The sequence below is a fragment of the Hibiscus syriacus genome, unplaced genomic scaffold (assembly GCF_006381635.1).
Source record: "Hibiscus syriacus cultivar Baekdansim isolate YM2019G1 unplaced genomic scaffold, ASM638163v2 tig00006570_pilon, whole genome shotgun sequence".
NCBI lineage: Eukaryota > Viridiplantae > Streptophyta > Magnoliopsida > Malvales > Malvaceae > Hibiscus > Hibiscus syriacus.
Genome location: NW_024062102.1, coordinates 1,472,541 through 1,544,629, shown reverse-complemented (window position 1 = coordinate 1,544,629; position 72,089 = coordinate 1,472,541). Strand labels below are relative to the sequence as shown.

At 33.5% G+C, this 72,089-nt stretch overlaps 2 protein-coding genes across 2 annotated transcripts; both read right to left on the bottom strand.

Moving 5' to 3' along the window:
* Positions 1–32,814: 32,814 nt before the first annotated feature.
* LOC120200788 (putative phytosulfokines 6) lies at positions 32,815–33,387 on the bottom strand. The gene is made up of 3 exons (XM_039201539.1): positions 33,280–33,387; positions 33,139–33,203; positions 32,815–33,033 (listed from the first exon to the last, which is right to left on the bottom strand). The coding sequence occupies exons 1-3, from the start codon at positions 33,371–33,373 to the stop codon at positions 32,926–32,928; spliced, it is 267 nt and encodes an 88-aa protein (XP_039057470.1). The 5' UTR covers positions 33,374–33,387; the 3' UTR covers positions 32,815–32,925.
* An 11,702-nt stretch (positions 33,388–45,089) lies between these two features.
* On the bottom strand, positions 45,090–46,653 carry LOC120200851 (fructose-bisphosphate aldolase 8, cytosolic-like). The gene is made up of 3 exons (XM_039201598.1): positions 46,558–46,653; positions 46,195–46,422; positions 45,090–46,132 (listed from the first exon to the last, which is right to left on the bottom strand). The coding sequence occupies exons 1-3, from the start codon at positions 46,583–46,585 to the stop codon at positions 45,312–45,314; spliced, it is 1,077 nt and encodes a 358-aa protein (XP_039057529.1). The 5' UTR covers positions 46,586–46,653; the 3' UTR covers positions 45,090–45,311.
* Positions 46,654–72,089: the final 25,436 nt, after the last annotated feature.

Sequence of the window (72,089 nt, the reverse complement as noted above, 5' to 3'; positions counted from 1 at the left end):
AAATGTTTTTATATATATTTCGATACTTTAGATATTTATTCTCACCTTTAATATTACTGCCTCACTAAGTTGTAGTTAGCGCGTGATGATTTTCATGCGTATGATCTGATAGGAAACTCGACGTGCAGTGATGAGCCTCCTGAGCATCTTGTGAAGATCATTTATAATATTAGTATTAGTAAGACATCAAACAAAATTTTAAGCAATTGTAAATAGTGAATATTGACCAGTTTAATGTGACATCTATAATTCGTATTTTTATATACTTATGGACTATGAGTGTTACAATTTTTCTGTATAACTTGATTAAAGGATGGTGGATTATTTTTTTTTTCTGATAGCTTAAAAGGTCTTCCGACCCTATGTTTGCAAATTTTGGCGTGCACTGTGAAGGTGCTGAGATTGTCTACTAAATGTGCTGTTGCTGCCTTTTTTTTCCCTTTTACTTTTCAAAGTAAATATGAACACGGAATAGTTGTTGGACTTTGCTGTAGCAGATTTGAAATTTTATAAACGAGAACTTGGAATTATTTAAATACAAGTCAATGAAAAGAAAAACATACAGAATCTCTCTCGACTGAGCATGAAAAGAATTTTTGATGTGTCAATATCGTGGTTTATTTTTTTTCCTAGTTTCGCCCCCTTCGCTACCATTCTGTTTATTTATGCCTCTTTATATCTTCTCAATTATTTCTGTTCTATGATTGCATTGTCTTTTATTATTTTAATAGTACGTTTGTCAAAAAATTACTTCAATCCATCAAATCCTGTCACTTGATATAAAAAATATCTTTGAAAATTTAGGAAATAAAAAAATCATGAAAGTGCAAAAAATGTCATAATTTTTTTATTATAAATGTCTATTTTTCGTAATTTATGTATCGAACTTATATTTTTGGAATCGAATTTATATTTTTGGAATTGCACTTACGGTTAATTTATTTTAAAAAACTTAAAATTGTTAATTTTTTAAATCATAAAATATTCAGGATTTCAAAAAACAAATAATCTGTATATTTTAAAAATAAATCTTGGATTTTGTCCATATTTTTCTTCATTTTTATGAACCTCTTTTTTGGGTAAAGTGCATAAATGGTCCTCCGACTATAGGTGTTGCTTTGTTGAGTCCCTCGACTATTAAAAGTTATAAAATGATCATTCGATTATATGGTTTTTCTTTGTTGAGTTCATCGATTATTGAAAATTATAAAATGATCACCTCGACTATATGTTCCAAACATGTCTTTTTTCAATAAAAATTGAAAGTCATCTAAGCTGGATGCTAATATGCTACCTGAGATATGATAGTCGTTTGAGATTATGGGATCCGATTTTAGCATACCTCAATCAGCAGGTTAAAGTCCAACTTGGATTGCCGTCAATTTTTTTTAAAGAAAAACGGACGAGTTTAGAACATATGAATAGTTTGGTGACCATTTTATAATTTTTAATAGTTGGGACTAAACAAAGGAATGCCCTATAGTTGAAGGATCATTTTGTAACTTTTAATAGCCGAGGGACTCAATAAAGTTACATCCTATAGTTAGGGGATCATTTATGTACTTTTCCCTTCCTTTTAGAGAGTTCAAAAGAATTCAATAGTTTATTAATTGAAAACCCCTAAAATATTAAGAAAAAATTAAAATTAATATAATTTCCATAATTTATCTATTAAATTTATTTTTTTCTAGAATTATAATTTATGTTGTTTCTAGAGTTCACGAGTTTGAACATCAAAAGAATGATTGAACTCATTGTTAAATTGTTGAGAGTACGTATAACATATACTATTTTATAATCTTAACTTGATAAAAAATTCATAAATTTTGTAAGTTTTCATTTTCTATTTTTTAATTTTTAAATGATTTTATTTCGTATTTCTCTATAAAATATGGTGAATTTCGAATGATTTTTTTAACAAGGAATTTCGATTGACCTAAATAACATTTTAATAGATATATTATGGAAGTAACAAAAAAGATATAATGATAGTATATGAAATAATTTAGAATATATTGATAGTATAAAGGTGATTGAAAAAAAAATAGTGTTCATGGCAAAAAGAGGCTCATGCCATAGTACATAGTACAGAGGTAGTGCTCTATTTAAGCCTAAACAATACACATTCCTTAGTATTTTATTAATTATGTATTATTATTGTGTTCAAATAAATTATACCCGTGATCATTATTGTTTTATGTTTAAAAATTTCAATTAAATTATTAATATTATCGATTTATTATATTATGATCATTTAATTATTAATTCTTGATATAGAAAAATTTAAGAACAATTAAAATTTAATTTAATATATTAATAAGGATTAAACTATCAGTTTGGTACATTTATAATTTTCTAATTATAATTCTAAAACATAAACAAAAATCTTAAATTCTTCACTTCAAACTCTCCGATAAAAAATTCCTTCAGTTTTTGTTGTTTTACGATTCTGATTTTCTTTTTCTTTTTATTTATTTATCTCGGGTCTAAATTATTCTTTTCAGGTTTTGGTTATGGATAGGAGCATCGCAGAGCATGGTCCAATATATGGAACAAAATCAAAACCTGAGGCTTCAACCTCTCAGTCTCAGTCCCTTCATCTAATCTTTGGTTTATAATTCCGATTCATTGATATTTGACCCACGAATATCCTCCTCGTCTTCACACCTTTAATTTTTGAAATACAAATTACGTTGCACAATAAAATTCTGTTGCCTTTTGTCGAAACTGGTTTTTTTCGGATGAAATTTTAAAAACCGCATCATTTTTAATTTATCTCGGTATGATTGATTTTTAATTAAAAAAGTAATGTGATTTAGAAAACCTCTCGTTTCGAAAAATTAGAAATTCTTTTACGATAAAAAACATACAGTTTGAAGAGTCGCTACCAATATTTGATTAGGGTGTGATTGGGCACTCAAAAATAAATTTATCATTTTAATAAAATATTAATTTTAATTAAAAATACAACCTTGGGTCTACGTTATCGAAATTTGAGTTCGGGAGTCGGTTACGCGTGAGGAAGGATTATGACCCCCACAACGCCCTAGATCGGTACCTAGTCGATTAATTAACGTCTTTGTAATGAAATTTACAAGTTCGATTTTAATTTGATTTTTGATCCCCAACAAAACAATAACATACGAATTTTACAATATTCAAAAGCACCAAAATAGATTAAATTAAAATTGCCCAACCTTTAGAAAGATAAAGAATATTCGATTATTTAAAAATATCGAGACCATATCTTAAATGAGGTATAACAACCTTTTCTCTAGGAATGGCAACGGGGTGGGTTTTGCTCACCCCGTCCCCGAACCCGAAATAAATCCCCATCCCCGACCCCGACCCGATCCCAGTTGGATTTTTTATCGGGGCACCCCGTCGAAGATTTTTTTGCCCCGAACCCGCCCGAAATATTATACTCAAACCCGAACCCGAACCCGAAAATATTATATATATAATTAATATAAAAATATAAAATATTACATATATAATTAATATAAAATATATAAAATATTATATATATATATATAATCGGGGCGGGGATACCTTGCCCCGTCCCCGACCCAAAAAAATCCCCGAAAAAATTCCTGATACCCGACCCGAACTTGACCGGGTTTCGGGTTTCCCCGTCGAGTTTGGGTCATTCTGCCATCCCTACTTTTCTCGACAAATTTAAATAGCCGAACATTTCTTTTTCTTCTATTCCCAAATTTTAAAGTGATGAATCAATATTTAGGTATTACTAATGGAATATACTTCTAATTTGAAATCGTCAAAAGCGTATATCTAATACGTTAAGACAACCCACTTAAAACAATTTTAAATTAAAAGGATATTACCCTTAATCCAATTATGTAATAATGTCGAGTTATGCACGTGAAGATAACATGCGAAAATTAATGTAAAAAATGTTATACGATTTGTAAGTTAATCACTTGTATACTTGCACATATGTAAACATATCAATATGAAAAATAATATAACAAATTAAATAAAACCCTAATCATAGAGTAACACATATATCAAAACATTTAATGCTTTCATACAAAACATATATAATAAGATTGTATATATAATATTAAATGCAAAACCGCTTTAGCACACATAATTAGTATATTACACGTGGAGAACACTTAATGATTCCATACAAAAAAATATATATAAAAATTTTATATATAATATAAAATGTAAAGCCACTTTAGCACAATAATTAGTGTATTACACGTGATACAAGACATAAGGCATCATTTGTAGAACAAACATTTATATATATATATATAGAATATATATAAAAAAATCCTAAATAAACATAGATTTACACATATATTAATTATAATATGATGTACATGTACAATAATTAGTAAACACGAAATAAACTATATGCACAACATGTATGTAAATTTATTTTATATAAATATTAAGTCACATGTAAACCACCATAAGTCGTGACACAAAAAAATACAAGGGTCCAAGATATAAATTAACATAATTACCAACATTGAAATCAAAAATAAATCCCTAAACATGTATAGGATTGTAATGGAAAAAATCAAAATGACAAACCAAATGTAAAAACAAACAAAAAATAACTTGACTCCAACCAGGGATCAAAATAAAATATGCGTAAAATATGAAGATGAAATTAAAAGTTCATGAAACATGTATTTTGAGCACTAAAACTTAATTATTTCCAAATAAAAGCCTATATAAATAACTAATATATAAAAAGCTACAAAACTACTTAATTAAGACACCAAAAAGCTGAAATAAAATGAAAAAAGAATATGATAGCAGTACCTAAAGCATAAATGCACGTGAACTTTCAATAAACATTTAATATAAAAACTTATTTTAAACTAATTTCATCCTAAACCTAAACTAAGACACCCAACAACCTTTCCTTTCTTCTCTAATATGCGGTAGATTCTCCCTCTCTCCCCATTTCAATTTTTTTATTTGTTACCTTGTTTCTATATGAATCCTACCGGTGGCCATGAACTACCATGACCACCACCCTACGCCACCCCGACGAGGGACCGTTCTCCTTCGAAACAAACCAAAATACCAATCCTAAACCCCTTTTTTCTCTAAACCAAACCTTTAAACTTTCAAAATCCCTCCTAACTACAACCTAACACAAAGAATGCACCTTAAACACTTTGACGAATGCTTGGTCACGGTGAGAGCCTTAAATCCGAGGTAAACTCTTTTTTTCCTATTTTTCTCTCTCGTTCTTCGATTATTTTTTATTTTTTATTATGCTCAAAATCAAAATAAAAAAATAAGAACAAAATACCTGAAATTTTTTTATGTTTTATTGCTTTCGTGTTTTGGAAAATATACCGAAAAGGGAACCCCCTCTTTTTGTTACAATGAAAATTCCCCCTAGTTGATCTAAAATTTTTCTGCTTTTTTTCAAACGATTTTCACCCCACTTATCTGATGAAAATCCCCCACCCTTACAAATTGTTTCCTTCCTTTTATTGTGATGAATCCCCTGTTGAAAATCGAGAACCCCTTGAAAATGTAATCCTTCCTCCCCTTGTTTTTCGAATCACCCCCCATTTATAACATTTTTGGTTGCTCAGTATTGGCTCATCCACTAGTGCCCGAATAATGGTGTTTGAGTGGGATTTTAGTGGTATTTTAGTAGGGTTTTAGTGGCATTTCGGGTGTTTATTTGTAATGGTTTCTCTACTAGATTTTATTTTATTTAAAAATGTTTAGTGGATTTTAGTGTTGATTTAGTGCTATGGTTTTATGGTTGCTCATGTAGGCGATGACGACCATGACCATCGTTGGCTGGTGACTCGACGATGACTCGGCAGTGGTTTGGTCGTCGTGGCATTCGGTTGAGTGTGTTGGTCGGAGTTCACTATTGCGACGACTGGGATGATTGGCGTGTGAGTGGATTGGTAGTTGGTTTGATTTAGGGTTTTAAAACCCTAATTACTATTATGTCAGTTCAGGTTGCCTAGAATTGGGTCTGGATCTATAAACGGGTTGGTTTGTATGAAGCGGGTCAGGTATGAACCCGGATCGGATCTGGATCAGAGTCTTGGTCTGGTGCTTGGTTTGCTGAGTGTTGGGCTTCTAGACTCCAAATGGGTATTGGGTTGTATTGGGTCTCGGTTGGGCTTCTGCACTTGGGTAGCCTGCACAAATGTAAAATTGTTTAATTAATAATAATAGTAATAATAATAATATTTATAATATTTTTTAAAGCCTGGTAAAAAACGGGTGTCTACAGCTGCCCCTCTTTGCACATTCTTGTGTTAACAAGAATAGGGCCAAGATGAAAAAGAAAACCAGCTTCTGTCTGTCCTCTCTTTTTTGTTTTGAGACTTGATAACGTTTGATTTGGATATCCTTCGTTGTTGGATTGAACAAGTTCTTCTCATTATGAACTTCTTCTCTCTTGTTGGATGAGTTCTTCTCATTATGAACTCTTCACTGGAAACACTGATGCAAGGTTGAACAAGTTCTTCTCATTATGAACTTATTCTTCCTCGTTGGGTGAGTTCTTCTCATTATAAACTCTCCACTGGAAATGTTGATCCACTTCCTTCTGTGATGGAATCGAACCAAGGTTGAACAAGTTCTTCTTATTATGAACTTCTCCTCCCTTATTGGATGAGTTCTTCTCATTATGAACTCTCCACTGAAAATGTTGAGTCACTTCATTTTGTGGTGGACTTGAAAGGAACAAGTTCTTCTCATTATGAACATTTCACTTTAGGATGAGTTCTTCTCATTATGAACTCTCCACTGAAAATGTTGGTTCACCTCCTTTTGTGGTGAATTTGAAAGGAACAAGTTCTTCTCATTATGAACTTTCTCCTTTAAGACGAGTTCTTCTCATTATGAACTATTCTGAAAATGTTGGTTCACCTCATTCTGTGGTGAATTTGAAAGGAACAAGTTCTTCTCATTATGAACTTTCTCCTTTAGGACGAGTTCTTCTCATTATGAACTCTTCTAGAAATGTTGGTTCACCTCCTTCTGTGGTGAATTTGAAAAGAACAAGTTCTTCTCATTATGAACTTTCTCCTTTAGGACGAGTTCTTCTCATTATGAACTCTCTATTAGAAATGTCAATCCCTCAAGCGAGGCGTAACTAATTTGAAATGTCGTGAATCGAGTGATAGGTCGAACAAGCTCTTCTCATTATAAACTTCTTCTCCCTCTGTCGCATGAGTTCTTCTCATTATGAACTCTCAATTGGAAATGTCAATCTCTCAAGCGAGGCATAACTAATTCGAAATGTTGTGAATCGAGTGATAAGTCGAACAAGCTCTTCTCATTATGAACTTCTTCTCCCTCTTTTGGATGAGTTCTTCTCATTATGAACTCTCCATTAGAAATGTTGAAAACATTATGCCCGGAGGTCTTATCATCTTGCTCGAAAGGATTACAGATGATCCGAAGGATTTAAGCATCATGCTCGAAAGACTTATTGATGACCCGAAAGATTTAAGCATCATGCTCAAAAGACTTACTGATGACCCGAAGGATTTAAAAATAAAGAAACCCTCGAAGGCTTAGTTTTTAAAATCTCATTTGAAAACATCCTGCACTGAAGGTCTTATGGATGGCTCGAAGGACTTACAAATCAAGAACCCTCGAAGACTTAGTTTCTTAAATCTCATTTGAAAACATCCTGCACTGAAGGTCTTATGGATGGCCCGAAGGACTTACAAATCAAGAAACCCCCAAGGCTTAGTTTCTTAAATCTCATTTGAAAACATCCTGCACTAAAGGTCTTATGGATGGCCCGAAGGACTTACGCATCATGCTCGAAAGACTTACTGATGGCCCGAAGGACTTACTTATCAAGAAACCCTGAAAATCAAGCTCAGTTTCTTAGTTGTCACCAAGGAACCCCTACATATCACGTTGGTCCCTCAAGTGTTCATCAAGGAACCCCTACATATCACGGTGGTTCCTCAAGCTTGTCATCAAGGATCCCCTACATATCTTGTTGGTCCCTCAAGCTTGTCATCAAGGAACCCCTACATATCACGTTTGTCCCTCAAGCTTGTCATCAAAGAACCTACATATCATGATGGTCCCTCAAGCTTGTCATCAAGGAACCCCTACATATCACGATGGTCCCTCAAGCTTAGTTTCTTATAAAAATTCAGTGAAAATCGTTATCAAGAAACCCCTAAAATCAGGCTTAGTTTCTTAAAAAAATATTTTGAAAACATCATGTTGTTTGGGTAATGTGACCCCACATCAAAGTAATTATTCTTCTTAGATTGGGCTCCTCAATTCTTGAGGTTCTACTATTCGAAATATAATTCTTTATTCAAGGATTGAATTATGTCTTTTTCTTCTCTTATTTTCTTGGAAAATCTGTAAAAAAAAATATGTTTTGATGCATGAAATATGAATGCAACATGTAATGCATGACTTTTTTATATACAAATGATGTTCTTATGAATGCAAAAATATTGATGCAATCATCATTTGACTTTAAAATGCTGAACTCAGTCTTCCTTCACTTAGTCAAAATGTCATTTCAAGTTGGCATTTCAGATGAACCATCTAATCCACTTGCATCTTTATGTTTTATTTGTTTTATTAAAGTCTTAAAAGAAATGTTTCATTTATGGAACTCTTGCCGTAGACAGAATTATGATCTTGATGCCCCATTTTGTCCTGGATAACACCAACTTTCTTTGCTTGGACTTGTCAATAAAGCTTTCATCTTTGAAAAGATAATTGATCATCTTTGAAAAATATAGATGTAGATATGCTAAACTCAGCAGAGATTAATTAGGAGAGCAACGTCTATTCTAATTTGACTCTTGAAACACATCACAAGGAAGATTTATCCTAATTCCTTTCATATCTCCACATCTAATCAGATCTCGAACAAGGTTATTCGAACCATATCATGTCGAGGTGTATAACAACAACATATCGTTCAACCTTATTTGGCTCTACTAGTTTCTTGTTGTTAAAATCTCAGCTCCCCTTCTATGGAAAGAAATCTTCATCATATCTCACTTCTAACTTGGGGTTGAATAAGTCAAACTTCATCTCGGATCAACAAATGAAAATACCATATGATCGCAACATTGGTTCAGCACCATAATCATTGGTTCATAAAACACTTGACAACACATTCATCATTTCCTGTGGCTTCTGCCCAGATTTCTTAATCAATGATGCTCTTTGCATAGTGTTCAGAGATTTTGTAGGACACCACTTAAGAACAAAACTCAATGGGAATATAAGTGGGACACTTTGGTTTGCCAACATCGAATTACCAGAATAATGCAACTGTATGATGAACAAAGCAATTATGTATAGTTAGCTCCACTGTCACTGTTTCACTATTTTCATTCTTCATATCTTTCTATCTCATTGGAAATATTTGCTCAAATCAATGATCTTTCCATAAGATGGTATAGGCCTTCAGCATGCCCCATCATTTGCTGATATGAACGTTCAAAATGTATTCAAAATTATTTCTTGCTAATATGAGCCTTCAAAGTGCCTCAACATAAGCTTTCCAAAAGGCCCCACATGGATCATTTCTGTTAAAAAAGACCTTCAAAATACCCCAACATTTTATTTCTAGTTAAAATGGACTTTCAAAATATCCCAACCTTTTCATGCTGGTGTGAGCCTTCAAGATGCCCCACATGAATTACTTCTGTCTCTTCATACTGATGTGACCCTTCAAGATGCCCACATGAATTACTTATGTCTCCTCATGCTGATGTGACCCTTCAAGATGCCTCACATGGATTACTTCTGTCTTTTTCATGCTGATTGAGCCTTCAAATGCCCCACATGGATTACTTCTATCTTTTCATGCTGATGTGAGCCTTCAAGATACCCACACGGATAATATGGACCTTCAAAAATACTTCCAACCTTCAAGTCAAAAGGCTCACTCTCAATGTCTATTGAATTTGAATCTCATGATTCCCACGAGGTACAACTTTGATAATGCCCCATTTATGGATCATTGTGGCTTATTTGTGCTCAAATTTGTTTATCTTAAATACTCTTATTTTGGTGTTACTGAATAGCAATTAAGTAACTTAAAAGATTCTCTTCATGTTGTCATAAACTTAAGAAGTGGTCAATCCTTATAACAGAAATGTCTGAGATATGTGCATCTTCTGAATAGGGTGGTCATCTTCTTCTTGATTGGTCGCATTCTTGCCTTTTTACTATACACTGGGATATGTACTCATTTTGAATGAGATTTTCATCCCCTTATTATCAGGTTGCTAATAATGTCACAAGAGAGTGTTACAAGTTCTCTCCTCCAGCCCTCTTAATCTTCCGTACCACTTGCTTTTAAGAGTGTGAAGTGCTTCATCATTTTGGCATCGCCTATTATTTTTCTTCAAGAAACAGCTTATAAGATATCCATCACTCAAGAAATCAACTTGTTTCTTTGTTCCGATCCAAATATCTCAGAGAGAGATCTTTGATGAGGATCAAATGGTTATGAACTTGGTTCACATATCATTCCAGATCATTCCTTGGCATGCACTCTTTAACAAATGAACACGAGTGTCCTGGTTTTGGGCTACTTAGGATTTCATGCACTTTAAAAGATCAATTTAAAGTAATACCAAGAAATCTTTTGTGTTCTTTCGAACTATGTTAATCTACTTATAAGACACTTATAAATGCACAGAGTTGGGGTTTGAAATGATAAAATTGGAATTTTACAAAATCATGACAATCATAATAAAATCAAGAAATAAAGTCAAATGCCTCAAGCATCACCAACATTAATGTTCCTGAACAAATCAACTTGATACAATTTGGATCGCTGAAGTAAGCTTCTGTCTAGAAGAACACAAATGTTGCCAAAATAGCTCATTTCAAAACATCAGACTCTTGAGGGTGTTTTACTTGCCTGGTGCCTATTAAAATGCATTCGAGCTACCCTTTCACATCAATTCATTCTTTTATCTTTACAACGATCTTGGTGGATTCTCGTCTTGAGCCCATTTTCAATTTTCCTCATTTTTTATTACTTATTCTTTCTTTTTTTCTTTTTTTTTCGTTCTTTTTTTCGTTCTTTTTTCCTTCCTTATTTGAGTGTAGTATTTCTAATCTAGAATCAAAATTGTTGGGCCACTCAACTTATCTGCATCGATCTCTATAAAAAATAACGATTCTCTAGAAAAGGCCTTATTGACAACATGCGGTCCTCGCTCCTTTAGGCACCTATTTCTCACAGGAATCTTTATGAATTGACAAGATCTTTTCAATCACCAGATCACCCTCTCAAAACTTTTAAGCTTGCTTCGTTTGCTTCTGACACATCTGTCCCTGACATATAGCTTATAACCTCTTTTCTTCACTGATTGCGTTGAGCTTTGGCTCATTCAGCTTGGTCTCATCTTTATCTTTGTTAAAACTTGAAGTGACGGAATCTTAATAGAAGTATCATTATCTTTTGTTCAAGCACATACTAACGTTTGGCGTGCATTCATGATGAAAGACAATTTCTTATGATAATTCTCATTATCTTCCCCCCGTAATTTCAACCATTTCCTTTATACGGACGCTCTTATCCATAGTGTAAACCTCAAATTCTGTTAGTGCTAAAGAACTCTAATATACTAGTAAGAGGATAGTAGACCTTTTTGGAGAAATTGACATTGTCTCAATTCCTGTCACAAAACATTGGATGCCTCATCAGGATGAAACTCTCAGGGTAAGTAATCTGATTTGATTTTTTCATAGCGGATATGCACAGTAGGAACTCAGGAACTCAAAATCGTCTGACATACTAATAGATAGAAAATTTGTTTTGTCACTTTCCTTTAATGATTTTTAGGCTCACATATGTGTTATCAAACAATATTTTCAGTCACCATTTTTTCTGTCAGAGTTGGTGACTCTATTAATCACTTTAGGGGAACAAGTTTGGATATTCATCAAGTAGAAAAGAAACATGTATTATTTGTATCTTCGAGCAACTCATGACTTCTGGATCAACAATTATCGGGTATCATAATTAGCAAGCTTCTTGCCCCTAGTACTAGACGAGTCTCCCATTTTCTTGGACTTGTTATATTGTCACCCACCGTATATCTTAATTCTGAAGGTCGTTAAAATAGAGGATTAACAATCTATTATGAACTTGTGTACTACCACCTCTATATCGATCCTGTTATGCTTGATAAAACTAAGAAAAGACGATCTTGACGAAGTATTGCAAATCTTTAACTATCTATTTTCTCCTTTGTTCTTAGACTCAAAATCTCGACTTCTTGTCCGCTAGATAAGACCTGATTACTTTACCTTTCTATCAGCCTTAATAACTCGTTAGAAACCTCATATTCTACCTTATTTTTGCACTCATAGGTTTCTACTAAACACAAGCCACTCGAAATTTATCTCATGATTTGAATTCAGAAACATTCATGTTATTAACGATTGAGATTCCTGCAAAGAAATTTTGGAGTGAATATATACCTTTGAAAATAGTAATAAATGTTTGTATGAGATGTACAAAAGAATACTAATAATAATAGAAGTGTCAAAAATGATAACGAATGTAAAGAATGAAAATGTATAAAATGATTGCCCCTTAAAAAATGAATGAAAACATATTTAATTGCCGAAAAGTACAATTAACATAGCATCCCTCACAAAAAATTCCTTAATACTCGCGGGCAAAAGCATAAGGGTTAATTCCTAATATTACTCTAAACTTCAACCAAAAACTATAAGAAGATCCTTCGTAGTCCGATTGTTCGATGGAAAACTAGGTCAGATACCAATCACAAATTTTCAATCCCGTCATCCTCAAGCATCTTGCTTTGGATCCTCAATTGGATCCTCTTCCTCAGTTACATCCAATAACTGCGGTTTAGCATTAACATTCCCAAACTGGAAAGTATTCTTTGTATTATTTGGAAAAAAATATTACCCTCTCTTTTTAGGTTGGCATTTATCTCTTCTTCTTTCCCCTTCAGTTTTTTCTTCCCTGGTTGGAAATTGGGTCCAGATCCAAAGAGATTCTCTTTAGTGACGATAGTTTTGACATGATTATGAGTATTTATTGCAGCTGTGATTGGTGGAATATTCGTCAGACTCTCTAAACTGTCCAAAGCCCCACTCGAGCTTGTCATCCATTGTTTCACAATTCTTGTGTCAACGTCCCATTTTCAACAAGCATATCTATCTCCTTTAACAGCGGCCTGCAATTCACCGTAGAATGCTCATATTCCCCCAAATGGAAATCACAGACACTATCTTGATTATAACTGTGGGCAGAAAGGTTTAGTGGGACTTTCGTTGGCCTCGGTGTGAGGTATTAACCTTTAATCAAATAGGGTAAAGATCTGAGATAGAAATTTTAAACACTTCCAAAGTATTTCTTGATCTCAAGACTTTCTTTGGTCAGTCGGAATGACTAGATGCTCTTTTCCTTTTACGGTTATGGACATACATTAATTTATATCATCAGTTTTCGCTTTTTGATCGGTTGAGCTTTTGGAACTGACTTTTATGCTTTCCTTGCTGATTGCATTTTCAATTAATTCCCCAACTGTCATAAGAACCTTGAAGTCCCCTACTGAGTTTGCCAGCATTAACTCGAATAAAGGATCTGGGAGAGAATGATGAAACTTATATGATATCTCTTATTCTAATAGGGGAGGCTGGATTTGTGTTGCCACTTCTCTCCATCTTTAGACATATTCTTTAAAACTTTCAGTGGCTTTCATCTTTATTCCCTAAAGATCCTGACTCTTTGGAGCTAAACCTTTAATATATCTATATTGCCCCACAAAGGCATCAACTAAATCGACCATCTCTTGATTTTCTCTCAGTTTAAACGATCATAGTATACTATAGCTGGCCCATCAAGACTATCCTGAAAGTAATAATCAGCAGATTATCATTATTTAAGTACCCTTCCATCTTTCTACAAAACATTCTGAGATAAATTAGGGGTCAACTGGTGCCATCATATTTTTCAAAATTAGGCATCCTAAATTCATGTGGGATGAACAAATCAGGGACCAAGCTGAGCTCTCTCGCTTCTAGTTCTTTATGGAAGGCATTAACATTTTTTATAGCTCCAATTGCTTCTTTTAACTACTTAAATTCACCTTCAAATTGCTCATGAATAATGAGGCTCTTCCCTAGGTGTGATTGTGAAGCTGCAGGGTAGGTTATCATTCTCGACGTATTAGTCTGATAACAATTATATCTCTTATCATTTATCTTTTCTCTATCAGCAGCCCTGGTTGCCATCACTTGGATCATTTGATTCGATATGTCTTGTAAAGAATCCAATGTTTGATTTCTTGTATCTTGTTGTAACCCGACCAATTGCTCTTGTAACCTATCTTGTGATCCTTCATGAGATTGCTCTATTGTTTCCATTTGTTTGTTTATCTTGCTATTACTCAAAAACTATTCCATAAATTATTTTCATGTTTTCATAACTAGTACATGTAAAATGCTTAAATAAACAAATACAATGCAAATGCATGTATGAAAAATGTGTCATCCCAGAGTGACAATCTTAAAACAACTTTCATTTTAACACAAAGGTTTTGATACATCAAACAACTTTACACATAAGGAATAACTTTAACTCCTAACTTCTCTATCTCTCTCAAAAGCCAAGTTAACTTCCACTCATGTTCGGGTGTTGAGTTGTCCATCTGCCTAATTCTCTTGCAAAGCCAGCTATATCAATCAACTTGTGAGCTAAATGGCTTGCTTGGATCAGAGCTTCTTTCATGATGTTGTCTTTTTCCTCCATCTTACGTGTCAATTCTTGGAGCTGTAAACGTAATTGTTCAGTTTTCCTCATACGAAAATCTTCGTTGTTATGAAATTTTTGGGTAATATTTTCAAAATTATCTACCATCATCATCAATTTCTTATTCCTGGCTAGTGGTTTCTAGCTCAGCATCAACCTCACGCTTGTGGCACTGATATGAAGCCTCCATATTGGCTATAGACAAATTCGAAATCTGATTCTCAGCTTGACATCTTTCCAAATCGTTAACAGTTGTATCGCGCCTTTTTCTGAAATATGTAAATCATAAGAGAACTTCTTGGCTCGACCTTCATGCACCTTGCAATTCTTTCTCCAGTGTTCATCGTCTTTCTTCAGTTTAGTGACCCCTGTTGTCCACTCTTCTGGGTATTTCCTATACCAGCATTTTTAAAGGTTATATTTATCCTTTGAAAACCATCACACATGACTTACATGTAACACCCAACCTGTCTCCGACCCGAATACGAGTCTGAGATGTCACATCGACTTTTTGAAACAATATTCTTATAAAATAGCAAAACAATTGAACTTATTTTAAGAAAATACAATAAAATATTATTAAATTATGCTTTATTATAAAAATTTGAAAAAAATACATATTTATGAACAATACTATACGGTATGAACAATACCATGAACAGTGAAAATTTTGAATATAAATTGTGTATCGATGCACTGCTACAGTAACTTTTGTAAAACGTTCATAAAACTCGTAAAAATTTAACCGTTCATTACTATACATTTACCATGTACATATTTACTTTAAAACATTATAAAATTCAATCATATGATTTTACAAAACCAATTAGAGCATATCATATTCAAATCTTTATTTACATGCCAACCACTATTATTATTACAAAATACATACTATTCAATTCTTTTCTGATCTGATCTTTGGAAAGGAGAACTGACATGTCTTGCTTAGCTTTTATCATTCTTCCTCTTCTCGGAACCTACATGTGAAACAATCACACGCTAAGTCTATGACTTAGTGAGGCATATAAACATATAATAAAAACCATAACACATTTCATATAACAGAATTCATACCTGCATATATCATAATCTTTACCATTATCATTAACTCATTTACCATATGATCTTGTACTTATCATTTCGATATATCATATATCATTTCACCAAGAAACACACATAACATCATATAATAATGCAAACACTTTTGTTATCTTTTATAGGCCCATGTACATTACTGAGAATTAAAGGTATTCGAGTACATTGAGGTTGTGCACTATGCTGTCACCATAGCTCGTATGGGGTCCCACTAGGGGCTATGAAATTTGTCCCGAATGACCTATGTAACTATCCATATGTTCTGAAGAACATAGGTAAACTGTCCATATGTTCCGTAGAACATAGGTAACCCTCGATTCTTGGCATGCCAACTATACCACTAGCTCTCATATCATATAACATGGGCATTATCATTTATACATTTCACATCACTTGTTCTTTCTCTTCTGTCACATACCACATGTATGTGTAACCATATATGTCATTTCATATAACATGTAATACATATTACATATTCATGTAAGCATGTAGATCATGTAACATTCATATAGTCACATAGCTTATCTAATTTCACATTGGTCATGTCTCATAACATGTATCACATATGCATATAATCATGTAACATATAATAACCTATATCCATTTCATGTATTCATGCACATATAAGAATCAAAAATCAAATAATATTTTAGGAGTCACTTCTTACCATAGTAACTCCATCATTGGCTCATCGCAAGCCAATGTTCGTTCAATAACATAAGTACAATTAAAATTACACTCACCTTAGCCTTTCTTTGATTTGATCTTAATTCTTTGATTGTTCCAGAACTCGTTTAGGCTCAATATCTACATAAACATAAATTCCGATACGATTATCAAAAGCCTAAACCTTATAACTTGATGTTAATAACTCAAGCTAGTTTAATGAACCAAAATTTCATTTTTCCTTTAGGGGTGTATCGATGCACTATGGGTGCATCGGTACACAAAATAGCTTCAAAATTCCCATACATCGATACACCTTCAAAAATTATCTTAGTGCATCGGTACACACTCCTAGTGCATCGATGCACCTGCCCAGAATATACTATTTCATCTGAAAATCATCAACACTTCACTCAAATTTCCATATATAAAATCCTTATCATGTTACTAAACTCATCTATAACAACTTTAACTAATTTCTATCATTCCAACACTTTATAATCTCCTATATTTCATCCAAATTCTTAAGGCTAAGAATCATACCAAATTTTCCATGTTATCCAAACTTAATTCTAACACTTCTAACTTCTTATTTTCATAGATGACAAGTCAAATTCATCCTCCAAATTCATTTAAAACCTTCTTATTCAAAATTTCACTTAAAACCCATTTTCTTTAATCTTTCATAACTCCTTTATCTTTTTATTTTAAGATAACTTAAGCTTTTCTTAAGCTTAGTTATCATCTAATGATCAAAACCCAACCTTTAAATCAATAATAATCAACAAATTAGAAAACTTAACTTTGCAAGCTTGGTTCTCTCTTTCTCTCGTACATGAAGAAGAAGAAGAAGAAGATGAAGTGGAGAAATATCTCCTCATCCTTATCCCCTCATACGTATATATCATCATTTTTATTATTATTTCAAAGTCAAATGACCATTTTTCCTCTCATTCTTTTAATAATTACTAATAACCCTTCAGGAATTATTTTTAAATAAGTCATTGAACTTTTCAACTTTAATCACCAAATTATGAAATTTTACAATTTGGTCATTAACCCATAGTTTGGGATGTTACATCCATCCTCTATTCAGTTTATTGTTTTCATTCCTCAAATAACAAACTTGAGTTTCGTCTTTTAGCAAATCTTCTTCTTCCTAGATGCCCCCATTGATATCCTTACTTTTGAACACTTTTGGCTCTACCTTAACAGGACAATCAGTCACCAAACCTAGTCGACCTTTCATTTCGAACTCCAAAACTTCATGATCCAAAAGATGTTGGACTCGATGTTTGAAGGTGGTGCAATTCTCAATGGAATGTCCTTGAGCCCCGGCATGATACTAACAACGAACATTGACATCATACCAATTTGGATACGGAGGCTGCAAAGGCTTCACAAAATGTAGGGTCACCTCCTGGACCTCTAAAAGCTTATCAAACAACTCCTTATATAATATAGGGATATAATCAAAGCGAGAGCCACCTCTCAGCTTGGATTGAACTGGAGTCTTCAGGTTTATTTCTCTTGACGCTGTATGTATACTCTCAAATGCCCATGAGTTCTAATTGCATGGTTTCTTTTCATCTTTCTGGTCTTCTACAATTGTCACCATTTCCTTAGGGTCTCCAGACAACTTGTTGATATAAATGGTGATTGTGCGTAATTTCTCATATTGATTAGGATTATCTTGTTCTAAAGTAACCCTTTGTGTACTTGACATCATATGACTATTTTTTGTCTAGCTCAATCTTTTCTCTTACGAAAGTCTCTTTTTCTTTGGCCAAAATAGTTATTTTATCCATCATCTTGGACATTTTCTCCCTTATCTCCCTTATCTCCTTTTGCTCTTCGTCGGACATACGATCCTCGAGCACATAGCTCTCCATTATTCTCGGAGTTTCCTCAGATGCCATTACTTAGTTGTGTTATAGTTTACTTGATCATGAAACCCTTTGTTCATCATAAAAACCTTTTAATATGATGTCCACTCACAAATCAACACCTTGATTATGTCATGAACATGTGATGCAAGAAAAAAGAAAAAACAACTTATAAACTAGTTAGTACAAAAAATGATAATAAGATGACAAGAATTATTATAGAAGCAAATAAATTAATAAGCTAATGCAAAACAAGAATGCGAATGCAAAATGCAAATGCACAAGGTGTTAATCCCAAAAGTGACCACCATAGAACAACCTTCATTTAGACAACAAGATTACATTACACCATGCAGTCAAAATACAATTGTGATTCTTTATTTCTTTATTTCCTTGAGTTGTACTCCTAAGTTGTCAGTTTACTTTATCACACTTATTGACACCGAATGTTGAATCTGAGATCTTCATTTTTACTTCAATGCAAAGTGGTCTTCATATCTTTGTGAAGGGTCTTCTCGTCCTTGGTATGACTGTATTTATCTCTTAAGGGAATATCTCGGTCTTGATGCCTTTAAAGGTGGTCTTCGATTAACTTCAAACTTCTTCATTCATCAGATGTCTTTCTTTATGGATCGGTCTTCAATCAGTTTCAGATTTCTTCAGTCATCGGATGTCCTTCTTCATGAATCATTCTTCAGTCAGTTTCAAATTTCTTCATTCATTGGATTCTTCATGAATCATTTGAATGTCTTTGAATCTCCTAATTTTGACTACATGGTTTAGAATTTTTTGTCTCAATATGACCAGTCTTCTTATTAGTCTATCACTTGCGAATTAACACCTCAGATGATATGAAGATGCAAATGCAATAAAATCACAATAAAATAGACACAGTAAAAAATGGGTTAGTCCACATAAGATAAACATCAAGATAATAAATACTGTAAACATCAAATAAAACCTACCCTCACATGCTGGCTACCCAATCATGCTTTAGTAGATCCTACCCCAAACATGATTTCTACCCACATGCTTTGTTTATCCTAACCTCATGCCATCTAGTTCACATGTTTATTCAAAAAATTAAACCTAACCGGATGATCTCTAGTTCGCATATATTTATTCGAGAAATTAAAATTTCACTAAAGAATGCTCAAATAAGCTTTTCCTTGTGTACTCTCATCACATAATCATATGGTTTGGGTAAGGTCGTATCTGGGTTCTAAGTTTACTACATGTTGGGTTCGGTTCTAAAGTAAGGGGTCCTCGAATCGTCCTTTATTGGTGCCCCCTTGGCTACCGAACCCTCAATCCTGGCCAATCACAGGCTTTCGAATCGAGTTTAATTCGAGGGGACACACTTCCTTATGTCATTGCGAAGGTGAAAACCTCACGAGGATCATAAGGCGTGAGCCGAATGAGCATTTCACTGTCCCACACGGAGGTGAAAACCACACCAGGAAGTAGTTACTTACTTCTACTTAAATAGAACAGAGCGGGGTTTTAGCTCATGTTATGTAAATACAGTTGTGCAGTGTATGAGGAAAAGCGAAAACAAAGCAAACAACACTGAACAAAAAACTTGAGAACCCTGAACAATTATTTAATCAGAAAACATTAAAAAACAGATCATTATAACTATTTAGTGGTTAAGAAAATTAGAGTCAAAATGAAACAAAACTTATTTAAAACCAAACAAGGGATCAAAAACCAAATTAGAATGAACTTGTAATTTTATTTGCAAAGACATTTTATTAATCGACTAATGGCATGACTCTGTAAAAGTCCCAGCGGAGTCGCAAAGCTGTCGAAATGGTTTTTTCGGATGAAATTTTAAAAACCGCACCATTTTTAATTTATCCCTATATGATTGATTTTTAATTAAAAAGTGATGTGATTTATAAAACCTCTTGTTTCAAAAAATTGAAAATTCTTTTACGATAAAAAACATACAATTTGAAGAGTTGCCACTAATATTTGATTAGGGTGTGATTGGGCACCCAAAAATAAATTTTTCATTTTAATAAAATATTAATTTTAATTAAAAAGAAAAACTTGGGGTCTGCGTTACCAAAATTTGAGTTCGGGAGTCGGTTACACGTGAGGAAGGATTAACACCCCCACAACGCCCTAGATCGGTACCTAGTCGATTAATTAACGTCTTTGTAATGAAATTTACAAGTTCGGTTTTAATTTGATTTTTTATCCCCAACAAAACAATAACATACACATTTTACAATATTCAAAAGCACCAAAATAGATTAAATTAAAATTAGCCAACCTTTAGAAAGATAAAGAATATTCGATTATTTAAAAATATCGAGACCAGATCTTAAATGAGGTATAATAAATAGCTGAACATTTCTTTTTCTTCCATTCCCAAATTTTAAAGTGATGAATCAATATTTAGGTGTTACTAATGGAGTATACTTCTAATTTGAAATCGTCAAAAGCAGATATCTAATACGTTAAGACAACCCACTTAAAACAATTTTAAATTAAAAGGGTATAACCCTTAATCCAATTATATAATAATGTCGAGTTATGCACGTGAGGATAACATGCAAAAATTAATGAAAAAATGTCATACGAATCGTAAATTAATCACTTGTATACTTGCACATATGTAAACATATCAATATGCAAAATAATATAACTAATTAAATAAAACCCTAATCATGGAGTAACACATATATCAAAACATTTAATTCTTCCATACAAAACACATATAATAAGATTGTATATATAATAATAAATGCAAAGCCACTTTAGCACACATAATTAGTATATTACACATGGAGAACACTTAATGATTCCATACAAAACATATATATAATAAGATTTTATATATAATATAAAATGTAAAGCCACTTTAGCACAATAATTAGTGTATTACAAGTGATACAAGACATAAGGCATCATTTGTACAACAAGCATTTATATATATATAAAAATCCTAAATAAACATAGATTTACACATATATTAATTATAATATGATGTACATGTACAATAATTAGTAAACACGAAATAAACTATATGCACAACATGTATGTAATTTTTTTATATATAAATATTAAGTCACATGTAAACCACCATAAGTCAAGACAAAAAAAATGCAAGGGACCAAAATATAAATTAACATAATTACCAACATTTAAATAAAAAATAAATCCCTAAGCATGTATATGATTATAATGGAAAAAAATAAAAATGACAAACCAAATGTAAAAACAAACAAAAAATAACTTGACTCCAACAGGGATCAAAATAAAATATGCGTAAAATATGAAGATGAAATTAAAAGTTCATGAAACATGTATTTTGAGGACTAATACTTAATTATTTCCAAATAAAAGCCTATATAAATAACTAATATATAAAAAGCTATAAAATGAAAAGGAATATAATAACCTAAAGCATAAATGCACGTGAACTTTCAATAAACATTTAATATAAAAACTTATTTTAAACTAATTTCATCCTAAACCTAAACTAAGACATCCAACAACCTTTCCTTTCTTCTCTAATATGCGGCAGATTCTCCCTCTCTCCCCATTTCAATTTTTTTATTTGTTAGTTTGTTTCTATATGAATCCTACCCGTGGCCATGAACCACCATGACCACCACCTTACACCACCCCGACGAGGGACCGTTCTCCTTCGAAACAAACCAAAATACCAATCCTAAACCCCTATTTTCTCTAAATCAAACCTTTAAACTTTCAAAATCCCTCCTAACCGCAACCTAACACAAAGAATGCACCTTGAACACTTCGACGAACGCTTGGTCGCCAGTGAGAGCCTTAAATCTGAGGTAAACACTTTTTCCCTTATTTTTCTCTCTCGTTCTTCAATTTTTTTTGTTTTTTATTATGCTCGAAATCAAAATAAAAAAATAAGAACAAAATACCTAGAAATTTTTTATGTTTTATTGCTTTTGTGTTCTGGAAAATATACCGAAAAGGTAACCCCCTCTTTCTGTTATAATGAAAATTCCGCCTAGTTGATCTAAAAATTTTCTGCCTTTTTTTTCTAACTATTTTTCACCCCACTTATCTGATGAAAAACCTCCACCCTTACAAATTGTTTCATTCCTTTTATTGTGATGAATCCTGTTGAAAACATTTTGATATTTCGATATAACAAATTAAGTTAAATGACTTTTAAGATTTTCCAAAAGATTTTCCGAGTATATTCGATATAATTATTCTAATATCAAAATATTACTTCAAATCTTTCAAATGTCATTTTTAATCCTTACTCAAGTGTAAAATTAAATTTTAATCTTAAAATAATTTCAAAACAATTTTACAAAGTATTTTGAACCGTTTCAAGCCAAAAATTCCAGATTGTCCAGAGGGAACCGATTCCCCCCCAAGGGGGTACCGATTCCCCCTGATCAACGGTCGAAATATTTGAATTTTACACTTAGGGAACCGATTCCCAATAAGGGGGTATCGATTCCCCCCACGCTCCAAGCTGTTTTATTAATTGATTTCACACTAAAACGGATCCATTGACTCCACTAATCATCCCCAACATTCAGAATCAATTGAAAGAGTATTTAAACAAGCTTAGAAGCAATTGATCAAAAACAAGTAAACACAAGAAACAAGAATCAAGAGAGAATCAAAGAGAAAGCATCAAACCTAAGTTTGAGCATTTCAAGCATATTTTTCATTCAATATTCATTTTGCTTTCAAGAACACTACTTGTACTCAATTGTATTCATTTTTTAGTGTTCTTTTCTTTGTTATAGAATTGTGCAAACAATCTACCTTTTGAGGATTTTCTTGTAAGTTTGCAAATTTGTAATCTTCTCTTTGAGAAAGAGTGTTCTCAAGAATTGGGGTATATTCTTGAGGGAGTTGTAAGGTTATCTCTTTGGCCTCAAAAGAAAGAACAAATTAGTGAATTTGTTGGAAAATCCTTTGTGTGGATAGCTAAGGTAGTGGACGTAGACTTTGGTTGAGAAAGTCGAACCACTCTAAATCGTTGTGTAAATCTTTTTAATTTTCTGCAAAAGCTTGCACCAAAATTTTAATTGCCAATTTACCGCCTCTTGGCCAATTCCATCGATCGATTAACTCAACAATTGGTATCAGAGCCTCACTTATTTGAAGGTTTAATCACCTCTTGAGTCGATTCTGGAAGAGTTATATCGAATATCAAGTCTTCAATGGTCTTCTTCAAATGTCGACTCCGGTCTCGATTCGATGCCCGTCAACAAGCCTCTTTTCTTCAATGGAACTAAATATGCCTATTGGAAGAATAGGATGATGTATTTCATTCAAGCAAGTGATATGGGAGCATGGAATGTTGTAGAAGATGGATATATCAACCCTCTCACTCATCCAAGATTGTGGAGTGAATGAGAGACAAGAATGTTCCAGCTCAACTCCAAAGCCATCCATATCATATTTTGTGCTCATGGACCAGATGAATATGGAAGAGTTTCATCTTGTACAACCGCCAAATAAATATAGGATAAACTACTAGTCATTCATGAAGGCACCGACGAGGTAAAAGAATCTAAAATTAGTCTTCTAACACATAGCTATGAAAATTTCATGATGAAACCAAATGAAGATATCAAAGCTATGATGGATAGATTCTCAACGATTGTAAATGGTCTCAAATCATATGGAGAGATCATTCCAAACGAAAAGCTTGTGAGGAAGTTAGTTTACTCACTTCCAAAATCGTGGCAATCCAAGAAGACGGCAATCATTGAGGCTAAGAACCTAAAGTCCTTAACTCTTGAAGAGCTAATTGGTTCCCTCCTCACTCATGAAATGATGATTGAAGATGAGGTGGACCTCGATAAGATTGACGAGACACCAAAGGAGAAGGAGAAGAAGAAAAACATTGGAGTTGCTCTCAAATCCACAAAAGATGAGAGTGATATAGATGAAGATGACGATGACGAGGAAATGACATTGTTTGCCAAACGGTTCAGAAAAATGATGAGACCTTACCGAGGAAGAAAATTCAAATGAAATGAAGGCCTAAAAAATGAACCAAAAGAGAAGAACCCTATCATTTGCTATGAATGCAAAAAGCTGGGGCATGTCAAATATGATTGCCCATAATTGAAGAGAAAGGGTTAATCAAATAATAAGCACAAGGCTTATGTGGCTACATGGAGCGATGAAGAAGGTTCCGATGAAGAGGAACAAGAAGTAGCAAACTTGTTCTTGATGGCATTCGGGGAAGATTCTAAGGTAACCTCTAACTCATTTGAATTAGATGATTTATCTTATGATGAGTTATTAGAGGAATATAATGGGTTGGCTTCGGATTATGAAAAATTGTTTTTAAAATATAAAAATGATGTTTCAAAATTAAAAAATGAAAATAAGCTCATATCCAAAACCAACAATAATTTTGAAAGTAAAATTAGTGATTTACAAATCAAACTAGAAGAGTTTGAAAAAAAATTTGGATTTGCAAAATTTACTTTCAAAGGTCAATGATGATCATCAAAAGAAAATTGATGATCTTAAAGCTTCTTTTGATAAAGTTGGAACAAAATGATTTGAAAATAGAAAAAATTCAAAATCCAACTTTATTAGAAATTTTTTTAAAAAACTACAATCATAGAGGTTCCTGAAGAACCTCTAATGGAAAAATCGTTAGAAGTATATGGGTTCCTAAAGGACTCGTTACTACTAAAGATAAGGATATCCTACACAAATGGATACCTAAGGGGACTAAGATTTTGGAAACAAATGAATATGGACCCAAAAGAATTTGGGTACCAAAAATTAGAAATTAATTTATGTTTGTAGGAAAAGGAGCATTGCTACAAGGCACGGGAAACAAATTTAAACTCACGGTACCTTGATAGTGGATGCTCAAGACACATGACCGGAGACAAAAGCTGGTTCATAGAGCTTAACGCCAAAAATGGAGGAGAAGTGACTTTTGGTGATAATTCAAAAGGTTACATCGAAGGTATAGTACAATAGGTAATACCTCTTCCATACAAATTAGAAATGTTTTATATGTGAATGGATTAAAGCATAATCTTTTGAGCATTAGTCAATTTTGTGATAAAGGATTCAATGTTATGTTTGAAACTAATGTTTGTAAAGTTATTGACATTGCATCTAATCGGATTATGCTTGTTGGTCATAGAATAGGAAACATATACATGGTGCATTTAGAAGTATATGAGTGCTTTGCAACGGTTAGTTTAAGGAGATTTGGTTCGAGGGCTGCCTAAATTAAATCTGATAATGATAAAATTTGTGATGCTTGTGCTAAAGGAAAAAAATGAATTTCTTTTAAATCCATTAATGACGTATCCACTAGTAGAGTATTACAATTGATTCATTTAGACCTTTTTGGGCAATCTAGAACTACTAGCTTGGGTGGAAAACAATATGCATTTGTATTGGTAAATGACTATTCTAGATTTACTTGGGTTCTATTCTTAAGTACTAAAGATGAATCATTAGAAAATTTCATCACGTTTACAAAATTAATCTAAAACGAAAAAGGTTACTTTATAACTAGTGTTAGGAGTGATCATGGAACTGAATTTGAAAATCTTGGATTTACTGAATTTTGTAATTCTAATGGTATTAGCCATAATTTTTCAGCACCTAGAACCCCTCAACAAAATGGAGTTGTTGAGAGGAAAAATCAAACTTTAGAAGAAATGGCTAGAACCATGCTTTGTGAAAACAATTTGCCAAAATATTTTTGGGTGGAAGACACAAATACCACTTGTTATGTTATTAATCGAGTAATGATTAGGTCTATTTTGAAGAAAACTCTATATGAACTTTTTAAAAATAAAAAGCCTAACAGTAGCTATTTTCATCCTTTTGGATGTAAATGTTTTGTTTTAAACAACGGTAAATCTTGGCAAATTTGATGCTAAAAGTGATGAAGGAATTTTTCTGGGTTATTCCTTAAATTCTAAAGCTTATCGAGTATTTAATAAAAGAACTTTAGTTGTAGAAGAGTCTATACATGTTGTTTTCGATGATAATCCCCTTTCGAGGAAGGGTTCTTGTTTGAATGATGATGTAGGTATTATAAATATAAATGATGGTAAATATGACATTGGAGAACCATCATCAAAGGAAGAAATGAAAGATGAGGAAACTCAAGATCTTCTCGAGAATCCAAGCATTGAAGAAAGGGAAGTATCTTACCCAAGAGAGTACAACTATGTCAAGGATGGTGAGATTATAGGTGATCTATCAAAAGGGGTAATAACTCGATCTTCTCTTAGAAATATTTGTAATTATGTTACATTTATCTCATGCATATAGCCTAAGAATATTAAAGAAGCATTAAATGATAAACATTGGATTATGGCTATGCAAGAAGAGTTAAATCAACTTGAGAGAAGTAAAGTATGGACATTAGTTGAAAGGCCTAGTAATAAATCTATTGTAGGTACTAGATGGGTATTTAGGAATAAGCTTGATGAAAGTGGTAATATAGTGAGAAACAAGGCTAGACTTGTTGCTCAAGGCTATACTCAATAAGAAGGCATAGACTATGATGAAACATACGCTCCCGTAGCTAGGATGGAAGTAATTAGAATGTTATTAGCATTTGTATCCTTTCATGAATTTAAATTATATCAAATGGATGTTAAAAGTGCATTTTTAAATGCTTTTATAAAAGAAGAAGTGTATGTGGAACAACCTCTTGGTTTTGAAGATTTAAAATTTCCAAATAATGTTCTTAAATTGACAAAAGCACTTTATGGTTTAAAACAAGCTCCTAGAGCTTGGTATGAAAGATTGTCAAACTTTTTAATTAAAAAAAGGATTTTCAAAAGGGAAGGTTGATACTACATTGTTTTTAAAGCATAAAGGTAAAGATTTATTAGTAGTTCAAATTTATGTTGATGATATAATATTTGGTTCTACTAATAATGTTATTTGCCAAGAATTTTCTAAGTTAATGCAAAGTGAATTCAAGATGAGCATGATGAGGGAGCTCTCATTTTTCTTGGGACTCCAAATCAAGCAAAGAAAAGATGACATCTTCATCAATCAAGCTAAATACGTCAAATATATGCTCAAGAAGTTTGGACTGGAAAATGGGAAACCTCATGACACTCCAATGAGCTCTTCTACAAAGCTTGACTTGGATCAAGGAGGTAAATGTGTGGATGTTAAATTATATAGGTCAATGATTGGCTCTTTGCTCTATCTAACTGCAAGTAGACTGGACATTATGTTTAGTGTTTGCATATGTTCTACATTTCAATCATGCCCTAAGGAATCACATTTACTAGCTGTTAAGAGAATCTTTAGATAGCTTAAGGACACTCCTAGTTTAGGACTTTGGTATCCTAGAGACTCTAGCTTTATCTTGCATGCCTTCTCTGATGCGGATTATGGAGGATGCAAATTAGATAGGAAAAACACCTCTAGTACTTGCCAATTCCTTGGAAATATGCTGATTTCTTGGTTTTCAAAGAAACAAAATTGTGTTCCATTATCTACCACTGAAGCAGAATACATTTCAGCTGGTAGTTGTTGTGCACAAGTTTTATAGATGAAACAACAACTTTTTGATTATGGAATTGAAGTAGGTACCATTCCTATCAAGTGTGACAATACTAGCGTTATTTGTCTCACTAAAAATCCCATCCAACACTCTAGAACTAAGCACATTGAAATAAGGCATCACTTCATTAGAGATCATGTCGCTAAGGAAGATATAATTCTAGAATTTGTTGATACTTTGCATCAATTAGTGGATATCTTTACAAAGCCTTTAGACAAGGAAAGATTTTGGACACTTAGGAGAGAATTAGGTTTAACTGACCTATCTTCACTTAGTGTTTAAAATAATTTTAGCACTTTTAAAAATAAATGAAAAATGCTTATAATTAAGTTTGATTGCATTCTTTGCTATTAGTTAGGGGGAGTTTATGATTCTTTGTGAAAAATTGATTATATGTTCAAATAATTTTTAAATGATAGATTTTATTGATTGAACATAGTTAATTTTTCATAATATGAGTTGTCAATACCACTAGAGCAAATTAATTTAGCATTTTGAGTGTTTAAAATCAAATTTTAGCAATTTTAGTGCAGAGTGAATCGATACCCTCCTTGAAGGGGAATCGATTCCTCCTGATGGTTCTGGTTATATCACGCCCAGAAAACCCTTTCTCTCTCAAAACCTCTCTTCTTTCTCTTTGCTGCCGTTCTCCTTTCTACTCTCTCCCTATCTCCATATTTAATCAAAAACACCATTTTAATCGAAATTACTTCACATATCAACTCCTAAACCTGTTGGAATCATCAAAATTGTGCAAACTTTATTCAATCTCACTCAAATCCGAAATTCTTCAAGGTATTTTTCTAAAACTTCTATTTTATCCATTTTTGAACATAGAAATAGTTTTAATTAGTTCTAGATTGAAATAGTGATCGGGCATTGATTGTTTAGTGATTAGAAACTATATTTTACAACTAATTTCATCAAAATCTCATAATTTTTCAATTAATTCTTGAATTTTTTAAATTAAAAAAAACGAAAATTTTTAATTAATTTCAAACTATTGTGTTTTATTTAATTATGTTGTTAGTATGAAAACTATACGTATATTGATTTTCAAAATTTTATTAGTTTTCAAAAACTTTGCCCATTAGGATTTGTTTAGAGAACCTTGAGATATTTACCTTAAATCATGTCTCACAAACGTTCTAGACCTTCTTCTAGTCGTTCTAGCCAACCTCCAAACTCACCTCCAAATATTCCACATATCAACAAATTCTTATTCCTAATCCCGATGATCCAAACATGACCATTCGCAATTATTGCTTCAATGAAACTGGTCGTAGACAAAATCTCTATTTTAGGTTTTGTTAATACTTTGAGTCCTACAAAATCCGGGAAGAACGCATCCCATCTCTTCAAGCCATGCTAGACATCAATTTTCGACATCTTTCTACTCTTCAAGAGTGGAAATTTGACAAACTTTTTGAGCTTGAACCAATAGTCTACCATCAACTCATTCTTATCTTCTACTCTAATGTCGTTTGCATTCAAAACCTGGAGAAAACCTTTACCACATGAATTTGATCCTATCTTATTGACCCGAATACATAGCCAAAGCATTAGGATTAGATCATGATGAGTTAGACAATGAAAAGATGACGGTAGGATCTCAGTATAAACGAAGGGATAGTGCGAGTATGTTAGATCTTCACGACCGTTTTCTTCATCTCATGATCTCTTGGTAGTTTCGACCATCCGGAGGTCGTTACTCTACTCTCCGAGCCATGGATTTATTTTGGCTACATTGTGTCTAAAATAATCTTAAAATCAACCTTCCACGGATTATCTTTTCTGAACTTGTCGAAACCGTAAATCTTGTTCCCAATAAGAAATTATGTTCTTCTTTAGTTTATGTTTATATTCTTAGTAATCTGTTTAAGAAGGTTGGGCTTAGAGTTGGTCTTGATGCTTCCTTTCCCCTTAAAATTCAAATCAACCTATTTTCTTTAACTAAATCGGGATGGAAGTTCAATGAAGAGAGTGGTCTTTGGGTTCGTTCTCATGAATAACCTCCGGAAGCCGACGACTCCAACGATGAGCAAGAACAACACGAGAAACAAGTTCCACCAGAGGAACAAGCACGACCAGAGGATCAAATGCCCCCATACTTTCAATCCTTTATGGAGACATTTGATTTCCAGTATGCATCCATGGATTCTCGCTTCACTTCCATAGAGTCTCATTTATCCACAATGGGAGCTCAACAATTGGAGATTCTCCGGGAGATGCGCACAAACAACGCTTCTATGAATGAACGCATTGATGCACTTTCACTTGAGATGGCCGCTATACGAGCTCATTTTCCTCCTCCCGATCCTCCTGCGGATGCTTGATTCTTTGTCTTGCTTTAGTACTTTGAAATATAACATGGAGTTTAATGTTTCAACATTTTGAATAACTTTGGATTGTTTTTAACTTTGATTGTTGGATGTTTGAATTTGTTTGATGGATTATGGATGTTTGAACTTATATTGATTCTATATATATTTGGTTTGGTTAAATTTATTCATTCTTGCATCATTTACATCATGTTAGATATATAACCAATTTCGCTATATCACATTGTTTATGAATATTGATTATGAAACTAATGGCTAACGTTTCTCTTGATTGTGATCTTAGCATCTTAAGCTATATATATTTATAATCAATTGGCTAAATGATTTCAAAACCTTGTTTAAAATCTTTTAAAGGTCTTTTTGATTTGACAAAAAGGGGGAGAAATGTTAAAGTGCTTTTAAAGGGGAGAAGTGTTAGAGTAAGGAAGAGTAATTTCAAAACTTGATTTCAAAATCTTAAAATTACTAAAATGTTTTGTTATATTAAAAAGGGGGAGATTGTTGAAAACATTTTGATATTTCGATATAACAAATTAAGTTAAATGAATTTTAAGATTTTCCAAAAGATTTTCCGAGTATATTTGATATAATTATTCGAATATCAAAATATTACTCCAAATCTTTCAAATGTCATTTTTAATCCTTACTCAAGTGTAAAATTAAGTTTTAATCTTAAAATAATTTCAAAACAATTTTACAAAGTATTTCGAACCGTTTCAAGCCAAAAAATCCAGATTGTCCAGAGGGAACCGATTCCCCCCAAGGGGGTATCGATTCCCCCTGAATGATTTGGCTCCGAGAAAAACATAATGCTCAGAGGGAACCGATTCCCCTGATCAACGGTCGAAATATTTGAATTTTACACTTAGGGAATCGATTCCCTATGAGGGGGTATCGATTCCCCCCACGCTCCAAGCTGTTTTATTAATTGATTTCACACTAAAACAGCTTCATTGACTCCACTAATCATCCCCAACGTTCAGAATCAATTGAATGAGTATTTAAACAAGCTTAGAAGCCATTGATCAAAAACAAGTAAACACAAGAAACAAGAATCAAAAGAGAATCAAAGAGAAAGCATCAAACCTAAGTTTGAGCATTTCAAGCCTATTTTTCATTCAATATTCATTTTGCTTTCAAGAACACTACTTGTACTCAATTGTATTCATTTTTTAATGTTCTTTTCTTTGTTATAGAATTGTGCAAACAATCTACCTTTTGAGGATTTTCTTGTAAGTTTGCAAATTTGTATTCTTCTCTTTGAGAAAGAGTGTTCTCAAGAATTGGGGTATATTCTTGAGAGAGTTGTAAGGTTATTCTTGAGGGAGTTGTAAGGTTATCTCTTTGGCCTCAAAAGAAAGAACAAATTAGTGAATTTGTTGGAAAATCCTTAGTGTGGATATCTAAGGTAGTGGACGTAGACTTTGGTTGAGAAAGTCGAACCACTCTAAATCGTTGTGCAAATCTTTTCAATTTTCTGTAAAAACTTCCACCAAAATTTTAATTGCTAATTCACCCCCTCTTAGCCAATTCCATCGATCGATTAACTCAACAAATCCCCTGTTGAAAACTGAGAACCCCCTGAAAATGTAATCCTTCCACTCCTTGTTTTCCGAATCACCCCCCATTTATAACATATTTTTGGTTGCTTAGTATTGGCTCTTCCACTAGTTCCCGAATAATGGTGTTTGAGTGGCATTTTAGTAGGATTTTAGCGGCATTTCAGGTGTTTATTTGTAATGGTTTCTCCACTAGATTTGATTTTGTTTAAAAATGTTTAGTGGATTTTGGTGTTGATTTAGTGCTATGGTTTTGTGGTTGTCGATGTAGGCGATGACGACCATGACCATCGGTGGCTGGTGACTCGGCGATGACTCGGTGGTGGTTTGGTCGTCGTGGCATTCGACTGGAGCGTGCTGGTCAGAGTTCACTGTTGCGGCGGCTAGGATGATTGGCGTGTGAGGGGACTAGCGGCAGTTTGATTTAGGGTTTTGAAACCCTAATTACTATTGTGCCGGTTCGGGTTGCCAAGAATTGGGTCTGGATCTGGTCTTGTAAACGGGTCGGTCCGTATGAAGCGGGTCGAGTATGGACCCGGATCAGATCTGGATCAGAGTCTTGGTCTGCTGCTTGGTTTGCTGAGTGTTGTGCTTCTAGACTCCAACTGGGTCTTGGGTTGTATTGGGTCTCGATTGGGCTTCTGCACTTGGGTAGCCTGCACAAATGTAAAATTGTTTAATTAATAATAATAGTAATAATAATAATAATATTTATAATAATTTTTAAAGTCCGGTCAAAAACAGATGTCTACACCTTTGTTTAATTATCACCCAACATGTACGAATAAAACAACTTATATGATTAAATGAATGATTGTTATTCTTAGAAGTTTCGAGTTTGAGTATGATGTTTGCTAAAGTATTTAAGTGTTTATTGTCAAATGATTATGAATCTTTTAAACATATAATATATTACAGATACCGTAGAATTTTCGACATGATTACAAAAAACAAAATTACAACCAAACTCCAAATATTATAACATGTTGATAACATCCACAACTACACATTTCTGTTGATAAACATACTTTATTTATCCATCTCTCTGTATATTATTCTAAGGCTTATGATTTTGAGTGTATATGTAATCCAAATGAGCTTCTTGAATCACCCTTCTTTCCACACATTCTTCATCTTTCTCCTCGCACTCTTCTGCTCCAATCAGCTTCTCCCCCCACAGCAAAAACAAATATTATCCCATTTAATAATATCAATAATATACATTTTTAAACCCAGGAAGGAAAAAAGAAAAGAAAAGAAAAACTCTTACATCTGAGAGATCTTCCTTTGGATCAGATTGGGTGCTCATCCCACTTGTGTGGAACTCCTTTTCACCTGTTTGCTTACAGTTCAACACATCGTTACCAGAAACCAAAGAGAAGATATATAAATTTGGAAAAGAAACACTAACCATGGTTGATTTGCAGCAGCAAACGAGAAGATGCTGAAAGAAGAAGAAAAGCTAAGATCAAAATGCTTAAGAACCCAACACTGTTTCCCTTCATTGTTTTAATAAAGAATAAAATTTGTAATGAAGAAAAAGAAGAGTGGGAAAGTGTGTATAAATAGCAGAGAGCCGTTTAAGTCGCATGCACAACCTTAACACGGCAGTTACAACTCTCATCACTGTTTGTGGACCCCTCTTTTTCTTTAAACCCTATTTGTATTCTTAAAAAAAATATAATACATGACCAAAGCATTAAAATAATTGGATAAATACTAAAAACGATATATGGATTTTAATTAAGGTGTATTATGGTAAATAAATTTTGATTTTTTTCAATTAAATATATGCTTAAATTTAATCATATTTTCATAAATTATTAATATAATTGTTAATGTAACAATATTTCTTTTTAAAAATAAAATGTTATTAATAGAAATAACAACCGCAAAAAACAATTGTGAATGATTAAAACTAAAACTGAAGTTAATATGTTATTAATATAATTGATGAAATTATTTTATACCATGGCAATAAAAATTAATTAATTATACGAATTCAATAAAAAATAACTAATAGAATATATTGGCATGAAACTGTTTTATAATTTTCTAATATAAAAATGTTTCAGACATAATTATAGTATTTTTAAAATTATTATTTAATATATTATTAATGAAAAATATAATTATACAAATGATTTTAAAATGATAACATACGTTACGTTATTTTTAAAATTTTAAAATAAATACATTTATTATAATGTTAAAAAATTTATAGATTGATGATATATTAAATAATATTTTTTTTAATTATCTTTAATGTGTAGAGTATTTTTTTTAATGTGTAGAGTAGATGAAACTGAAATAAGACATGCAGTAGTGTCGAAGAGTCAATCTGTGAAGTATACGACCGTACCCCTTGTTTTATGGCCGACAGCTGTTTCCCATTTCTACATTCTTTCACTCTATTTTGTTCCCTACTTTTTCACACTTTTAGCATTCTTATTAAAAAAATATTAAGGTTTAGGATTTAGAATTTGGCCGTACATTAAAGAGTCTTAGTTCGATTTAAAGGAAGTATGAATAATTTAAGTATTATATCAAAATATTTTTGTAATATGTTATTTAGTTTAATTTGATCAATATTTTTAAAGATTCAAAATATTTTCATCTGATTTGATTTTTTGCTTTAGAGTTTGGAATTTGAACGCATGACAAAAGTCTTCCCCACTCACGAGAATTTCATGAAAATATAACTACCACTTTCCATATTCTACCTACAGCGTTCTTTACTAGAATTATATGTAGGATTGAAAATCAATTTCAACCCAATATTTTGTTAGGTTTTAATTCAATGTTATCAAATTTTGTTTGATTTAAATTTAGTTACTGTTTAAATATATGTAATTTTATTCAATTTTGGTTTATAGATTTCAAATTATAATTATTAAATTCAATTCAATATGGAGAAAAATCAATTTTATTTTATTTTATTTTACTTAAATTCAATCTGAATAAATCAATTTTAACATCCGAAGACGGGATCAGAAGAGCTTCTCCACTGGTGTGGTTAGCGGATATGGACTGGGGCCGAATTCTTTGATGTTTTTGATCGGTTCGAAACAACAGGTTCTTGAGGGTCTGTTTCTTTAATGTTTCCATGTTTAGTGTTTGTGCTATCAAGTGTCTGAGGTTGTTAGTTGCCTTGCTTTTGCTGTGCTAGTTCTGTTCAGGCGGTGTCTGTTATTGTTGTATCTGTGCCAATGATATCAGTCGGTTTCTCGATGGGGCATGCGAAAGACTTTGCAGAGAAGAAACTGAAGCCATGTGCCGATCTATCTCTTAGTTTATAGATGATTGCATGGTATTATCGTTATTAAGTTATACAGTTGTAGTGCTGATATGCCATCAGGTTTTCTGTCTTGATTTCGTTGATTTGTCCAGTAGAGTGGTGTGTGCTATGTTTTTTCATGAAGCATGATGCGTTGCTGGTTAGGTTGGGAAGTGTAGTCTTTTTTATGTTCTTCTTGGCTTGGTCTATGGGATGGTTGGTTGCTTTGTATTAGGTTTTGTTAGTGGAAGAATTGACTGGTGCATTGACATCGATAAGGGTATTCTTTTTCCTCCAAATAAGGTTAGAGAAATTTTATAACGAGATCCTATTGATTCTTTATATGTGCAGTTTGAATTGAATCATATTAATCCCTCTTTTCAACAAAAAAAATTAAGAGATCATTTTATCTTTAAAGTAAACACAAATCAATATTTTTACCTCTATTTTTTAGTCGAATTAGTTGTGTCATCAAATTCATTTAATTAGATTAATTTCTCCCTCTGATTGGTGTTGATTGTTATGATTCTTATGTTATGCTTCACGATGCTGATGTGACAAGATTATATTGTAAAGGCTCATTTTAGTGGCGATCCATCCTTCCAATCTATTTTTTTTAAATCACAACATTAAGATTCAGACCTCTAACTTTACGAATTTAATGTATCGCCCTACTAGACCACCAACCTATAGTTAAGAATATTTTTAAATAAAGAGTTAAAACTCATACTTCTAAGGATCAAATCTATGCTTAATGGATGTATGTAATAGTTATTAATCTAATATATTAATAATAATTAGTGATAAAATTTTACAAGATATTACTTTTTCATAAATTCAATGCATTAATATAAAAATTAATGTATAAGCAAAGATTTATTAACTAGTCGAGTGATTAAGGATGTTCATGTTGTTCTACTTTGTGTGAATTTGAATTTTGATATTTGTCTTGAAAATGTAATACCTTTCTATCAGGAGGAGCAGATATGTGACCCCCAAGAGAGCAATTGAATACCCATTATTTTAAGAAAAATATTAAATTTAGTTAAATTCATTTTTTAACGATGGACAAAAATATAAATTATGCGGTAATGTTTTTCTCTCTCATAACCAATGCTTCAATATTTGGTGGGGGTTTGGAAACTTTTTTTTAACGAATGAAGTATTAAAATTTTGAATTCTCATTTTTTTAATTTTTAGATCTCTAAATAAGTGTTAAAAAAATACTTTCCACTTTGATGGTTTCATGTGGATGAATACACGTGTAGTAAAATGTAAGGTTGTCATACGAAAATCATGAGGTTTGGTCCTACTTGTCCTTTAAATTTACTAAATTTCATGAATCTAAATCCAAATCAACCTCGTGCAATACTTTTCAATGTTTGAATTTAATTTCAATAATTGATCTGCTAAAGGTTGTGTCAGTGTTGGTCTAAACTGTGTGAAAGCTATCTCACTTTGTTCTATGCTTTTACAAAGTCGAAATTCCGTTTCAAAGTTTTTCTTTCAAAGGAAAATTAACCAAAACAGAAAGAAATTAGAGATTTGTAAAAAGTGTTTAAAGAGTTTGAACGTTTAACAACAATAATGATTTCAATTCCCAGATTGAAAGTGAAACTTCAATGGACTAAAGGAAGACATGTATCGGATAAAAGCATTGAGTGTTGCATGGGTTTCACGTTGCCTCTATGTATTTCATTTTTCAACATAACCTCGACAAAATTGAAAAACCTGAAAAAAAATTACTTGCGGGGACCATGGATTGAGTTTTAGTCATTTTTCATATCTTTCATGCATGTATGGAATAGATTATTTATACCAACGTACTGCATATTTGATTGCTGCACCCGAGTTGGATTTTAGTATATGTAATTCATTTTATGTTTTATATTGAAAGTTTATGATTACTTTTTTTAATAATATTATTTTTAAAATTCGAATTTAAATTTTCTTTTAGAATATAATGTATCTTTATCACTCTATACAATATTTAGGGGTTGTTTGTTTGCCTCTTAATGTAACCATTCAGCGTTGAATGCTGAACCGTTAAGCATTCAGCGCGTTTGTTTCGCACCTCTGAATGATTCAGTACTGACTGATTCAGCAAAACAGTGCTGAATGATTCAACATAGAAGTACATTCTGAATGATTCAGAGCCATTATCAAACAACATGCCACATTCAGAGCTAATTTATACTAGAAGTATGCATGCGTTATGCCGGGGATTTATATATTTATATGTTTAATTTAATTATTATATATGGTTTGAGTAGAATATTTATATTTATAAAAATTTATTTTAAATCAAATGATGATTCTAAATTTTAAACTAAATAATTATGATAAATTATATAAGATATCTTAATTTGGACATATTAAAGTAATGTATAAATATCTAAATTTTGAAAATAAATGCTTTCGAAATGGACTAGATCTGCCATACTTCACATATTACTCAATTATTTCATTTATTTTTCTTTGCATGATTGAGAAGTTTTCCTTGTTGATGGATTTGATAAGATTATAAATATAAACAGGCAGCTTTATGTCAAGATGTATCTTTTATACATATTGAATTATATTGTTTATATTCCTAGGCAAAAATACAATAAACTTAGCCCTATTATAGAAAGCAAAATAGGCCTTTTGTAATTTGTCACTTTCATTCCTAATCAGTTGTTTACATACTTAAACCTTGAAAGTACGCAAACCTTTTATGCCTAAATACATATATGTTATAAATGTTAAAACTTGAAAAATTTACGAAATGTTATATTTTAAATACGGAATCTTGAATAAGATCTATTAAATGTTATATTCTAAATGTTATGAAAAAGTCTTAGATTCATCATATGAATATATTTAGACACCCAAATACATATTTTTTTTATTAAGATAGGGTGAATATAAGGTTGTATGTACATATACCCTACAAACGCACGTAGTTGAACTTGAAAACTCAAGAAAGAACAACACTCCTTTTTATACTAAGATCATTTAATGAGTTCATACCTAAGTTCATAGATATATATGAATATGTTTGTATGTATGACTTGGTTTGATTTGCCTTATATTCCTTGAACAACCCAACAGCTTCTCTTATACCCTTATCATTTTAGCCATATATAGTTGATGATCATTCTATGTGGTTGAGAATTGCGATGAATTTAATGGCACCAAATCTCATCCCCCAACAAAAATGTTAGGCAACAACAGTTATCCAATTAAGAATCTGTCGACCGTCATTATCAAAGTTATCTCATCGTTTGCAATTTGAACATTGATAATTAGGTTTGAAGGTCAATCAAGCTAAAAGAAACAGCCCATAAATATCGAATCTAAGTGGTGTTGTATCAATCCAATGTTGCATGTTTTGACATGTAGTAGGCAGAATTTTAGTGCAATTATGAGTGTTTTCCTACATGCAAGTTGCAGGGCTTAGGTTAGTGACTACAGTAACTTAATTAGCGAAACTTCTTACCTATTTAATTAAATAATAAGTTTTATGGTCACCCTAAATTATCATTTCAATTGATTTTCCCCATTTTTCTGGTTATATTTCAGAAATATATTTTTTTGAATGTAAAAAATATGCATATGAAGATGAATAAATCGAATTTATCAGTTTTTGGTATCCCATTGCTTCATTTGCTAGAACCTGAAAGTGGGAGTGGTTTTCATTAAAGTAGCATCCCACTACTGTCTGGTTGGGCCAAATATGATTATAGTAGCAATTCACTACAGTTTGGTTCGTCCAAATTTCATTTCTACTTAACAGTGGATTGCTCAACATATTTCTTCCAGTGGTCCTCCTTAATGGCTCTTTCAATAACGTCTTGTTGGTATAAACCATCGTCTGTTTCAAGCCATAATAGTGTGTCATATAGGACAGACTCATAAATATTTTTTATTATAGACAAATATGTTAACAACATCAAAATTTTAGATAAGATAAACATGAATAAAATTTCAGGCCACACCATCAATAAAATAAGTAATTAATCATATAAAATATCATTTTGAAAGTCAAAATGATCTGTGATCATTTTCATTAAAACCATCCAATCTATTAAATAAATATGCATTAAAGAGATTATAACTTAAATTAGCTTTCAACTTGTAATTTTCGTTATTAAAACAATTTATAATCAATTAGATACAAAATATGGGCATCATACTGTGTTAATCTTTTCTCATGTCTAATTGAGTTTCGAACCTTATACGTTTTTCTCTAGTTTATAATGCATACTATAAAATTTCTTTTAGAAATTTCTTTTTTGAAAGTCTTTTTTTAAGTAAACTTTTTGGATATTTGATCAAACCTAATTTCAAACTACTGATGTTAACTTTATTTCCATTTAAAACATCATGTTTCTTAAATTCAAACCCTCGTACTTTCATGATTTTTTAAAAAAAATAAGATAAATCCGTTATCAAGACGTTATGGCATTTATCTTTTTTATTTCAATAATGAATCAAGAATTTTAGGAGAAAATGAAAAGAAATTAAATATGATGATGAACTATAAATCTCTCTATTTATTTTTGATTTTTACTTTTTGATTGATCGAGAGTACATCGAAAGTTCGCTTTCTTTCATTTATAGATATCTAAATTTGCATGAAAGAAAAAAATTATACTACCTTTGAAAAGTGTTTTTTTTAACAAGAAAAGTGACTCTTAATTTCACGATATTGGGGTTTCATATGGTTGAAGCTAATGGATAAGGTAAATGTTTTTAAAACATGACATTGCTAATGATTTTTAAGAGCAAAAATACAAATTCCAATCTTGAAAAGTATATTACATTTGTTATCGGGATGGATTGAGAGGGATGGGTAAAAGCGGTCGTTCAAAAATTCATTTTTGAAGTAAAATGTGTTGCGGAAGACGGCTATCAGATAGAGCAAAATCGCAACTGATAATTTGAGAAAATAAAAATGAAGATAAAAGAGACACAAATTTTATGTGGAAAACCTCTAAATAATATAGGGTAAAAACCACGGGCAACGGTAGAAGAATTTCACTATGAGAAAATAAGAATTACAACTTCTCTCGATCGACCAAGGAGAAAACAATGATAATTCTCTCTTGATAAAAAGGAGAAAACAATTCTCAAGAAACTCGCTAAATTCTCTCTAGTATTGGAAGAAAGTTAGAATGTTTTGAAGCTAAATGAGCTAGGGTATTTATAGTTGAAACTTAAGGACTAATTTGTAAATACCTTAAATTTTAGGGATTAAATTTAGTAATTATCCCTTTATTTTTTTTTCAACAATTTGGTTGCCTAAATTTGACTATATTAGCCACCCAAAACCATTTTCCAGCCGCCCCATGTGCTTTCATTTTCAACAATCTCCCACTTGAAGATTTGATTGGAACACTCATATCTTCACACCATTCTTTCTACCTTGTACCTTCATGTTGCTTACGTCTCTGGCAGGCCACAAGAGGATCGACACCAAGTAAATTTATCAGTGTTGATTGCCTTCTTCATGAAATCTGCTATGTTGTCTTTGGTATGGATCTTCTGCATATCTATCGTTCCTTCTTCCACCTTTTTCACGAATGAAATGATACTGAACTCATATGTTCTTTGTCCTTGAATAAAATGTTGGATTCCTTGCTAGATGCAAGGTGCTTTGACTGTCACAAAACAGAGAAACATGCTCTTGATTATGCCCAAGCTCCTCCAATAGCATCTTCAACCAAATTACTTCATTACTGGCTTGTGCAGCTGCTACGTATTCTGCCTCTGTTGTGGACGTAGCCACAACTGACTGCAATTTTAAAACCCAACTTATAGCTCCACCAGCAATTTTGAACACATATCTTGTAGTAGATTTGCTTTTATCCAAATCCCATGCATAGTCAGAATCTACAGAACCATTGATTAGTAAGTTTGATCCTCCGTAACATAATGCAACATTTAAAGTCCCTTTGATGTATCTAAGGATCCTCTTTACTGTATTCCAATGCTCTTTGCTTGGATTCGCCATGTACCGACTAACCACTCCCACTGCTTCTGCAATGTTTGGTCTTGTGCATATCATAACAAACATTAAACTTCCCACTGCTGATGCATACGGTACTCGAGACATCTCAATCCTCTCTTCTTCACTGCTAGGACTCATACTGGAAGATAATTTGAAGTTAATAGGAAGAGGGGTAGAAATTGGCTTACAATCTTGCATGTTGAATCGTGAAAAGATCTTCTTCAAGTAATTCTTTTGTGAAAGCCAAATCTTCCTATTACTTCTGTCTCGGTGAATTTGCATCCCTAGAATCTTGTTTGCTGATCCCAAGTCCTTCATTTCAAATTCCATAGCCAGTTGTGCCTTCAATTCTTCAATATGATCTTTGTTGGGTCCTGCAACCAACATGTCATCCACATACAATAGCAATATAACAAAATCATTATCACCAGACCTCTTGAAATAAGCACAAGGATATGCATTAAGTCTGTTGTATCCAAGGCACATAATGAAGGAGTCAAATCTCTTATACCAACACCTCGGTGCCTGCTTTAGACAGTACAAAGATTTGTTCAACCTGTAAACCAAGTTCTTCTTTTCGTCTTCTTCAAAACCTTCAGGCTGGAGCATATAAATCTCTTCTTCAAGATTTCCATGAAGAAAAGCTGTTTTAACATCTAGCTGCTCTAGATGTAAGTTCAATGTAGCACACATTGCCAAAACTACTCGAACTGTTGTTATTCGAACCATAAGAGAAAAAATTTCATTGAAATCAATACCTTCTTTTTGAGCATATCCTTTAACCACCAGTCTTGCACGATACCTTTCAACTTGATCGTCACCATTTCGCTTGATTTTAAAGACCCATTTGTTACCAATTGGCTTCCTTCCTTGTAGTAGTGGCACAAGGTCCCATGTATAATTTTTATGAAGGGCTTCAATTTCTTCTTTCATCGCCATAATCCATAATGAAGCATCTGATTTGTTTATTGCCTCCTGGTATGTTGATGGCTCACCGTCATCTGTTAAAAGGCAGTATGAAATATTACCTTCTATAACATAATCTGAGTGCCAATTGGGACGTCTTCTCACACGATCTGATTGACGAGTTGTTGGAGCTTCAGAACTCTCTAGTTCTTGTTCATCATGTGCTGGTTCTGCTTCAGAAGAATCTCCTTGTTCAACCTCCTTTTCTACATGTATCTTTGTAGTCTCTGACTTTTCAGTGCTATCATCATCTTCTTTTCTTTTTAGTTTATTTTCTACAAAGATAACATCCCTGCTGATGATCACTTTGCGGGCAGTGGGATCCCACAAGCGATACCCCTTTACACCATCAGCATACCCCAAGAATTTGTATTTCCTGGATTTTTGATCCAACTTTGAAATTTCTTGGGAGTTGTACATCACGTACAGAACACTTCCAAATACATGGAGGTTTGAATAATCATCTGGTTTACCAGTCCACATCTCTATTGATGTCTTCAGCTCTATTGCATTTGATGGAGCTCGATTCACCAAATAACAGGCGGTATTGACTGCTTCTGCCCAAAATGATTTTTCTAGGCCTTCATCCCTCAACATTGCTCTTGTTCTTTCTAACAAGGTTTTGTTCATCCGCTCTGCCACTCCATTTTGTTGAGGAGTGTTCGCCACTGTAAACTGTCTTTTGATGCATTCTTTCCTGCAAAAGTCATCAAATTCTTCGCTTGTGTATTCTCCTCCATTATCTGTTCTGAAACACTTGACCTTATTTCCAAAATCAAGTTCCACCCGCTCTTTGTGAAAGTTGAAAACACATCTGACTTCTTCTAAATGGGGTACACCCAATATCTCCTGGAGTAGTCATCAATAAATGAGACAAAGTACTTTGCTCCACCTAGGGATGTAATTGGTGCTTACCATACGTCAGAGTGAACCAATTCTAGAAAATTTTTGCCTCTGGAATTTGATATGTTGAATTTCAACCGGTGCTGCTTGTTATGCAATGCTCACACAAAGGAAGTGATACCTTTGTTAAGCCTGGAAGTAGCTTTTGCTCCACAAGGACTTTCATTCCTTGTTCTGACATATGTCCAAGTTTCTGATGCCATAGCATTACAGAATCTGAACTACATGAGGCAACAGAGGCTTTTGCTTCTAGCAAAGTCTCTCCCTTCAGCATGTACAAATTTGTTGTTATCTTTTCGCCTTTCAGCACCGCAAGCGCTCCACAAAACACCTTCATGATTCCTTTCCGTGTTTCAATCTTGCTTGCATTATTATCCAACAATCCGTAGGATAATAAATTTTTCTTTAGGTCTTTTACGTGCCGCACATCTCAAACAACTTTAATTGTTCCATCATACATCTTCAATTTGATGGTTCACACGCCAATGATCTCTAAGTCATGATCATTGCAACTATACACATATCCTCTTGAGACAGGTTCATAATGATGGAACCATTCTCTTCTTGAGGTCATGTGATATATTGCTCCTGAATCAATGAGCCATATATCTGCAAATCTTTTTCTACCTTCTACGGTGGTTGACGCTTCACAGCATAGAGCATCTCCATCATCTGAAGTGTTTGCGGTATTACCTTGTGGATTGGAGTTTTTATTTAGACTCCAACAATCCTTAAATTCTTCTTGCTCCTCGACTTCGATCTACAATGTTTGTGACTGCTGCTTTGGCCACGTTCTATTGATCTCCCTCTCATCGTTGTCAACGCTTCTTCCTGTTGCAGATTTACTTATCTGTCTTCCTTGTTTTTGTGTCGATTTTCTTCTTGGAGAACATCAGCTGCAACGTCATCAAAGACTAGATTGGTGACATTACTTTTTGTCAAGTTGATGATGAGTTGATCTTACGAATCAGGTAGACTTTGAAGTAGAAGTTCAACACGTTCTTGTTTTCCTATTGTACATCTTAAGGATGTAAGCTGAGAAAATAACGTGTTACGTGTATTTAAGTGTTCCGTCACTGAAGTAGATTCTGGCATCCGGAGAGTGTACAATTTTCTCTTAAGGAAAATTTTATTGTGCAGCGATGTGGCCTCGTACAGTTTGGTGAGATGATCCCATATCTCCTTAGCTGTCTTCTTCTCCTCGATGCTTGACAATACTTCATCTGCTAATACTATATGAAAGTTTGTCATAGCATTCTCGTCCATTTTGATCCATTTGTTTTCATCTGTGAAATCCACCAGCCTTTCCCTGATAGTTGCTAGACAACCGTCTTTCCTCAGGATGACCTTCATCTTCAATTTCCACAATGAGAAATTTCTCCCATTGAATTTTTCAATATCAAATTTCGTTGTCATAGCTTCTATTACGGATAGCTCCCACTATTTCACTATCATGAATAGTTCTCTGGAACCTTCAAAGAATGGGTAATAACTTCTTACTTTCTTATGTTGGAGGATCCACCTTTTGGTGGCAACCACAAAGACAATAAGCAGATATTACACACTCAAATCTGGCTCGGATACCAATTGTTGCGGAAGACGGCTATCGGATATAGTAAAATCGCAACTGATGATTTGAGAAAATAAAAATGAAGATAAAAGAGACACAAATTTTACGTGGAAAACCCCTAAATAATATAGGGTAAAAACCACAGGTAACGGTAGAAGAATTTCACTATGAGAAAATAGGAATTACAACTTCTCTCGATCGACCAAGGAGAAAACAATGATAATTCTCTCTTGATAAAAAAGAGAAAACAACTCTCAAGAAACCCGCTAAATTCTCTCTAGTATTAGAAGAAAGCTAGAATGCTTTGGGATGGTTTTGAAGCTAAATGAGCTAGGGTATTTATAGTTGAAACTTAAGGACTAATTTGTAAATACTCTAAATTTTAGGGATTAAATTTAGTAATTATCCCTTTATTTTTTCAACAATTTGGTTGTCTAAATTTGACTATATTAGCCGCCCAAAACCATTTTCCAGCCGCCCCATGTGCTTTGATTTTCAACAAAATGTAAATGTAATTGAATATAGATTTATTACTTTATTTTTTGAAATTATTGTATAAATATAAATTTAACAAAACTATGAGTGCATAGTCAACGAGCATAAAGGCTCTTAAGCTTATTCGTCAGGTTTCACACCAAATTTTGATGGGAAATTAGAGAAACTCCCCATCCAAAATAAAAATAAAACCCTTATGTGCACACCAAAAATATACTCTTCAAGAGGCTCAAAGTCTCAGTATTTATAGTCCTTAACGTGGAGACTCTCGGCAGCGCCCTCACCAAGCTTTGCATCACCCTTGTAGGTGCCAAGAGTAGCCTCAGAATTAGCCTTGCACCTAACCAGTAATGCTTCTTGTGCCTTTCCCACATTCTCCTTTTTCCCACCCCATGCCTTGAGAGTGCTCTGTTGAAGAGCTCGTCCAAATGAGAACGAGAGCGACCATGGTTTCTTGGTTTGTAGCTTGTTCATGGCATTAAGGTTTATGGTAGCCTCTTCCTCACTTTGTCCACCAGATAAGAACACGACTGCAGGGACTGCAGGAGGGACGGTTCGTTGCAAGGCTCGGACCGTGTGCTCCGCAATAACCTCGGGTGCAACCTTCGGGGAATCTGAACCTGGCGTCACCATGTTGGGTTTCAACAATGTACCTTCCAGCATCACATGGTGATCGTTTAGAGCTTTGTAGCAAGCTGCAAGGACACGCTCGGTTACCGCAGCACATTTGTTGATGTCGTGTGGTCCATCAACAAGGATTTCAGGTTCAACTATGGGGAACAGGCCACATTGCTGGCAGATGGCGGAATACATGGCTAAGCCATTGGCGTTCTCTTGGATTGCTAGCTCGGTTGGCTCGATAGTGCCGACCTTAAGCACGGCACGCCATTTAGCGAACCGAGCACCGGCTTCGTAGTACTTTTGGCAACGCTGGGCAAGGCCATCAAGACCCTGGGTGAAAGTCTCACCGTTGGTTCCATTAAGCTCAACGGTGCCAGTGTCAACCTTGATGCCGGGGAGGACACCAGATTCTTTCAAGACATCGACAAAGAGCTTGCCTACAATCAGAATTCATTATTAGATATAATTCATTTACATTCAGAAGAAAAGAAAATTATACCAGAAGCAGTTTTTTGGTAGAGTGTTTCTTCAAAGAAAATAATGCCACTGATGTACTGGAGGGCACCGGGAGCAGTGAAGAGGAGCTCTCGGAGTTCTCGCCTGTTTTCTTCCACATTCTCTACATTAATGCTCGCAAGTCGCTTGCCGATGGTGCCGGTGGATTCATCGGCCGCTAGGATACCCTTCCCAGGGGTGCCGATGTAGGCAGCGTTTTTAGCTAGCTCATCTGCAACATTAATTTAATTAAACAGTAAGAAAGAAAGCTTTCTCGCCGAATTACGAAACATCCAACATATCAGAGAAAATGAATAAGATGAAATGAAAGCGATTATAAACATATAAGAATAGAAACAAGAAGTACCGGCGTATTTGCTTTTGAAGCAAGACATGATTGAAAAAGGAAAGGTAATATAGTGTTTGTGTGGGAAGAGAGAAAAGAGACGATTGAAGTGAAAATGGAAGGCATTCGGTTTTTAAGAGAGAAAAGGAGCCGGGAAAATTGGAGAGTTAATGGAACAGAATAACTCACTCTTCAATCTTTTTTTATTAATAAATATTTATCCAAGGTCATTAAAAATCTTTAACTATAAATAACTAATATTATTAACAGGTGCTTTCAAATAATTGAGTAACAGGAAATATATTCATACATCATCAAATTATTAGAAATAAATTATTCTTATATTTGTTTTTAAGGTTATTTATATTATATTCAAAGTTATAGGAAATATGTGGGTAAATAAGAGAAATAGTTAAGGTGTGGGAAAGAGGGTTTTATGGGGAGTGCATGGTTTGACTTTGAACATGGAAATGTAGAAAAGAGAACAAATCAAATCAACCCGTACATGGAGGGATGGGTAGAAAATTTTATATTGATGGTGTTGATTTTATGAATTTATATTAAAAATATAAAGAATATGAAATTATAAAATTTTAAGTGATATAAATAATTATATAAAATTTAAAATTTTAAAAAATACGATCACACTTCAATTTATCTTGATCCATCCTTAATTGAAGAAATAGAATCAATATCATCATGTCTTGACCTGTAAGAGGTGGGTGTCCGTAAAATCCGAGTACCCATATTTTTAAGTCACGAGTACCCAATTAATAATTAATTTTTTTTTTAAAAAAAATTATACATAGAAAAATCTTAAACTTTCAAACTTAAAAGTATATAATACATAATATAAACACTCCAACATTAACGCAATGGAAATCATACACATATGAAGGCTTTCCACAAACATCCCCAACATCATGCAACATAAAATATAATATGACACTCATTAATACATCATAACACATGTTTTAATCAATTTTATCTTTTATAAATTCGTTTATTACCCATAGGATTATTCTTGTAATTTTTCCTACTCGAGTATTGTAGTCTTTTACTACATATAGAGACTTTTTAGTCATTTTTATTCACACTTTAGTATTTTAATCATTTCTCTTTTCCATCGTTTCACTAACTGTATTGTTCTAATCATTGTAGTACATAAGAGTATTTTGATAATTTTTCCATTTAAGAGCCTTTTAGTCTTTTTTCCAATCATGGGGTTATTTTAGACATTATCTTGTTTTATAGCTTTTTATTCTTTTATCACGTCAGGATATTTGATCATTTTGACTCCCATGAGCATTTTGATAATAGAAAATAATTTCAGTGATCGAAAATACCTTATAATATATGATTTTAACCAATTTTTTTTGGATTTGCGAAAATGACCAACAAATTCACAACGCGAACTCTAATTTCGCAACGCGCTTTCCAAATTCGCAACACTGAATTTCAAATTTGCAACTCGATTTCTGAATTCGTAACTCAATTTTTGAATTCGCAACACGAATTTTAATTTCGCAACAAGTTTTATTTTCGCAATACAAATGTTTTGGGTATATAACTACGCAGCATCAACAACTCATAACCTAAATTCCTAAATCGCAACTCATTCCATCTCCATCTATTACTCTCTCCGGCGACATCCGTTCCTATATCCAACGACATCCTTCCCCATCTCTAATTTTTTTTACATAATTTTATTTCTATATAAATTTTCAATGATTTCTCTCCCAAATGATCAACTATCAACTTAATAAAGGTATGTTTTTCTCTAAGTTAGTGATGATATGTAGTTTATAGCTCGTTTGTTTAGTAAATTAATTTACAATTTGTAGAATAAAATCATCTAATGTTGATCATGTTTGGATATATTTGTGTTTTGGAGGGTCATGGGAGAATGTTCATGGTGTTTTACAATATATGCCTTTACCCATGAATCTTCAACTAAAACTGTCATTAAAAAAGTTAACTTATGAAATTCTAATGTTACGTGTTGCAAAGAAATTGAATTTAGAGCCTCTAAGTGGATTTAGGCTATCTTATCAGAGAAAAGGTAAAGTTTATTTGTTAACCGAAAATGAAGATGTTGAACGATTCATTGCTTACATTAGTGTTTCGCAAGAAGATAATGTTACATTGTATATTGTTGAACCTAGAAGTAGTGAAGTTGGGTCAGTAGTGGGTAGTAATCAACTAAGTTCTTCAACCCTAGTTTATGGTGCTCACAATGTACAACGTTGTTATCAACCTCAAAATTTAATAGTTCCACCACAATTTCATCACCAAGAAAATTTTGGTTCACCACATTTCCAATACCAAACACAATATTGTTGAGTTAATCGATTGACGGAATTGGCCAAGAGGGGGTGAATTGGCAATTAAAAATTTGGTGAAAGCTTTTGCAGAAAATTGAAAGTAATTGCATATCGATTTAGAGTGGTTCGACTTTCTCAATCAAAGTCTACGTCCACTACCTTACCTATCCACACTAAGGATTTTCCAACAAATTCACTAATTTGTTCTTTCTTTTGAGGCCAAAGAGATAACCTTACAACACCCTCAAGAATATACCCCAATTCTTGAGAGCACTCTTTCCCAAAGAGAAGATTACAAATTTGCAAACTTACAAGGAAAACCTCTCAAGGTAAGATGTTTGCACAATTCTAGAACAATAAAAGAACACTCACAAATAATTACAAATGAGCACAAATGGTGTTCTTTGAAAGCAAAATGAATATTGAAAGGAAAATTGGCTTGATTTGCACAAACTTGGTGTTTGATGCTTTCTCTCTTGTTTCTCTATAATTTCTTGTTGATCAAGGGCTTCAGAACTTGTTTAAATACACCTTGAATCATTTCTGAACGTTGGGGATGATTAGTGAAGATCATATAGCCGTTTTAGTGTGAAAACAATTAATAAAATAGCTTGGAGCGTGGGGGGAATCGGTACCCCCTATGGGGAATTGGTTCCCTAAGTGTAAAATTCAAATATTTCGACCGTTATACAAGGGGGGAATCGGTACCCCATGGGGGGGAATCGGTTCCCTCCGAGCATACTGGAATTCTCAGAGCCAAACCATTCAGGGGGGAATCGGTACCCCCTTGGGGGGGAATCGGTTCCCTCTGAGCAATATGGAATTTTTGGCTTTGGAATGGTTCGAAATACTTTGTAAAATTATTTTGAAATTGTTTTAAGATTAAAACTTAATTTTACACTTTGAGTAAGGATTAAAAATGATCTTTGAAAGATTTGGAGTAATGTTTTGATATTCGAATAATTCTATCGAATATACTTGGAAAATCATTTGGAAAATCTTAAAATTCATTTAACTTAATTTGTTATATCGAAATATCAACATGTTTTCAACAACTCCCCCTTTTTGATATAACAAAACATTTTAGTAATTTTAAGATTTTGAGATTTTGAAATCAAGTTTTGAAATTACTCACTCTTACTTTAACACTTCTCCCATTTATCATTTAAAAACACTTTAACACTTCTCCCCCTTTTTGTTAAATCAAAAAGACATTTTAAAGAATTTAAACAAGGTTTTGAAATCAGTTAGCCAATTGATTATATATAGTATAAGCTGCTAAGATCACAAGCAAGAGAAACATTAGCCATTAGTTTCATAATCAATATTCATAATTAATGTGAAATGGCAAAATTAGTCATATATCTAATCATGAAGTAAATGATGCAATAATGAATAAATTTAATCACACCAAATAGATAATTTCTAACCATTCATAAATCCAAACAAAGTCGAAGTCAATCAATCCACAAATTCAAACATTCCAAAATATTCAAAATGTTAAAACAATAAGTTTGGAGTTCAAAGCAAAACATTGAATCACATATCCGGATCAGGAGGAGGAAAACGAGCTCGCATAGCGGCCATTTTGTTAGTAAGGTCATTAATACGTGCGTTGGTTGCTTCATTATTTGCACGCATTTCCTGAAGAATTTCTAATTGTTGAGCTCCCATTGTGGATAAATGGGACTCTATAGAAGTAAAGCACGAATCCATAGTAGCGTATCGAAAATTGAATGTCTCCATAAAGGATTGGAAATATGGAGGCATTGGATGCGTTTGTTGTGCTTGCTCTTCGGGCTGCTACTGCCGATGCTCAGGCTCATCTTCGGCTTCATCGATGTCTCGCATTAATTGCTCAAGCTCGAGATCTTCATCAGCTTCAGGTGGAGCTTGTGAAGAACTAGCTCCCGGAGTATTTGCAGAAGATCGAACCCATTCACCGGTTTCCTTATCCTTAATCCATCCCGCTCTCGTTAAGGAAAGAAGGTTAATTTGTTTCTTAAGGGGAAAAATGGCATCTAGACCGACTCTAAGCCCAGCTTTGGAAAACAGATTACTCAAAATGCAACCGTAAACAAGAGATGAACAGTGTTTTTTGTTAGGAACAAGATTTACGGTTTCAACAATTTCAGCAAAAATAATCTGAGGTAGGTTGATTTTAATATTGTTTTCGAAACAATGTAACTACCAAAGATCTAAGGCTCTAAGAGTAGAATAACGACCTCCGGATGGTCGAAACCACCAAGAAATCATTAGATGAAGAAAACGTTCATGAAGGTCTAGGACACTTGCACTATCCCTTCTTTTTTAACGAGATCCTAAAACCTGTTTTTCATTTGAAATACCATCATTATCTAATCCAAATGTATTAGCTATGTAAGCCGAGTCAATATATAAGAATTGTCCTAGAAGGTAGGAACGAATTCCTATGGTTTCGGTTTCAGTTTGGTTTTTAACACAAACGGCATTAGAATAGAAAATACGAACAAGTTGATGGTAAACGATGGGTTCAAGGTCAAAGAGTTTATCAAATTTCCACTCTTGTAAAAGAGGAAGATATTTAAAATTGATAGCTAACATAGCTTAACGAGAAGGAATACGTTCTTCCCGGATTTTGTAAGAGTCGAAATATTGATAATACCAAAAACGATGATTTCTAGGACCACGATGATTGAAACACGAATTTTGGATAGTCAAATTAGGATCAATAGGATTAGGATTAGAAATTAGAATAGGTGGAGGATTTGGAGGTGGATTTGGTTGACGGTGTGAACGACTAGATGAAGACCTAGCACGTTTAGGATTGGACATGGTTTAGGAAATCGGAATAGAATTGATAACCTGCAATTTAGAAAACACATATATGCAATTCAATCAATCCAAAAACTCAATTGAGTCCTCAATATTTCAAGGTTTTCTAAATCAATCCTAATGGGCAAAGTTTTTGAAAAACTTTTGATATGGTTTTGAGAAACAATATATGTATAGTTTTCATAATAACAACATAATTTAATCAAAACACAATAATTTGAAAATTAAATTTTTATTTATTTATTTATTTATTTCAAAAATTTTGAAATTTTTGAAAAAAATCTTGTGTTTTTGATGAAATTAGTTGTAATATCTAGTTTCTAATCACTAAATAATCAATGGCCGATCAAAAATTCAACCTATAACTAATTAAAACTAGTTCTATGTTCATAAATTGATAAAAAGAAGTTTTGGAAAAATACCTTGAATGATTTCGGATTTGAGTGAGATTAGATGAAGTTTGCATGTTTTTGATGATTCCAACAGGTTTAGAGGATGATATTTGAAGTGAATTCTGATTAAAAACGTTGATTTGAGGCAAAGTGGAGATATGGAGAGCGTAGAGAGGAGAAACGTCATAAGAGAAGAGAAGAGAGTTTTGAGCCAAAACCAAGGGTTCTGCCCGATAAAACCAGAACCCCAGGGGGGTATCGATTCCCCTGTAGGGGGAATCGGTTCCCCTTCAAAGGGGGAATCAGTTCCCTCAAGGGGGGATCGATTCCCTCTGCACCAAAATGCTAAAATCCGATTTTAAACATCCAAAATGCTAAATTAATTTCTTCTAGTGGTATTGGCAACTCATATATTGAAAATTAATCATGTTCAAACAATTCAATTAATCTTTAAACGATATTTGAACATAAAATTAAATTTTCATCAAGAATCATAAACTCCCCCTAACTAATATCAATGAATGCAATCAAAAATTACTATTATAAGCATTTTTCATTTATTATTAAAAGTGCTAAAATTATTTTAAACACTCAGTGAAGATAGATTGGTCAAACCTAATTCTCTCCTAAGTGTCCAAAATCGTTCCTTGTCTAAAGGTTTTGTAAAGATATCCGCTAATTGGTGCAAAGTATCAACAAATTCTAGAACTACATCTTCCTTAGTGACATGGTCTCTAATGAAGTGATGTCTTATTTCAATGTGCTTAGTTCTAGAGTGTTGGATGGGATTTTTAGTGAGACAAATAGCACTAGTGTTGTCACACTTGATAGGAATGGTACCTACTTCAATTCCATAATCAAAAAGTTGTTGTTTCATCCATAAAACTTGTGCACAGCAACTACCAGCTGAAATGTATTCGGCTTCAGTGGTAGATAATGCAACACAATTTTGTTTCTTTGAAAACCAAGAAATTAGCATATTTCCAAGGAATTGACAAGTACCAAAGGTGCTTTTCCTATCTAATTTGCATCCTCCATAATCCGCATCAGAAAAACCATGCAAGCTAAAGCTAGAGTCTCTAGGATACCAAAGTCCTAAACTAGGAGTGTCCTTAAGGTATCTAAAGATTCTCTTAAGAGCTAGTGAATGTGATTCCTTAGGGCATGATTGAAATCTAGCACATAAGCAAACACTAAACATAATGTCCGGTCTACTTACAGTTAGATAAAGTAGAGATCCAATCATTAACCTATATAATTTAACATCTACACATTTACCTCCTTCATCTAAGTCAAGCTTTGTTGAAGAGCTCATTGGAGTGTCATGAGGTTTCCCATTTTCCAGTCCAAACTTCTTGAGCATATCTTTGACGTACTTAGCTTGATTGATGAAGATGCCATCTTTTCTTTGCTTGATTTGGAGTCCCAAGAAAAATGAGAGCTCCCCCATCATGCTCATCTCAAACTTACTTTGCATTAGCTTAGAAAATTCTTGGCAAAGAACATCATTAGTAGAACCAAATATTATATCATCAACATAAATTTGAACTACTAATAAATCTTTACCTTTATGCTTCAAAAACAATGTAGTGTCAACCTTCCCTTTTGAAAAACCTTTTTCAATTAAAAAATTTGACAATCTTTCATACCAAGCTCTAGGAGCTTGCTTTAAACCATAAAGAGCTTTTGTCAATTTTAAAACATGATCCGGAAAATTTGAATCTTCAAAACCTGAAGGTTGTTCCACATACACTTCTTCTATTATAAAACCATTTAAAAATGCACTTTTAACATCCATTTGATATAATTTAAATTCATTGAAACATGCAAATGCTAATAACATTCTAATTGCTTCCATCCTAGCTACGGGAGCGTATGTTTCATCATAGTCTATGCCCTCTTCTTGAGTATACCCTTGAGCAACAAGTCTAGCCATGTTTCTTACTATATTACCACTCTCATCAAGCTTATTTCTAAATACCCATCTAGTACCTACAGTAGATTTATCTCTAGGCCTTTCAACTAATGTACATACTTTACTTCTCTCAAATTGATTTAACTCTTCTTGCATATCCATAATCCAATGTTCATCATTTAATGCTTCTTTAATATTCTTAGGCTCTATGCATGAAATAAATGCAACATAATTACAAATATTTCTGAGAGAAGATCGAGTTGTTACCCCTTTTGATGGATCACCTATAATTTCACCATCCTTGACATAGTTGTACTCTCTTGGATAAGATACTTCCCTTTCTTCAATGGTTGGATTCTCAAGAGGATCATGAGTTTCCTCATTTTTCGTTTCTTCCTTTGATGATGATTCTCCAACGTCATGTCTAACTTCATTTGTATTTATAACACCTACATCATCATTCACACAAGAATCCTTCCTCGGAAGGGGATTATCATCGAAAACATGTATAAACTCTTCTACAACTAAAGTTCTTTTATTAAATACACGATAGGCTTTAGAATTTAAGGAATAACCCAGAAAAATTCCTTCATCACTTTTAGCATCAAATTTGCCAAGGTTTTCTTTACCGTTGTTTAAAACAAAACATTTACATCCAAAAGGATGAAAATAACTAATGTTAGGCTTTTTATTTTTGAAAATTTCATATGGATTTTTCTTTAAAATTGGCCTAATCATTACTCGATTTACAACATAACAAGCGGTATTTGTGGCTTCCGCCCAAAAATATTTTGGCAAATTATTTTCACAAAGAATGGTTCTAGCCATTTATTCTAAAGTTCGATTTTCCTCTCAACAACTCCATTTTGTTGAGGGGTTCTAGGTGCTGAAAAATTATGGCTAATACCGTTAGAGTTACAAAATTCAGTAAATCTAAGATTTTCAAATTCAGTTCCATGATCACTCCTAACACTAGTTATAGAGTAACCTTTTTCATTTTGGATTACTTTTGAAAATGTGATGAATTGTTCTAATGCTTCATCTTTAGTATTTAAAAATAGAACCCAAGTATATCTAGAATAGTCATCTACCAAGACAAATGCATATTGTTTTCCACCCAAGCTAGTAGTTCTAGTTGGCCCAAAAAGATCTAAATGGATCAATTGTAAAACTCTACTAGTTGATACATCATTAATGGATTTAAAAGAAACTCGCTTTTGTTTTTCTTTAGCACAAGCATCACAGATTTTATCATTATCAAATTTAAGCTTAGGCAACCCTCTTACTAGGTCTCCTTGAATTAACCGTTGCAAAATACTCATACTAGCATGTCCTAGTCTCCTATGCCATAACCAACTATCATGTTCATCCTTAGCAACTAGGCATAAATTAGTCATATCAAAAGAATCTAAATGCACCATGTATATGTTTCGTATTCTATGACCAACAAGCATAATCTGATTAGATGCAATGTCAATGACTTTACAACCATTAATTTCAAATAAGACATTGAATCCTTTATCGCATAATTGACTAATACTCAATAGATTATGCTTTAATCCATTCACATATAAAACATTTTTAATTTTTATGGAAGAGGTATTACCTATTGTACCAATACCTTCAATGTGACCTTTTGAATTGTCTCCAAAAGTCACTTCTCCTCCATTTTTGGCGTTAAGCTCAATGAACCGGCTTTTGTCTCCGGTCATGTGTCTTGAGCATCCACTATCAAGGTACCATGAATTTGAATTTGAATTTGTTTCCCGTGCCTTGTAGCAATGCTCATTTCCCTACAAACATAGATTAATTTTTGATTTTTGGTACCCAAATTCTTTTGGGTCCATATTCATTAGTTTCCAAAATCCTAGTCCCCTTAGGTATCCATTTGTGTAGGATATTTTTATCTTTAGTAGTAATGAGTTCTTTAGTAACCCACATACTTCTAACGATTTTTCCATTAGAGGTTCTTTGGGGACCTCTATGATTGTAGTTTCTAAAACTTTTTCTAACAAAGTTGGATTTTGAATTTCCACCTTTTTCAAAATGTTTTGTTCCAACTTTATCAAAAGAAGTTTTAAGATCATCAATTTTCCTTTGATGATCATCATTGATCTTTGAAAGTAAATTTTGCAAATCTAAATTTTTCTTTTCAAACTCTTCTAGTTTGATTTTCAAATCTTTGATTTTACTTTCAAGATCGTTGTTGGTTTTGGATATGAGTTTGTTTTCATTTTTCAATTTTGAAACATCATTTTTATATTTTAAAAATAATTTCTCATAATCCAAAGCCAACCCATTATATTCCTCTAATAACTCATCATAGGATAAATCATCAAAATCGGATGAGTTAGAGGTTACCTTAGAATCTTCCCCAAATGCCATCAAACACAAGTTAGCTACTTCTTGTTCCTCTTCATCGAAACTTTCTTCATCGCTCCATGTAGCCACATGAGCCTTGTGCTTATTCTTTGATTGACCCTTTTTCTTCAATTGTGGGCAATTATATTTGACATGCCCTGGCTTTTTGCATTCGTAGCAAATGATTGGGTCCTTCTCTTTCGGTTTATTTTTGAGGCCTTCATTTCGTTTGAATTTTCTTCCTCGATAAGGTCTCATCATTTTTCTGAATCGTTTGGCAAACAATGCCATTTCCTCGTCATCGTCATCGTTATTCGAATCACTCTCATCTTTTGGTGTCTCGTCAATCTTGTCGAGGTCCACCTCATCTTCGAGCATCATTTCATGAGTGAGGAGTGACCCAATTAGCACTTCAAGAGTTAAGGACGTTAAGTCCTTAGACTCGATGATTGCCATCTTCTTTGATTGCCACGATTTTGGGAGGGAGTAGACTAACTTCCTCACAAGCTTTTCATTTGAAATGATCTCTCCATATGATTTGAGACCATTAACAATCGTTGAAAATCTATCCGTCATAGCTTTGATATCTTCATTTGGTTTCATCCTAAAATTTTCATAGCTATGCGTTAGAATACTAATTTTAGATTTCTTTACCTCATCGGTACCTTCATGAGTGACTTGAAGTTTGTCCCATATTTCGTTGGCGGTTGTACACGATGAAACTCTTCCGTATTCATCTGGTCCAAGAGCACAAAAAATGATATGGATGGCTTTGGAGTTGAGCTGGAACATTCTTGTCTCTCCTTCACTCCACAACCTTGGATGAGTGAGAGGTTTGATGTATCCTTCTTCTACAGCATTCCATACTCCCATGTCACTTGCTTGAATGAAGCACATTATTCTATTCTTCCAATAGGCATAGTTAGCTCCATTGAAGAAAGGAGGCTTGTTGACGGGCATCGAGTCGAGACCGGAGTCGAAGTTTGAAGCGGAGGCCATTGATGACTTTGATTATCGATATAACTCTTCCCGAATCGACTCAAGAGGCGATTAAACCTTCAAATGAGTTAGGCTCTGATACCAATTGTTGAGTTAATCGATTGACGGAATTGGCCAAGAGGGGGTGAATTGGCAATTAAAAATTTGGTGGAAGCTTTTGCAGAAAATTGAAAGTAATTGCACAGCGATTTAGAGTGGTTCGACTTTCTCAATCAAATTCTACGTCCACTACCTTAGCTATCCACACTAAGGATTTTCCAACAAATTCACTAATGTGTTCTTTCTTTTGAGGCCAAAGAGATAACCTTACAACACCCTCAAGAATATACCCAAATTCTTGAGAACACTCTTTCCCAAAGAGAAGATTACAAATTTGCAAACTTACAAGGAAAACCTCTCAAGGTAAGATGTTTGCACAATTCTAGAACAAGAAAAGAACACTCACAAATAATTATAAATGAGCACAAATGGTGTTCTTTGAAAGCAAAATGAATATTGAAAGGAAAATTGGCTTGATTTGCACAAACTTGGTGTTTGATGCTTTCTCTCTTGTTTCTCTATAATTTCTTGTTGATCAAGGGCTTCAGAACTTGTTTAAATACACCTTGAATCATTTCTGAATGTTGGGGATGATTAGTGAAGATCATATAGTCGTTTTAGTGTGAAAACAATTAATAAAACAGCTTGGAGCGGTGGGGGAATCGGTACCCCCTATGGGGAATCGGTTCCCTAAGTGTAAAATTCAAATATTTCGACCATTATACTAGGGGGGAATCAGTACCCCATAGGGGGGAATCGGTTCCCTCCGAGCATACTGGAATTCTCGGAGCCAAACCATCCAGGGGGGAATCGGTACCCCCTTGGGGGGGAATCGGTTCCCTCTGAGCAATCTGGAATTTTTGGCTTTGGAATGGTTCGAAATACTTTGTAAAATTATTTTGAAATTGTTTTAAGATTAAAACTTAATTTTACACTTTGAGTAAGGATTAAAAATGATCTTTGAAAGATTTGGAGTAATGTTTTGATATTCGAATAATTGTATCGAATATACTTAGAAAATCATTTGGAAAATCTTAAAATTCATTTAACTTAATTTGTTATATCGAAATATCAAAATGTTTTCAATAAATATCAAACACAATCTCTAAACCCACAACCTTTTCCTAATTCAAATCCCAATCAACTTTCAGCACCAAATTCTGGTTTTCGTATTGATCAGTTAGACGATTATAAGCCAACAGAAAAAATTGTGAGTACTAGTCAGTATTCGAAATTTTATCTTGGTCAATACCCGGACTTTGATCTTGGTCAATACTCGGATTTTGATGATGTTTCAGAAGAAGAAACATACCCTACGTGTAATGATTTTGAGATTGATCAATACCCGAATTTTGATGATGAAACAGTCGCTGCCGAGGAAGATATTGTTGATAATAATGAGGAGGAAGTTACGACTGTGAATGAACATGTTGAACATTCATTCTTTAATTCATATAACCCTAAAAAAGAAAAAGATGAAGAAGAAGTTCCCGAAGAAAAGAAAAAGAAGAAAATGCCACGGGAGTATAACTGGAATATGCCAGAATTACTTCAGATACCGGAAGAAGAGTTGGTAAAGATAGCAGTTGATTGTTACACAAAAGTTATTCGTATCAAGAAAGATGATTATTTTGATACAAAGGAAGACTTGAAGATAGCTTTGTATACGAAATGTGTTAAAGATGACTATCAACTAAAAGTTAACAAATCAAGCAAAAATCGTTTCGAAACAAAGTGTACGATTGACAAAAACTGTACGTGGCGTATGATTGCACAGAGGATAAAATATTGCAAAATGTTTTAAGTTGAGACTTTATTGATAAACATACATGTTCAAGAACCTAAGTTTTTCCTCACCATAGACAGGCAAACAAAAAGGTGTTGGGTGGTTTTCTGGCTGAGTTAATGTTTTTGAATGGAAGTGTATATCGGGGACATGAAATTATGACTGACATGAATGCTCGGTTCAAGATTAGTATCTCATATTCTCAAAGGTTGGAGAGCCAAATGTTATGCCTTGGAATTGTTGAGGGGGTCTCCAGAAGCATCGTTTGCCCAACTGCCGGCTTATTGTCACAATTTAAAGCTGAAAAATCCTGGGTCGGTAACTCATATCAAAACATATAGAGATGGACGCTCTGAGTTGTTGTTTATCGCCATTGGTGCTGCGGTTAATAAATCAATATAATTTTGTTGTCTCATTTTTGTTAGTTACATGTATTTCACATTTAAATGATTATATTTCTTATGTATATTATTTTGTAGATTCGTTTGTTTATTACTTGCATGCGCCCAGTTATTATAGTTGACAGAGAACATTTGAAAGGTCGATACCTTGGAGTAAACTTATTAGCAATAGCAATGGATGCTAACAATGGGATACTGCCAATAGCTTACGGCGTTGGCAAATCTGAAACCTCTGATTCATGGACATGGTTTATGTGGCATCTTAGGGATTGCATAGGTCCTATTAGCAATCTGACAATCATATCCGATAGTGCAAACTCAATTGACAACGCTGTTAGAATGTGTTTCCTAGATGTTTTTCATGGACTTTGTGGTGTTTATTTGTACAGAAATCTAAAATCAAGGTCTGCTGGTATAAAAAATCACAAATGGACATACTGGAATGTTATAAAAGCTTATCGGGAAGTGGATTTTAATAAGCATATAAATTATTTAAGATGTGTTTTACCTCAATGTGCTCAAACACTAGAAGATGTCGGGTTTGAAAGATGGTCAAGAGTACATCAACTTGGAGCAAGATATGGTTTCATGACGTCTAATAGTCCATAATCAATCAACGCTCTAAGTCGTCATTCTCGAAAATTACACATTACTATGTTAATGAAGTTTTTTCGAGCCTCTATTCAACAGTGGTACTACAAGAAAAGAAACCATGCAGGTATTATTTCTTTAAATTCGTAACTTATCATATTTATATATTTTACGAAGTATTATTTATTTAAATTTACATGAATATTGGAACGTCGTGTTACACTATGGACTGAAAAAAGATAACGAAACGTGTTGTGAAGTCAACGTCATGGAGAGTTGAACCATGTTCAAACACTTTGTTTGAAGTATTGGATAATAACTTAAATGAGTTTGTCGATCTAAATGCAAAGATATGTAGTTGTATGAAATGGAAAACATATGGTTATCCGTGTGACCATGTTATAAAAGTTGCTCTTCATCTAAACCAAGTTGATTCAAGCACATACGCTATGGATTGCTACATTACAGAAGTATATCGACATACTTATGCCGAGATTGTCTACCCTATTCCACATCCTTCTGAGTGGGATATACCAGATGACTTACAAATAGTTTTGCCACCAGTCATGGACAACAGGCTACCTGACCGACCAAAAAATCACGATCGTCTAAGGGTGAAGAGAAGAGGATATCGACATGTAGTCGGTGCAAGAAAAGTTATCATACAAGGTTGATCTGTGGATCACCAGTGCCATCACAATCATTTTTTCCTCTACCAAAATATGGATACTTATCAAAATCCAAAGCTCATATGGTGCCAAGAAAAAGGAAATCAAAATTGCAATAAAAAAATCCCAATCACAACCGGCTTCACCTTTTGGGACTTATTAACTTAGGTGATTTTTAAATGCAAACGTTGTATTATGTGTATTTTATGTGTGAATGCATACATTTTCAGTTAGACATGCATTCGTAACTTGAGTTTCAACATTGCTATGATTTGTTCAGTTGTTATCACTTATCAGATTGTTGTCTGTTATCTTTTTAAAGGTGGTTTCCTTGAATTCGCAACGTGAAAGTCAAATTCACGTTGCGATTGTTGCGAAAGTCAAATTCGCTACGCAAAAGTCAAATTCACAATGCAAAAGTCAAATTCGCAACGCGAAAGTCAAATTCACGTTGCGATTGTTGCGAAAGTCAAATTCAAAACGTGAAAAGTAAAATTCGCAACGCGAATTTAACTTTCGCGTTACGAAAGTGTGCCTTCAACAGATCTTTTTTGCCTTTAACATAATGCAGATTGAAATTTTCTTAAACAACAAATCAAATTTTACAAATCAATTAAACAAGAAAAAAAACAATTCTTATTTAAACATCTAAAAAAAATCAACAGCACATTGATACAATTAGCCCCAGACAGTACATCCAAATGCTCCTAACAATAGGGAGCTTACATCCAAATACATTCACGCAGCTCACTTCAGGATTAACCTGCAGAAACCAAACATTTGCTCAAACAACACTTTCTACACATCTAAAACCAACAAACATCAAACTATTAAATTCTAGGTACTTAAACCAAACATTTTCAAACCAAAAAGTATATAACAGTTAACAACACTTGCACAAACTTACCAATAACAACTGGTTGTTTATGCACACTTTCAGAACACGGATGCAAGTAGGCAATGTCTCGAATATATCGCTCTAGCCATAAAATGATGAAACCACAACCCTACTGCACCTCTATCTCTATCTGTGGGAGGTAGAAACTATTTACCTCCTGTCGTCAAACGTTCCAAGCACATGCATACAAGAGGACCACAATTCCCTCTGGCTCCAGCCGTTTGTTGTGGCGATGTCTCGTCTCTCATCATTATAACTTTGAACTTTTTTGGCTTATTGTTTCCAGAATTAGTCCAATAATCAATAACATCCAAGTATTTAGCCAAATGAGCACTCCATCCCTTACAAATAATATCTTTCAAATCAGACAATGATATTTAATTCAACATGCTGTCATATACTATCGTCTTCAGGGATGAGAGCTGAAGCTCGACGAGAAGCCAATGATGACGTTCCATAACAGGGATAAACACCTGCAATCATAAATAATAATTCAATTGCGCACATCAAATAAAATTTATGAACACCTTTAAAATATTCAAAATTAAATACTAACATTATCGACCTCCCACCACGTAGGATAAAACTTAGCTTTTCCATTACCCAATGCATATGAAGCGTCTCTATGATCCTTCAAGTGAGCTACGTGAAAAAACGAAGGCATAATAGTCCATCGCATCTTTTTTATTTTCTTCAATTTCCTTATAATCAGAAGACGTGACACCCATGCATAAATATGCTGTGGATAAAAAAATACATATATTAGTGAATTTAATAAATTTTAAAAAAAATAATCAAAATGCAATATAAGAAGAATATAAGACTTACCCCCCATTAGAAATAGCCATTCTCTTCAACCCCTAATAAAACACCCCACCAAGACCAACCAAGAAACAAATGCATACTATCGTCGATTTTGTATATGTCAGCGTAACACCCCTGGCTTCACTCATGTAGATAAAAATCAACTGCGGTCTTAACCCAAAAGGTATTATCTATAATTGTGTCCGGTAGTGTTCTCCTCTCCTGCTGAGGAATGGTATTGGCCGATAACTCATACGAAAGCCAACTCTCATCCATCATATCGGGCACGTGAGGGGGTTTATCAATATGTTGACATAGTATGCCATGTAAATCGGGCTCTTGAACGGTGGGAGGGACCTCTTGAATGATGATAGAGGCCTCTTGAACGGTGGGAGGGGCCTCTTGAACGATGAGAGGGGCCTCTTGAACGATAGGAGGGGCCTTTTGAACGATGACAGGTGAATCAAGCTTCTTCTTACGGAGTCTTGGCACTATTGGGGTGAAAGGAGACGTAATGAAACATGCACGACGTCTGATGCGTAAACCCCGTTATGCAAGAAAAACCTGACATAAAGCATCTACCTTATTGGGCCGCTAAAAATAAATTAATACATAAATAAATAAATAAATAATGTCGAAAAAAAGTTATTTGCATTTTTAGTATAGTATTAAATAAACTTACCTCATTGCGTAGAGTATGAACCTCATTCTACAATGATGAAATAATCTCACGTAGAGCGGCTACCTCATCACGTAAAGTAGATACCTCACCACGTAAAGCACCATTGTCATCGCGTAAAACATATATCTCACCACGTAAAGTTCGTACCTCATTACGCCATGCACCATTGTCGTCACGTAAAGTACCGACCTCATCACACAAAGCACTGACCTCATCACGTAACTCCCCTAACTCATCCCGTGGAGGTGGAGAACAGGGAGATAAATGTCGTGGTATCTTTTTCGGTCACCTATCATGAGGTGATGGTGGAGAAAAGGCTCGATGTTGAGTTAATCGATCGATGGAATCGGCCAAGAGGGGGGTGAATTGGCAATTAAAATTTTGGTGGAAGCTTTTGAAGAAATTTGAAAAGATTTGCACAGCGATTTAGAGTGGTTCGACTTTCTCAACCAAAGTCTAATTTAACTACCTTAGTTATCCACACTAAGGATTTTCCAACAAATTCACTAATTTGTTCTTTCTTTTGAGGCCAAAGAGATAACCTTACAACTCCCTCAAGAATATACCTCAATTCTTGATAACACTCTTTCTCAAAGAGAAGATTACAAATTTGCAAACTTGCAAGGAAATCCTCACAAGGTAGATTGTTTGCACAATTCTAAAACAAAGAAAAGAACACTAAAAAATGAATACAATTGAGTACAAGTAGTGTTCTTGAAAGCAAAATGAATATTGAATGAAAAATAGACTTGAAATGCTCAAACTTGAGGTTTGATGCTTTCTCTTTGATTCTCTCTTGATTCTTGTTGATTGTTGTTTCTTGTTTTTGATCAATGACTTCTAAGCTTGTTTAAATAGACCTTCAAATGATTCTGAATGTTGGGGATGATTAGTGGAGTCAATAGAGCCATTTAAGTGTGAAAACAATTAATTAAAACAGTTGGGAGCATCAATGCATCGATGCATACCCTAGGTGCATTGGTGCATCAGTGTAAAATTCAAATATTTTGACCGTTGGACTCTCAGTGCATCGGTTTACTAAGAGTGCATCGATGCATAAAATGCATTCGATGTTTTGAAAAAGCCTGAGTGCATCGATGCATGGTCTTGTGCATCGATGCATGTTCATAAAATGCATTCGATGTTTGAAAAATTAATTGGTGCATCGATGCATGGATTGGTGCATCGGTACTTTGAAAAAAAGATTTTAGGCTTGATTTTGGTTCAAAATGCTTTGTGAAAATTGTTTCAAAAATAGTTTAAGTATAAAACACAATTTTACACATTTAGTAAGGTTTGAAATTGATCTTGAAAGACTTGGAGTAATAATTTGATATTCGAGTAATTAAATCGAATATACTTAGAAAATCATTTGTGAAATCTTAAAATTCATTTAATTTAATTTGTTATATCGAAACATCAAAAATGTTTTCAACAATCTCCCCCTTTTTGATATAACAAAACATTTGTGTAATTTTAAGATTTTCTTTGAAGATAAGTTTTGAAATCAATTTTGAAATTACTACTCCCCCTTACTATAACACTTATCCCCTTTTAAAACATTGTAACACTTAACATTTCTCCCCCTTTTTGTTAAATAAAAAAGACTCGAAAATGTAAACAAGGTTGTAAAAAAAAATTAGCCAATTGATTAGTAATATAGCTTAAGCTGCTAAGATCACAATCAAGAAAAACGTTAGCCATTAGTTTCATAATCAATATTCATAATCAAATGTGAAATGGCATAATTGGTCATAATGCAACTAATATGAAATTGATGCAAAAATTAATAAATATTAAGCTCAAAGTGAAAAATTCAATTCAAACCAATATATATATCAAGTTTAAAAACCACAAAGCATCCAAATTATATTTTCAAACAAAATCAAACAATCCAAATAAAAACAATAATCCCCAAAGTATTCAAAATGTTTTAACAATAAAAGTTCAAATATGATCCAAAACAAAACAAGGTCTACTCATCCATAGAGGGATCTGGAGGCGGAGGAGGAAATCGGGCTTGCATCTCAAGAGAGAGAGCATCCATGCGTGCAAGCATCTCTCTTTGAAATTCCATCTGTCGAGCTTCCAAAGTGTCTAAGAATTGATTTACTGCTTTGTGAGTAGCAGTCAAGTGGGATTCGATGGAAGCATACCGTAGATCAAATGTCTCCCAAAATGAACGAAAATATAGAGGCATTTGATCCTCTTGTGGAGCTGGTTCCGGTGCAGGTTCATCGTCTGGAACGTGATCGTCGTTATCTTACATAAGTTGTTGAAACTCAGGATCATCGTCAGCAGTCGGTGCCAGAGGAGGAGGAGGAGCACGAGAAGAGCTAGGATCAGCTCGTGAAGAGCTAGCTCCCTGGGTTTGCTTACGGGGTCGAAATACCCAAAGACCGGTTTCCTCGTCTTGTTTCCAATCCGCTTTCTTCAAGGAAGTAAGATTGATTTGGTTTTGGAGTGGGATAGGATTATCGAGATAGATGTCTATACCAAGTTTGATAAAGAGGTTACTAATAAGACATTCATAAACTAATGTTTCGACATATTTTGAAGGAACAATGTTTATGACATCAATTAGTTGACTGAAGATAATGTGGGGCAGATTGATTTTGATCTTATTCTTGAGACAGTGCATCCACCATAAATCTCTAATACGAAGAGTGGAGTACCTACCTCCGGATGATCTAAACCACCAAGAGATCATCAGATGAAGAAAACGACCGTGATGAGATCGTAGAGTACTAACACTAGCGTTTGGAATATAGGGATAATCTACAGTTTCATTCTTATTATATAACCCATCATCATCTAATCCAAAACGTGAAGCTATAATCGTGGGGTCAATATTAATATATTGGCCTAAAAGATATGATCTAATGGCTATAGTCCCACATTGAGTTTCGTTTTGAATACATACCGCATTGGAATAGAAAATGCGGACTAATTGTTGATAAACAATAGGTTTGAGCTGAAACATTTTATCAAACTTCCAAGCTTTAAGAATCGAAAGGTATTCAAAGTTAATATCTATCATAGCTTGAAGAGAAGGAATATGCTCTTTCCGTATTCTATAAGTTTGAAAAGAATTTATGTACCTAGAGTACAATTCGTCTCTACGACGCTCAGGCATGTTAAAACAAGATCCTAATAGAGATGAAGGTGGAGGAGGAGCGAGATTAGGAGGTTGGTTTGAACGAGAACGACTCGATGAAGTCCTAGGGCATTTGGGATTAGACATGGTTTAGGAATCGGAAAAAGGAATATAACCTGTTATTTGAAACACATGTATGCAATTTAATCAATCCCAAAACTCAATTGAGTCCTTAATAATTCAAGGTTCGCTAAATCAAATCTTAATGGGAAAGGTTTTAAAAACTATTTGAAAATAATCATAATATGTATAATTTTCATGAAAACAACATAATTAAATAAAAAACATCAAATTTAAAAATTAGAAAAATCTTTGAAAATTTGTTAGTTTTTTATGAAATTAGTTGTAAAAACTAGTTTGTAATCATCAAACATTCAATGCCCAATATAATGTTCATCCTAGAACTAATTAAAACTAGTCCTAAGATCAAAAATCAATACAATAGAAGTTTTTGAGATATTACATTGAAAATTTTGGATTTGAGAGAAATGTGATGTTGTTTTGCACGATTTGATGATTAAAGTAGGATTAGGAGTTGAAAAACTCAAGGATTCCGACAAAATTACGTTGATTTTGAGCAAAAGGAGGATTTAGAGAGTGAGAGGGGCGTACGGCTGATGAGGATATAGTTTTAGGGTTTGAAACAAATGAGAAAATAAGCCTTTTAAACCCAAAACCCAACGGATGCATCGATGCACATTCAAGGCGTGCATCGATGCATCAACATGTTGAATCGATGCACATTTAAAGGGATGCATTGATGCACTATTAAGTGTATCGATGCATGAAGCACAAAAATATCAAAAATTTATTTCAAACACTTAAAATGCTAATTTAATTAGCTCTAGTGGTATTGGCAACTCATATATTGAAAATTAATCATGTTCAATCAATCAAATTAATCCTTAAGCTTCATTTGAACATAAAATTAATTTTCATCAAGCAACATAAACTCCCCCTAACTAATAGCAAAGAATGCAACCAAAAATTATATTATAAGCATTTTTCATTTATACTTAAAAGTGCTAAAATTATTTTAAACACTAAGTGAAGATAGGTCAGTTAAACCTAATTTTCTCCTAAGTGTCCAAAATCTTTCTTTATCTAAAGGTTTTGTAAAGATATCGCTAATTGGTGCAAAGTATCAACAAATTCTAGAACTACATCTTCCTTAGCGACATGGTCTCTAATGAAGTGATGTCTAATTTCAATATGCTTAGTTCTAGAGTGTTGGATGGGATTTTTAGTGAGACAAAATAGCACTAGTATTGTCACACTTGATAGGAATGGTACCTACTTCAATTCCATAATAAAAAAGTTATTGTTTTATCCATAAATATTGTGCACAACAACTACCGGCTGAAATATATTCTGCTTCAGTAGTAGATAATGCGACACAATTTTGTTTCTTTGAAAACCAAGAAATTAGCATATTTCCAAGGAATTGGCAAGTATCGGAGGCACTTTTCCTATCTAATTTACATCCTCCATAATCCGAATCAGAGAAGGCATGCAAGCTAAAGCTAGAGTCTCTAGGATACCAAAGTCCTAAACTATGAGTGTCCTTAAGGTATCTAAAGATCCTCTTAACAGCTAGTAAATATGATTCCTTAGGGCATGATTGAAATCTAGCACATAAGCAAACATTAAACATAATGTCCGGTCTACTTGCAGTTAGATAAAGCAAAGAACCAATCATTGACCTATATAATTTAACATCCACACATTTACCTCCTTCATCTATATCAAGCTTTGTTGATGAGCTCATTGGAGTGTTATGTGGCTTCTCATTTTCCAGTCCAAACTTCTTGAGCATATCTTTATCGTACTTAGCTTGATTGATGAAGATGCCATCTTTTCTTTGCTTGATTTGGAATCCCAAGAAAAATGAGAGCTCCCCCATCATGCTCATCTCGAATTCACTTTGCATTAGATTATAAAATTCTTGGCAAAGAACATCATTAGTAGAACCAAATATTATATCATCAACATAAATTTGAACTACTAATAAATCTTTACCTTTATGCTTTAAAAACAATGTAGTGTCAACATTCCCTTTTGAAAACCCTTTTTCAATTAAAAAATTTGAAATTTGACAATCTTTCATACCAAGCTCTAGGAGCTTGTTTTAAACCATAAAGTGCTTTTGTCAATTTAAGAACACGATTTGGAAATTTTAAATCTTCAAAACCTGGAGGTTGTTCCACATACACTTCTTCCTTTATAAAACCATTTAAAAATGCACTTTTAACATCCATTTGATATAATTTAAATTCATGAAAACATGCAAATGCTTATAACATTCTAATTGCTTCCATCCTAGCTACGGGAGCGTATGTTTCATCATAATCTATGCCCTCTTCTTGAGTATAGCCTTGAGCAACAAGTCTAACCTTGTTTCTCACTATATTACCACTTTCATCAAGCTTATTCCTAAACACCTACCTACAGTAGATTTATTACTAGGCCTTTCAACTAATGTCCATACTTTACTTCTCTCAAATTGATTTAACTCTTCTTGCATAGCCATAATCCAATGTTCATCTTTTAATGCTTCTTTAATATTCTTAGGCTCTATGCATGAGATAAATACAACATAATTACAAATATTTCTAAGAGAAGATTGAGTTGTTACCCCTTTTGATAGATCACCTATAATCTCACAATCCTTGACATAGTTGTACTCTCTTGGGTAAGATATTTCCCTTTCTTCAATGGTTGGATTCTCGAGAAGATCTTGACTTTCCTCATCTTTCGTTTCTTCCTTTGATGATGGTTCTCCAATGTCATGTTCACCGTCATTTATATTTATAATACCTACATCATCATTCAAACAAGAATCCTTCCTCGGAAGGGGATTATCATCGAAAACACCATGTATACACTCTTCTACAACTAAAGTTATTTTATTAAATACTCGATAAGCTTTAGAATTTAAGGAATAACCCAGAAAAATTCCTTCATCACTTTTAGCATCAAATTTGCCAAGATTGTCTTTACCGTTGTTTAAAATAAAACATTTACATCCCAAAGGATGAAAATAGATAATGTTAGGCTTTTTATTTTTGAAAATTTCATATGGAGTTTTCTTTAAGATTGGCCTAATCATTACTCGATTTACAACATAACAAGCGGTATTTGTGGCTTCCGCCCAAAAATATTTTGGCAAATTGTTTTCACAGAGCATGGTTCTAGCCATTTCTTCTAAAGTTCGATTTTTCCTCTCAACAACTCTATTTTGTTGAGGGGTTCTAGGTGCTGAAAAATTATGACTAATACCATTAGAATTACAAAAATCAGTAAATCCAAGATTTTCAAATTCAGTTCCATGATCACTCCTAACACTAGTTATAGAGTAATCTTTTTCGTTTTGGATTACTTTTGAAAACATCATGAATTTTTCTAATGCTTCATCTTTAGTAATTAAGAATAGAACCCAAGTATATCTAGAATAGTCATCTATCAAGACAAATGCATATTGTTTTCCACCCAAGCTAGTAGTCCTAGTTGGCCCAAAAAGATCTATATGAATCAATTGTAATACTCTACTAGTTGATACATCATTAATGGATTTAAAAGAAATTCGCTTTTGTTTTCCTTTAGTACAAGCATCACAGATTTTATCATTATCAAATTTAAGCTTAGGCAACCCTTGAACTAAATTTCCTTGAATTAGCCGTTGCAAAACACTCATACTAGCATGTCCTAGTCTCCTATGCCATAACCAACTATCATGCTCATCCTTAGCAACTAGGCATAAATTAGTCATATCAATAGAGTCTAAATGCACCATGTATATGTTTCTTATTCTATGACCAACAAACATAATTCGATTAGATGCAATGTCAATTACTTTACAACCATTAGTTTCAAACATGACATTGAATCCTTTATCACATAATTGACTAATACTTAAGAGATTATGCTTTAATCCATTCACATATAAAACATTTTTAATTTGTATGGAAGAGGTATACCTATAGTACCTATACCTTCGATGTGACCTTTTTAATTATCACCAAAAGTCACTTCTTCTCCATTTTTGGCGTTAAGCTCTATGAACCGGCTTTTGTCCCCGGTCATGTGTCTTGAGCATCCACTATCAAGGTACCATGAGTTTGAATTTGATTTCCATGCCTTGTAGCAATGCTCTTTTTCCTACAAACATAGATAAATTTCTAATTTTTTGTACCCAAATTCTTTTGGGTCCATATTCATTAGTTTCCAAAATCCTAGTCCCCTTAGGTATCCATTTGTGTAGGATATCTTTATCTTTAGTAGTAATAAGTCCTTTAGGAACCCATATACTTCTAACGATTTTTTCATTAGAGGTTCTTCGGGGACCTTTATGATTGTAGTTTTTAAAACTTTTTCTAACAAAGTTGGATTTTGAATTTTCTCCATTTTCAAAAAGTTTGTTCCAACTTTATCAAAAGAAGTTTTAAGATCATCAATTTTCTTTTGATGATCATCATTGACCTTTGAAAGTAAATTTTGCAAATCCAAAATTTTCTTTTCAAACTCTTCTAGTTTGATTTGCAAATCTTTGATTTTACTTTCAAGATCGTTGTTGGTTTTGGATATGAGTTTATTTTCATTTTTTAATTTTGAAACATCATTTTTATATTTTAAAAACAATTTCTCATAATCCGAAGCCAACCCATTATATTCCTCTAATAGCTCATCATAAGATAAATCATCAAATTCAGATTAGTTAGAGGTTACCTTAGAATCTTCCCCGAATGCCATCAAGCACAAGTTTGCTACTTCCTGTTCTTCTTCATCGGAACCCTCTTCATCGCTCCATGTATCCACATGAGCCTTGTGCTTATTTTTTGATTGACTCTTTCTTATCAATTGTGGGCAATCATATTTGACATGCCCTGGCTTTTTGCATTCATAGCAAATGATAGGGTCCTTCTCTTTTGGTTCATTTTTTAGGCCTTCATTTCGTTTGAATTTTCTTCCTCGGTAAGGTCTCATCATTTTTCTAAACTGTTTGGCAAACAATGTCATTTCCTCATCATCGTCATCTTCATCTGAATAGCTCTCATCTTTTGTGGATTTGAGAGCAACTCCAATGTTTTTCTTCTTCTCATTCTCCTTTGGTGTCTCGTCAATCTTATCGAGGTCTACCTCATCTTCAAGCATTATTTCATGAGTGAGGAGGGAACTGATTAGCTCTTCAAGAGTTAAGGACTTTATGTTTATAGCCTCGATAATTGCAGTCTTCTTGGATTGCCATGATTTTGGAAGTTAGTTTACTAACTTCCTCACAAGCTTTTCGTTTGGAATGATCTCTCCATATGATTTAAGACCATTGACAATCGTTGAGAATCTATCCGTCATAGCTTTGATATCTTCATTTGGTTTCATCCTGAAATTTTCATAGCTATGTGTTAGAAGACTAATTTTAGATTCTTTTACCTCGTCGGTGCCTTCATGAGTGACTTGTAGTTTATCCCATATTTCTTTGGCGGTTGTACAAGATGAAACTCTTCCATATTCATCTGGTCCAAGAGCATAAAATATGATATGGATTTCTTTGGAGTTGAGCTGGAACATTCTTTTCTCTCTTTCACTCCACAATCTTGGATGAGTGAGAGGCTTGATATATCCGTTTTCTACAACATTCCATGCTCCCATGTCACTTGCTTGAATAAAATACACATCTTATTCTTCCAATAGGCATAGTTAGCTCCATTGAATAAAGGAGGCTTGT

Coding starts and splice junctions, on each gene's coding strand:
- LOC120200788 (XM_039201539.1), bottom strand. CDS start 33,373: ATGAAGGGAAACAGTGTTGGGTTCTTAAGCATTTTGATCTTAGCTTTT. Junction 33,204..33,279: donor GCTGCTGCAAATCAACCATG/GTTAGTGTTTCT, acceptor GTAAGCAAACAG/GTGAAAAGGAGTTCCACACA. Junction 33,034..33,138: donor CAAAGGAAGATCTCTCAGAT/GTAAGAGTTTTT, acceptor TGGGGGGAGAAG/CTGATTGGAGCAGAAGAGTG.
- LOC120200851 (XM_039201598.1), bottom strand. CDS start 46,585: ATGTCTTGCTTCAAAAGCAAATACGCCG. Junction 46,423..46,557: donor CTTCAAAAGCAAATACGCCG/GTACTTCTTGTT, acceptor TTAATGTTGCAG/ATGAGCTAGCTAAAAACGCT. Junction 46,133..46,194: donor CTACCAAAAAACTGCTTCTG/GTATAATTTTCT, acceptor TTCTGATTGTAG/GCAAGCTCTTTGTCGATGTC.